Source organism: Bombina bombina, chromosome 4 (assembly GCF_027579735.1).
Source record: "Bombina bombina isolate aBomBom1 chromosome 4, aBomBom1.pri, whole genome shotgun sequence".
NCBI lineage: Eukaryota > Metazoa > Chordata > Amphibia > Anura > Bombinatoridae > Bombina > Bombina bombina.
This window is the reverse complement of record NC_069502.1, coordinates 614,987,747-615,059,835: the sequence shown is the minus strand read 5'-3', so window position 1 is coordinate 615,059,835 and position 72,089 is coordinate 614,987,747. Positions and strand designations below refer to the sequence as shown.

The following is a 72,089-nucleotide window of genomic DNA, read 5'->3' as shown; positions in this document are numbered from 1 at the left end:
AGGATGGATTGTAGAAGCAGAAACACTGCATAAGCTGCATCTAATATATCCACCGCTATAAAGTAGAGGACTGGTAAAATAACAGTTTATGTATACATTACTAGAGTTATACAAGGGGTAAGCATGCGAGATTGTTATGTGCGTCAAAATATAGTAATATAATAAAGGTTTATAACCATTTTAGCTAAAAAAGTGATTTGGTCATTAATACTAATACAAAAGTAAGATGTTCTTATTAAGGGGTAGAGCTAAGGTTTTCAATATGAAGCTTTAAGGCACTCAAAACTATATAGATGACAACTGCCACTGCCAAGGGAAATCCCTATGTTATAGACACACAAAGACCTGTGCTTTAGTCCTCTATAAGGAAGTACTTCTTTAAATAAACTAACTTAATCTAGACATTATACAGATGTCCTCCCACTACTTTAACAAATGACGATTGTTGTGTGGTATCTCATAAAAGTATTAGCTAAACCAGATTTTGTAATATTTAGGCTATAAAGTATGGGCAGACAGGAATCTCTCTAGCTTCCCATTATGTACCAAGTGCAGTAGACAATTCCTGTGACTATAGTATGGGGAGAGTAAAACAACATAGGGGGATATAGCTTCTCTGCATCTCAAAAATATTTATCTGCCCCCTCAGTGTATTAAAATACTGGTCATTGTCAAGAGACCCTCAGACTTTATCACTCCTTTGGACAAGCAAGGCAAATAAGGCAAAATGGATCTTATTATCTTCAGATGACATGCCTTACTTAACAATAGGGAAATTAGTGTTTTATAATCAGTGAGCTTTACTAGATGGAGTGATGTGACAACAAATAAACATGCATATAAGGCTACCATATAAATGGCTTCAGGCACAAAAGGATTAAACCATAAACCAGTATAGCAAACGCATCACTGAACAAGAGAATACCTGAAAGCCAATAACTGTCTAGTCTCTGCTAACTGGCATATTAAATAAAAAAAAGAAAAAAAAATATTTCAGCAATATCGACCACACAGTAGTCTTGTTCCCCCTGACAAAGCCAGTGATGGAAATTTTTAGGCTAGATGCAATTGTCAAGAGGGAATAAACAACTCTGCAACCGTAATAACAAAAGTACAATACAGGTATACCTCACTTTACAGCGCTTCACTTTACAGCGCTTCGCTAATACAGCGCTTTCTGGAGCTGAAGTTCAACCTCCAAGGATTTTAAAACAGTGCTGTAATCTTTGTGAGATTGCAAGAAAAGTGACTGGCACCATTTTATTATGCTTAGTTCACTCTCTTTACAGCATTACAGTGCAATCTGTGTCTCAGTGCTATACTCTGGCAAATTTTACTACAGTAATTGTCACTATTTTACAGGTACAGTATTTATTGAATACTGTGCTGTGCAAGTGTTAAACTAAACTTAGCGCTATTGTACACCTAATATAAGTTAGTTAAAACATGTTTTTAAGTATTTAAACACACTGGCAAGTGAAAAGAAAGCCAAAACTGCCTTGTTTCACTTTAAGGCGGTTTTCACTTTACAGCGGGGCTCCGGTCCCTAACCCGCTGTATGAGTGGGGTATACCTGTATAATATAACAAACACTGTACCTCTAACACATTGTGAACATGTAAAAAAACATTGTATAGAAAACAGAGCAGCCCTAAAAGACATTGGGAGGACTGAGTAACTAAGTATTGAGCATGCTGTTTTAAAATGAATACTATATAATAATAAGCGATATTTGGTACAAAAACTCAGAGAACCTCCATGTCCATAAAGGACGCAGAGTCACTAGATCAATTGAGAAGGGATTAGTCCCTTTGTTTCCGATCATCAGATCATCATTTATGGGATCTAATTTGATGTCAGAGTCTCAAGTTGGTGGTGACAGATCCATAATGACTCCAGATCATAAAAGTCAGTGATCCTGGCAGCCTTCCAGCCATAAAGTCACAGAAACAATGTACAGCAACATCGTGTGTCCCGGTGCAGCACATATGGCTCTTGACCGTGTGGAATAGGTTTGAATGATATGCTTTAAGGTAAGGCAATAGGTGCGGGTGTGTGTAGCGATCTAATTGTGTGGCATCAAAAGTGTGATCGCAGCATACACAAAGAGGTCACAGCATGTAAGCTCTCAGACTCATTCTATGCTGCAACCATTGTCCTGTACTTTAACCAATGCCCGCAGCCGGTTCAACTCTCACTCTGGACGGACATACTGTTGTTCTCAAAGCTGGTGTATAGATGGTTTCCAGTAGGAGCGTGGCATTCTCATAGTGTAGAAGCAGCCTGGAAACTCTAAAGAGTCCTCCACAACCCGGGGAGTCCGAGCATGATATACATGGAGCGGGAGCTGCATTCAATGGTGCGACACTCAGAGTCTGCAATCCTAAACCAGCATTAACCTGAAATCTTCCCGTGACCAGCCGCATCGCTAGGAAGTCACAGGTTGGATTCTCTGTGTCCACTATTTGAGTTGAAAGTGCCCCCAGCACCGCTAAGCGTACAGAGCATACCATAACCATATCTGGGATTATCCCGCTACTCTGCCGTCCATCTAACTCAGCTTGCTCCATTGAATCAGTGTCAGGGGCTCTAGCTTGCTCCGCTTCTCCGTATGAGTTAGAGAGGGTTTGGGTGAGGATACCGGTTACTTTTCCTTCAGGTATATCGTGACGCTCGCTCCTCAATGCGCTTGCGAGGGAGTCAAAATGCTCGTCCATCTTGTTTGCAATCAGTTGCAAGAGATCAACAATCTCCATTATCAATTTATTGCTTTTCTTCTTATGTAGACGCTGGTCAGTAGAACGGTTCTTCCTCCACCACAGGGATATAAACGTCCAGGCTATAATATATTGATCTTGCAGATGCACTGTGTGTGCTGAATCAGCTTGAATCTAGGAGAGTCAAATAGGCCTCAGCACGCAGCGTTATTATGTGGAGATCTCAGGGGATGTTTAAACCAAAAAAAAAGAAAGTTACAGGTTCCACTGACCCCTCTAGTAACCATGTCCAGTATATGTAACTTTTAAAGAAAGCAATATAACATTTTAGTCATTTAATGTATTGGTTATATCAGGAGCTCAGAGTAGCTGCATCCACTTGCTTCGGCAGTTGGCTCCGCCCCCCATTTTTTGTAATTTAGAAAATTGTATTTTAATAATTTAATTATTTTTTTTTATTGTAATGTTAGTTTTTAGTGTAAGGCAGGTTAGGTTTTATTTTACAGATAACTTTGTATTTATTTTAACTAGGTAGCTAGTAAATGGTTAATAACTATTTATTAACTAGTCTACCTAGTTAAAATAAATACAAACTTACCCGTGAAACAAAAATAAAACCTAAGATACCTACAATATAACTATTAGTTATTTTGTAGCTAGCTTAGGTTTTATTTTACAGGTAAGTATGTATTTATTTTTAAATAGGAATTATTTAGGTAATAATTGTAAGGTTTATTAAGATTTTTTTAAATTATATTTACTTTAGGGCTAGGTTTAGGGGCTAGGTTTAGGGGTTAATATATTTATGTAGAGTTAGTGATGTGGGAGGTCAGAGGTTTAGGGGTTAATAATTTATTTAAGTATATTTCGTTGTGGGGGCTTGCGGTTTAGTGGTTAATAGGTTTATTATAGCGGCGGTGTGGACGGACGGCAGATTAGGGGTTAATAATCTTTAAATAGTTTTTGCGATGCGGGAGGGCGGCGGTTTAGGGGTTAATAGGTTTATTATAGTGGCAACGATGTCGGGAGCGGCAGATTAGGGGTTAATAAATTTATTATAGTGTTTGTGATGCGGAAGGGCCTCAGTTTAGGGGTTAATAGGTAGTTTATGGGTGTTAGTGTACTTTTTAACACTTTAGTAATGAGTTTTATGCTTCAGCTTTGTAACGTAAAACTCATAACTACTGACTTTAGATGGCGGTACGGATCTTATCAGTATAGGGTGTACAGCTCACTTTTTGGCCTCCCAGGCAAACTCGTAATACCGGCACTATGGAAGCCCCATTGATAAAGGACTTTTTTAAAAGTGTGGTACTGACGTTGCGTGATGACCAAAAAGGTGTGCGGTACACCTATACCAACAAGACTTGTAATAGCGGCGTTTTCACTCATAACGCCAAACTCGTAATCTAGCTGTATAATTTTCGGTCATGTCTAATAAAATTCTTACATAACTAGTTACACATAATGAAATAATATGAAGACTTGGCTTGTAATCTGTATTTATATACTTAATAATTTGTTAGTGTTCTTATTAAGGGCTAGATTTTGAGTGGCTCGTTTATTGTTGTGCTCAATCGAAAAGGGGTTTATTGTGGCTCTTTGCGCGTGTCAGAAGTAGCGTGCGTAGTACAGGTTGAAAGTAAATGCGATCGCTTAAGCACAATTTAATTTAATGCATGTTGGCATAGTTCAATTTCAGAGCTCTGGTTAACTGTTACGCTGGACTAAAAAGTTCCACAAAACACATTAAATATATTGAAAGTACAGTTACAATCATAACAACACTGTAATGAAAAAATATTTTAAAAAAATTGCAAAGGGCTTTAACATGGAGATACATACAGTCAAGTAGCTGAAAACATGAAAGAGCATATCTATGCAATATTCCTATTTAATAAAGTGTTTATGTATTTACTGTAAATATTTCACATTCCAATGTTCTTCACATAGAGGAATATGTTCTATGTATTTATTATTCCTACTGTATATATCTATTCCTATATATAATTATATATATATATATATATATATATATATATACACAATACATAGGTATAGATATATATTTTACCAAATCTCCATCAGATATATAAATAAATATGTATTTATGAATAAATAGAACATATTCCTCTATGTGAAGAACATTGGGATGTGAAATATTTATATTTCATGTCGGGCTAGCAAACTTGGTTAAACGTGTAACTTTTTTGGTATTGTATCCACTGTTGCTGAATACGTCAACATGGTCGCGATATTCTAAGTTTGGCTTTCTGCGAGCGTCAGGTTAGCGTTCATGTGAAATCTTTTAACTTTCAACTTGTAATATGCACACTACCCGACACGCACAAAAAGCTTACTGCTAGCAGGGTAAATGCGTGAGCGGGAGCGATAAATAGCGCTCCACTAATGATCTAGCCCTAACAAAGTAGATGCATTACAGTTAAATAACAAAATTATAAATTACAAATAGAATGTATTGGAGTCAGGTTGACTGTACAAATATTTGCTGAATGCAGTGACATCAATACATAGCAAGATTCGGTTGAAAACACAACTAAAGAAAAAAAACAGGTAAATTACTTAACTATATGATACTGAAAAATAAACCATAATCCTAAATGTGCCACTGACACTCTGTTCATTTGTTGATAATTGGTAACTAAATATTACATAGCTATGATGACTTGATTACTCAATCATATGTGAATCTACAAAAATGCAATGATGCTAGTTTGGAATGTAAATTGTACCTCTCTGAAGATGTCACTGCTATTAAATTATGTTCAGATCTGCATAACTTGTGAATGAACTATCTCCATGTTTCTCCCACAGACATCATTATTTCTATTGCATTAGATAGATCAGTAGCATGTTAACTGGATTCTAAATTAACTACAGCACACAATTTAAAGGGACACTATATCCTGTGAAAAACTATGGCTCTAATGTTAAAAGGATCATTAGATTTACAAGAAATGTCTATTTTTGTCTCGTTAGTCTCATAGTCCATTCACTGCGCAATATTTTATTTAAAAAAAAAAGTGGAATGACCCTCTTTGTCCAAACGATTATCGATGTCCCAGCCAAAGGAAACATTAGGGATCGCTGTCTGTTCAACAATCAGCCCACATTGCTACTAAACAGTGATCTAGGAAGTGTGAAGAAGGTATATTTTCAAAGCATCTTTACACAACATAAAATGTGTGTTCACTAAAAGTAAAAATGGTTTCTGTTTAAATAATAAATAGGTAAACCACATTTTACTGTACATTAAGTGATTTCCTACAACGTCTATTCTCGTCACTAAAAGTAAAAATGTTTTTTGTTTAAATAATAATAAACCACATTTTACTGTACATTCAGTGATTTCCTACAACGTCTATTCTCGTCACTAAAAGGAAAAATGGTTTCTGTTTAAATAATAAACCACATTTTACTGTACATTCAGTGATTCCTACAACTTCTATTATCGTCTCTAAAAGGGAGGTGAGACAGGCATGTGTGAAAAGGTTCACTTAAGCTGGTGGATATTCTTTACAAAATTAGAAACTCCTGGCAATGCTTTCCATTTAAAATACAAGTGACTCCAACGCCCAGGAAACTCCCATGGAGAGATTATATATTTGCTATGTAGGCCATCACCATTGTTAATAAAGAACAAAAAAAAAAAAACGTAGGGATTGTGGATATATTGTACATGTGTACGCAGTGTGTTATATGTATATATTATAAAGCAAAATACTATAATATGTATTTAAAGGTCCAGATTACAAGTGAAGTGCTAATTAATGCTCCAGCTCGAGCATTAATTGCGCTAGAAGTACACCTTTTGCGCACGCCGGGTTTCACTCATATTATGAGTTCAAAGTAAACTGTTTTCACATGCGCGCTTACCTGACGAGTGCAAAAAGCTGAACGTACAATATTGCGTGCACGTTCACGACGTATTACCCCATAGACATCAATGGAGAAAAAACAAAACACCCAACTCGAGCACAAACACGAATGCATAGTCTCATGTGCGCTAACCCATGAAAACATGAAAATATGAATATTTCACATTCCAGTGTTCTGCACATAGCAGAATATGTTCTATTTATTCTTAAATAAATATTTCTACATATATCTGATGTAATTTTAGTACAATATATATCTATAACCAATATATATATATATATATATATATATATATATATAGGAATATGTATTTAAACATACTTAGAACATATTCTGCTGTGTACAGAACATTGGAATATGTATTATTTACACTAAATACATACGGCTAGATTACGAGTTGTGCGTTAGGCTTAAAAAGCAGTGTTGGCCGGTCCCAACGCTGCTGTTTAACGCCCGCTGGTATTACGAGTCTTGAAGGTACAGGTGTACCGCTCACTTTTTTGGCCAGACTTGGAAATACCGCAAATCCACTTACGTCAATTGCGTATCCTATATTTTCAATGGGACTTGCATAGCGCCGGTATTACAAGTCTGCCAAAAAGTGAGCGGTACACCCTCTCCTGTCAAGACTGGTACCGCATTTTAAAGTCAGTAGTTAAGAGTTTTACACTACAACGCCGTAGCATAAAACTCTTAACTAAAGTGCTAAAAAGTACACTAACACCCATAAACTACCTATTAACCCCTAAACCGAGGCCCCCCCACATCGCAAACACTAAAATAAAATTTGTAACCCCTAATCTGCCGAACCGGACATCGCCGCCACTATAATAAATATATTAACCCCTAAACCGCCACACTCCCGCATCGGAAACATTAGTTAAATATTATTAACCCCTAATCTGCCGTCTCTAACATCGCCGACACCTACCTACATTTATTAACCCCTAATCTGCCGCCCCCAATGTCGCTGCCACTATATTAAAGTTATTAAACCCTAACACCCCCTAACTTAAATATAATTAAAATAAATATAAATAAAATTACTATAATTAACTAAATAATTCCTATTTAAAACTAAATACCTATACAATAAACCGTAAGATATCTATAATATAACTAATAGTTACATTGTATCTAGCTTAGGGTTTATTTTTATTTTACAGGCAAGTTTGTATTTATTTTAACTAGGTTCAATAGTTACTAAATAGTAACCTAGTTAAAATAAATACAAAATTACCTGTAAAATAAAACCTAACCTAAGTTACAATTACACCTAACCTAAGTTACAATTACACCTAACACTACACTACAATTAAATTATTTCCCTAAATTAAGTACAAATAAAAACAAAAACACTAAATTACAGAAAATAATAAACAAATTACAAAATGTGTAAACTAATTACACCTAATCTAATCCCTAATAAAATAAAAAAGCCCCCTCAAAATAAAAAAGCCCTATCCTACACTAAATTACAAATAGCCCTTAAAAGGGCCTTTTGCAGGGCATTGCCCCAAAGTAATCAGCTCTTTTACCTGTAAAAAAATTACAAATCCCCCCCAACATTAAAACCCACCACCCACACAACCAACCCTACTCTAAATACCCCCTTAAAAAACAACCAACCAACCCAATACCCCCTTAAAAAAACCTAACACTAACCCCTTGAAGATCACCTTACGGGGAGACGTTTTCACCCAACTGGGCTGAAGTCCTCAACGAAACCAGCAGAAATGGTCCTCCAGACAGGCAGAAGTCTTCATCCAGACGGCATCTTCTATCTTCATCCATCCAACGCGGAGCGGGTCCATCTTCAGGACATCCGACGCGGAGCATCCTCTTCTTTCCACAGCGACTGAAGAATGAAGGCACCTTTAAGTGATGTCATCCAAGATGGCGTCCCTTCAATTCCGATTGGCTGATAGAATTCTATCAGCCAAACAGAATTAAGGTAGAAAAAATCATATTGGCTGATGCAATCAGCCAATAGGATTGAGGTGGCATTCTATTGGCTGATTGGAACAGCCAATAGAATGCCAGCTCAATCCTATTGGCTGATTGGATCAGCCAATAGGATTGAAGTTCAATCCTATTGGCTGATTGCATCAGCCAATAGGATTTTTCCTACCTGACTTCCGATTGGCTGATAGAATTCTATCAGCCAATTGGAATCTAAGGGACGCCATCTTGGATGACGTCACTTAAAGGAACCTTCATTCTTTAGTCGCTGTGGAAAGAAGAGGATGCTCCACATCGGATGTCTTGAAGATGGACCCGCTCCACGCCGGATGGATGAAGATAGAAGATGCCGTCTGGATGAAGACTTCTGCCCGTCTGCTGGACCACTTCTGCCGGATTCGTTGAGGACTTCGGCCTGGTAAGGTGATCTTCAAGGGGTTAGTGTTAGGTTTTTTTAAGGGGGTATTGGGTGGGTTTTAGAGTAGGGTTGGTTGTGTGGGTGGTGGGTTTTAATGTTGGGGGGGATTTGGAATTTTTTTTACAGGTAAAAGAGCTGATTACTTTGGGCAATGCCCCGCAAAACGCCCTTTTAAGGGCTATTTGTAATTTAGTTTACAGTAGGGCTTTTTTTTATTTTGGGGGGGCTTTTTTATTTTGTTAGGGGGATTAGATTAGGTGTAATTAGTTTAAAAATCTTGTAATTTGTTTATTATTTTCTGTAATTTAGTGTTTGTTTGTTTTTGTACTTTAGCTAATTTTATTTAATTGTATTTAATTGTATTTAGTTTGGGGAATTAATTTAATTATAGTGTAGTGTTAGGTGTAATTGTAACTTAGGTTAGGTTTTATTTTACAGGTAAATTTGTCTTTATTTTAGCTAGGTAGTTTATTAAATAGTTAATAACTATTTAGTAACTATTCTACCTAGTTAAAATAAACACAAACTTGCCTGTAAAATAAAAATAAACCCTAAGCTAGATACAATGTAACTATTAGTTATTTTGTAGCTAGCTTAGGGTTTATTTTACAGGTAAGTATTTAGTTTTAAATAGGAATAATTAAGTTAATTATAGTACTTTTATTTAGATTTCTTTTAATTATATTTAAGTTAGTGGGTGTTAGGTTTAGGGTTAGACTTAGGTTTAGGGGTTAATAACTTTAATATAGTTGCGGCGACGTTGGAGGCGGCAGATTAGGGGTTAATAAATGTAGGTAGGTGGCGTCGATGTAGGGCCGGCAGATTAGGGGTTAATAATTATAATGTAGGTGTCGGCGATGTCGGGGGCGGCAGATTAGGGGTTAATAAGTGTAACATTAGGGGTGTTTAGACTCAGGTTCATGTTAGGGTGTGAGGTGTAGCAGAGGCGTAACTAGAAACCATAGGGCCCAGGTGCAAGAATGCAAGCAGGGCCCCCCCGCCGCCTCCCCCCCAAAAAAGTAAATTTAATACATTTTTCCCCCAAACATTTAACAGAGAAAAAAAAATCATTTTTGTGTGTGCTGTATACACACACATATATATATAGCTGACTATGCTGTACACACACACACATAGAATATACTGTATATATATATATAAATATATATATATATATTTTATTTTTCTATCTGACTTTGCTGTTTACACACATATACAGTATATTAAGCTTTGCAATTACTACCTCATCCAATACCATAATGTTTTGAAAGGAGAAAGGAGAAAATAAATGCTAGAAATAATTGTGTATTCAAAGCAAATATATGTATAAATGAGCCACTGGAGTAGCAAACACATAGTGCCTGATTAAAAACTAGTGGCATGGAGAAAAAATTAAAATCACTCTTTTTGAGCATTATATTTTATCTTATGAGCTTTTGGATAATTTAGATAAGCTTTAGATCGGACGTCAGGCCCATCCCATGTCAGATCCCCAGCTTATCACACACACGCTACACACACACTACACACTACCACACACTACCACACACACACACCACACAGAGTACCAATAAAGTTAGGTACTTAATATTAACAACATGAAAATGACTCAGTTTCCCATTACAATATGATAAAGTGAACTAAATAAAGTGAACTAAACTCAAAACAACTTATCAAAGAATAAGACAAATCCCCAGTCCCCATACGGTCCTGTGGAGCTGCCTCACTGAGCTACAGAGAGCTCCTCACACTTAAGTGACAAAAACTCTTTAGAATGTTCAGTCAGGTAACTAAATAGTATCTGCAACAACACACACAATAAATGGCAGAGAGACAGTAGTAGAACACGATAATCACATGCACCACAGTCATTTTACTGTGTATTAGTGTATATACCACACATAGCATATATATATATATTGCAAAACTATAGATAATATAAATAATACAGGAAATGCAGCCTTACCTGCTCTAGTGACCGCTGTTACTGTTTCTACTAGGCAACCACATGATATATACGTGTGAAGTAAAGTTGCTTAGGGATCATCAGCCCACTTGCTCAGTAGTTAAGATGGGCTGAGGAAGTTAGTCTCCAGTCCTCCTACAACAGTGTTGGTTGAGTTTTCACACTGTATTTATCACACACCTTACCTATACGCTCCGTGTCCCGCGCTTTCCCACTGCCCCGCCACTTCCCTCACTGGCTGCCGCGCGGGAGAAACTTCCTTCAAGCTACATGAAGTTCTGCAGCAGCCAGTGGGGAAAGCAGGATTAGGGCCAGCCTGGCCAGGCAAGCGTGTCAATCGCCAGGGGCAATTATGGGGCGACAAGACTCCTCCACCATCTCACAAATAAATGTACTCACTGTGCCTGTGTGGGTCGTCTGAGTCTGAGACATCCATGTGGCAGCGATACATATGCCCTCACATACGCCTCCCAGCCAAGAAGGGAGCAGGTCTCTCCTCTCTCCCAGTCCAATGCAGAGGCCCGCTTTCACTCTCAGAGTTGCAGTGCGCGTAATGAGCAAATGTTTCAGAGCGTTACCATGGTAACCCATGGCAACGCTCTGATTTAAAACTGTTAGGGGCGGGCTGCGGGCACAGCCGCTGAAAAAAATGGAAAAAAAGTTGGAAAAAAAAAATGTTTGTTGAAAAAAAAAAGTTTGTTGTGCCCTAAGCTGGGCCCCCCCCCCGAGGGTTGGACCTGCCGGGCCCGGTCGCAGTGGTGACTTCTGCACCACCGGTAGTTCCGCCCCTGAGGTGTAGACATAAAATGTATTTCCCCATAGGAATCAATGGGGCTGCGTTAAGGAGCTTTACGCTGCTTCTTTGCAGGTGTTAGACTTTTTTTCAGCCGGCTCTCCCCATTGATTCCTTTGGGGAAACCGTGCACGAGCACGTTACACCAGCTCGTCGCTAACGTAAGCAGCGCTGGTATTGGAGTGCGGTAAGGAGCAGAAATTTGCTAAACGCTCACTTCTTGTCTGGGTTGTAAAAACTTGTAATACCAGCGCTGTCTGTAAGTGAGCGGTGAGCATAAACTGCTCGTTAGCACCGCACAGCTCAAAACGAAAAACTCGTAATCTAGCCGATAGTTAATACCTTTATTAAAAATGAATATTTCATAAATATGTTTTTTCATATTCGCATCTACTTAACTGCAAATGGATCCAATGCACTTATATATATGTTTTATGTGTGTACATATGTATTTATATGTTTCTATGTGTATATATGTCTGTAAATACATATATAAATATATAAATATATATGTATATATATATATATATATATATATATATATATACATATATACACACACATACATATCCATCTTTAGACATGTATATGTATGTATGTCTATGTTAAAGCCCTTTGCCTGACTTTTGTTTCCTAATACCTGAGATCTCATATGTTTGAGCCCTTATAACTTTTTTGTGCAATATTTTATTTTTAAAATGTTTATTAGATAGTATTATTATGAGTGTAAATATACTTTGTAATGCATTTTTGATGTATTTTTGTGTCGCAAAACAGTTAACCAGAGCTCTGAAGTAACGGTAATCATTCTAGCGTAAATCGCGATTGTTCTCATGCGATTGCGTTTACTTTCAACTCATAATACGAGCGATAAACCCGGCAAGCTCAAAGCCCCATGATAAACCTTTATCGCTCGCATGCAAACGTTTGGGGTATACTTGCAATCTGGCCCAAAGTAACATTGTACTTACTTATAGCTGGACCTCCGCTGATGAGGCCCATATAGGCCGAAACGTACATTTGGCGTTAGCTGTACAAATCCTTTGTTCATAGGAGAATTGCCTGGTATTTCGGGGCTGGACTGTCCTTTTGAATGGGGTCATACTGATATACTATAGTCTCCCTCAAAGTTCTTAATTTAAAATAAACGTGTTCTTATCTTTATAGGAAAAAGATTTTGGCTGAAACAACTAGAGCAGAGGGCCCATGGGTAATGAGCACTTCTAGGGAATGCTGGATAGACAGAGTTAGTTTGTCTGTTACACGCATTCTAAACCATGCATTAAATCCCTTTTTCAGACTACATGAGTCCTCAGGGGCATTGGGGAAGGAAATACATTTATGGTAGAGAGACTTCACAAAAGTTATTCTTTAGGTTGTCATATAATGCAAGGAGACTTAATTGTGTTAGTCAAAAGTATACCGCTTTTCCATTTCCCAATCCCTCATGCCCTGAAGCAAATCCCACTGATACAATATTCTAGGGGCTTTAAGTCTTACTAATGGCCAAAGATGTTACTAAAATGATTGGACCCAAGAGTAATCTTATTGCTTTTTAATCCCTCTGCTAATCAACCTCTCCTACAGGCTGAGCCCTTCTAACTGCATCTCTTATTGGTCTAGCCTTTGTCACAGACTGAGCCCTTCACACTTCTCATCCTGGGCCTGAGTGCACTAGGCGAGATCATGTTTTCTATGGTCACATTTCTTCTGGATAGAGAACATTATTATTTAGGCTGAGAGCACAAGGGTATCCAGAGGGGCCCATCCTAAAAGCTTTTAATGAGGTTAAGAGTATGGACAGAGATTCATTACTTAGGCCTAAGGAAATCCACAGTAGGACGATGAATTAAAATGTGTTAACATTTTTTACTATGTACAATAGCCAATATCATGCTATATGCAATATAGTACATAAGAATCTTCCTATATTAAAAGCGGATGATCAATTTTAAGAGGTAAATTAAATGAAAAGGGGGCAGAATAAATAATGAAAGTATAAAGCAAATTTCTTTTACTACTCATAACTAAAATGTTTATATTAAAATCTAAAGGTGTTTATAGTCCCTTTAATATTAAAAAAAATATATATATTTTTAAAAAAGGCTCACAAAAATATCCATTACCAAAAATACCTAAAACAGACAATTATGCAGGAAGAACTCAACCACATTCCACACTGTTCTTCCCCTGTAATGAAATAGGAACTGAAACTGCTGAGATCTCCTTTTTTACTGTGTATATTCTGGCAAGGACGCCTTATGTTCAGCACCAGACAACAGATCCTCAGGCTAAATATAGAAACACCCTGGCAACAAAATAGAAAATTTAGGTTTGCATAAAGTGCTTTTTTGTTTAAATTGTTAATAATAATTTTGGGAGGATTTTATACAGAAGCCAAGGGTAAAATCTGAGTTTAGGGTTCTAAATGATTTTCTTGGCCATACAGCACTATTTTACTTTACAAATTGTTATGGGGGTTCAGATGAGGGCTATCAACAATATTGCAGTGTTTGTGTATTCAAGAACAAAAAGGGAGCAATATTATGGGGTGTAAAATCAAGCAAAATCTTTGGGATGATTTTTAAGACCTTGTATTGTAATGCATGCTCACACAGTCTAAAAGGGATAGGTTACAGTATGTGTCCACACACAATGCACATGGCATTAAAGGGATGCTTGGTCTCAAAGAGATAGGGTCACATGCAAACACTCACAGCATTTAAAGGGACAACTTGCACCACACACATGCAGTCTTAAAGGGACAGGCACACAAAAACTCAAGGCACACACATGCACTGTCTTTAAGGGACAGGCACACAGTCCTATAGGCAAACCCAAATGCTGAGTGCCTTAAAGGGATAGAAACAACACCATTTAAAGGGACAGCTCACACCACATGCATACATACTTAAAGGGACATAATACTCACATGATAAATCAATTAAAAGTGATGTAGAATAACTGTAAAAAGCTGACAAGAGAATATCACCTGAACATTTCTATATAAAAAAAGGAAGATATTTTTACAGCAAATGTCTTCAGCTCACAAGAGTAAGTGCTCTATGAATAATTGCCCTTCAGATACTGTCATCTGCATGTTGAAGAATCAGAAAGAAAAAAAAAGTACCCAGTCAGCTTCATCAGTGCTGAGGTCACACTTAGAGGCCCATTTATCAAGCTCGCCAGAAATAGCAGTTATGAAGCAGAGATCACTACTGGGGGCCGATTGGCCGCGAATCTGCAGGGGGCAGCGTTGCACAAGAGCTGCTGGTGCAATGCTGAATACGGAGAGCAATCAGGTCTGACAGACCGTTGTTAAATAGGCCTCTTTGCCTTACTGTGATCTCATGAGATTTTATAGTATACTAAATAAAGTGACTGTGCCTACACATTCCAGATGCATGCTCACTTGCAAGTCCCAGGGATAGCATCCTGATTGGCTGCTTAAAGTCCCTTTACAATGGAATGTGGCTAGACAACAAATTTAGAGGTAAAATATCTTCTTTTTTTAAATAAGTGATATTTTCAAGTCAGCTTTTTACATATTTGCTGCATCACTTTCAGCTGCTTCAACATTTGGGTATCATGTCCATTTAATGGGACAGGCGCACAAACACAGCGCACACAGACTTTACAGATCACATCATGCTCACACAATGCACACATTAAAGGACCAGTCAACACAAGAGATTTGCATAATCAACAAATGCAAGATAACAAGACAATGCAATAGCACTTAGTCTGAACTTCAAATGAGTAGTAGATTTTTTTTCTGACAATTTTAAAAGTTATGTCTATTTCCACTCCCCCTGTACCATGTGACAGCCATCAGCCAATTACAAATGCATACACGTATATGCTGTGAATTCTTGCATATGCTTAGTAGGAGCTGGTGACTCAAAAAGTTTAAATATAAAAAGACTACTTCCATTAAATTGTTTAAAATGGCATGCTCTATCTGAATCATGAAAGTTTAATTTTGACTTAAAGGGACAGTCCAGGCCAAAATAAACTTTAATGATTCAGATAGAGCATGTCATTTTAAACAATTTTCCAATTTACTTTTATCACCACTTTTGTTCTCTTATATTCTTAGTTGAAAGCTTAACCTAGGAGGTTCATATGCTAATTTCTTAGACCTTGAAGGCCACCTCTTTTCAAAATGCATTTTAACAGTTTTTCACCACTAGAGGGTGTTAGTTCATGTATTTCATACAGATAACACTGTGCTTGTGCACGTGAAGTTATCTGGGAGCAGGCACTGATTGGCTAAACTGCAAGTCTGTCAAAAGAACTGAAATAAAGGGGCAGTTTGCAGAGGCTTAGATACAAGATAAACATAGAGGTTAAAAGTACATTAATATAACTGTGTTGGTTATGCAAAACTGGGGAATGGGTAATAAAGGGATTATCTATCTTTTAAAACAATAAAAATTCTGGTGTAGACTGTCCCTTTAAATGTCCCAAAAACAGACTTATAGGAGCAGCTTACAGCATGAACACCCAGTTTTAAAGGTCCTGGCACATTTATACAATGCAGACAGCTTTAAACTACACCCTAAGTTTTTAAAACAAAGTTTTAAAAACAAAGGCCACAGTACGCACAAGCACACGTAGCCTTAAAGGATTGGCTCACACTACCAACACACTGTCTTAATGGTACAGGTACACACACACACAGTGCACACTTCCTTAAAGGAACAATTCACACAATGTGCGCACAGACTTAAAAGGGCTGGCACATTCACACAATGCACACAACCTTAAAGCACACCCTATAAAACAGGGACAGCTCATACCCAGTGCTGGATTTGCTAACCCGGATGCTGGGAAATTTTCCTGGTGTTCGGTGGGCCTCTGGCACTGCAGGGCCACATCCTGGCCAGAAGTGCAGAGGATGCCTCTCAACCAGGATAAGGAGCGTGCCTTGTAGATAACATAGTGCATCTATTCAAGGCCACTCCACTCCTGGAAGCCAAGAAGTAACAGGGAAAGGGGGGCATTGTTGGCTGGGCCGGTCTTCAAAAATTTCCAGGGCCGGTTTGATTTCCCAGTCCGGCCCTGCTCATACCACGTCTTAAAGGGATAGGTGTGCTCATACACATAGACACACAGTCTTAAACATGGTAATTCTCACCACATACACAGTCTTCACAGTTCAAGTATAAGCAAACACAAAGCACACAGCCTTAAAAGAACAACTCAACCCATGTGCACACTATCTTGCAGGTACAGGCACATGCAAAGCACACATAATTTAAAGGCACAGGTCACTCTACACAGCACTCTTACAATGCGCACTTAAAGGGACACTCAACCCAAATTTTTTATTTCAAGATTCAGATAGAGCATTACATTTTAATCAACTTTCTAATTTACTCCTATTATCAATTTTTCTTTGTTCTCTTGCTATCTTCATTTTAAAAGCAGGAATGTAAATCTTAGCAGCCAGACCATTTTAGGTTCAGCACCATGGATAGCGCTTGCTTATTGGAGGCTACATTTACCCACCAATAAGCAAGCATAACCCAGGTTCTCAACCAAAAATGGGCCGGCTCCTATGCATCACATTCCTGCTTTTTAATTAAAGATAGCAAGAAAACGAAGAAAAATTGATAATAGGAGTAAATTAGAAAGTTGCTTAAAAATTGCATGCTCTATCTGAATCATGAAAGAAAAAAATTGGGTTTAGTGTCCCTTTAAACACTTAACCCTTTGAGTGCTAAGTACTTTCCCATCTGGGTGCTAAGATTTTTTTAAGGTTTTTTTTAATTTTTGAACATTTTTTTTAACTTTTTTTTTCAGACCCCCAAGACTTACACTGTTGGAAAGGTTAGACGATTACCTTTCCAATGGTGGGTCTTGGGGGTCCGTAGCTACTTATATGCCTGAGATACATTGTTAAAGGGACAGTCAACACCAGAATTTTTGTTGTTTTAAAAGATAGATAATTCCTTTATTACCCATTCCCCAGTTTTGCATAACCAACACAGTTATAATAATATACTTTTTACCTCTGTGATTATCTTGTATCTAAACATTTTCTGACAGCCCCCTGATCACATGACATTTTATTTATTATCTTTTGACTTTCATTTTAGCCAATTAGTGCAGTGTCTGCCACAATCCACGGGCATGCTCACAATGTCATCTATAGGGATTACCTGAACTAGCTCCCCCCCGCTGTGAAAAACAAATACAAAAGCATGTGATTAGAGGCGGCCTTCAAGGGCTTAGAAATTATCATATGAGCCTTTCTAGGTCTAGCTTTCCACTAAGAATACCAAAAGAACAAAGCAAAATTGGTGATAAAAGTAAATTGGAAAGTTGTTTAAAATTGCATGCCCTATTTGAAACATGAAAGTTTATTTTGGACTTGACTGTCCCTTTAAGTATAAATAAAGTTGTGCAGTGACATCATCACGTTATTGTGCATGGCGTCACCACGCAAAACGGGAAGCGGGTGGGAGCCCCCAGATCTCCCTCAAGATGGGAGAGTGTTAGTGATGACTCTGAGCCGTCATTAGCACCAGAGTGGGAAACTCTGTGATGACTCAGAGCCGTCATTAGTATTCAAAGGGTTAAATAGGACAGCTCATAGCATGCACAAAAACAGCCTTAAAGGGCCAACTCATGCCCCCCCCCAATGTCTTGAGCCATCTTTTTAAGTCTGTGTGTACTATAATCCATCCCTTTAAAGGGACAGTGAACTTTAAAATGTTTATTGTTTTAAAAGATAGATAATCCCTTTATTACCCATTCTACAGTTCTGCATAACCAACACTGTGATATTAATACACTTATGACCTCTGTGATTACCTTGTATCTAAGCCTCTGCAGACTGCCCCTTACCTCAGTACTGTTGATAGACTTTGCAGTTTAGCCAATCAATGATGACTCCTAAATAAACCCACGGGAGTGAGCACAATGTTATCGATATGACACACATGAACTATCACTACGAGAAACTGTCAAAATGCACTGTCATAAGAGGCGATTTTCAACAATTTAGAAATCATTTTGAGCCTTTCTAGATTTAGCTTTCAAAAAAGAATACCAAGAGAACAATGCAACTTTGATGATAAGAGTAAATTGGAAAGTTGTTTAAAATTGCCCTTTCGTAATCATAATAAAATTGCTTGCCCTATCGTAATCATGAAAGTTTAATTTTTACTAAACTGTCCCTTGAAACCATTTAAGGCGGAGTGTAAATGCCATGAGCTGTCCTTTTAAAGATGTGTGTAAATATTGTGATCCTTCCATTTACAGTTGTGCGTGTGTGAGTTTTGGACTGTCAAATTACCACAATGACACATATGCTCACTCAAATAGGCTCACTTACAGAGATAAATAAGCATAATCGCACATTGCCTCACTTAAAAAATACACAGCTATTATAACTCACAGATTCATAACACACACTGTAACCTGGAATATGCAGGTTGGCATTAAGGTTATTAAGCACTGAGCAAAAAAGAAGTCGATCCGATTCCAGATAATTAAAAAGTCCAACTTTATTGAAGAAAATGTTAAAAAACAAAGGGGAAGCACCTTGACAAATTGTTGGTTGTAGCAGACAAAGCACTTGGCCAAGTGATTTGTCTGCTACAACCAACAATTTGTCAAGGTGCTTCCTCTTTGTTTTTTAACATTTTCTTCAATAAAGTTGGACTTTTTAATTATCTGGAATCGGATCGACTTCTTTTTTGCTCAGTGCTTACATACCTCTCAGCAGATCCGTTTGTCAGTTCCAGGACGGATCGGCACTATTGCCAGCACCTTAGGCTGTTTCCTCTAGGCTTCAGTCCAGCAATAGTGACGTCATCGGAGATCGCCAAAGACAGAGTAACAGAGGCGCCAAAGAACTGGATGTGGATTGGGAAGGCTTGCACGAACACACGCTGATACAGGGTGAGTGAGGTAGGGAGCACGGCTCTCTTCGCACCACAGGATAGCGGAAGGTCCTCCCACCACTACAGGTAGCGTGAATTTGTCTAAAAGTGTTAAAGCCACTTCATTGACACATTGTTTGGTGTTGCTCTAAGAGGAGAGCCAAGAGGACTTATGTTTATATATATTACTAACTTGTCATTGTGAGGAATCGTATGTTAATACACACACACACCCTTTTTTGTATGGCATTAAGGTTAGCCTGTCAGCAGGTTATTTAGCAGATGTATGTACTAAGAGCTAGATTACAAGTGGAGTGCTAAATTACCGTTTGCGGGCACGCGATAATTAATCAGCCATTACAAGTGGCTGGTTATTGCTACTACAAGCTGCGGTAGCAATTAGCGCTTATAAAATCAACCAAAGATCAGATCTCCGGTTAATTTTATAAATGTACCCCAAATGCCCCCAAAGTACACTCTAGTGCATTTTATAAAAAAAATAAAGATAGCAGTGTTAGGTGTTATCCCCAGGGGGGGGGAGTGTCAGGTCAGGCCGAAGCCGCGGGCCCACTGTACCACCTGAGGCAGATGTAGATTATATGATAAGGATCCCTTAGAATGACTCAGACCATGCAGCAATATGATCTAAAGCCAATCATGTTTATTGAACAGTGCAAGCATATCTTATAGACTTCAGTAACAGCATATAGGGTTAAGGGGATGACACGTTATGACCGCGTCATTTTACACAGTTAAAACACAGTAAACAGTAAAACACAGTGTGATTCTGGAAAGTTACTAGCTCATAACTATATTCTATAGTCATAATAAACCATGCATCTGCAGAGACACCAAGGTCGCTGGACCATCTTATTGATATTATATTCTTCTGGGCGTACAGCCAGGAAGCTTCTACAAGGCCGAACAGCTAAGGAAAGTACCATAACAAGCACATAGTTCGCACTACATAATAACCCATTATAATAAAGTCTAATCATTACAAAATGGATGCTAATCATCACAAGATGGCTGCGAGGAACAAGATGGCTGCAGTCAGGTTCACATTAACCCCTAACATACCATCCTTTTATTCTAACAGAATAACATAAAAATAGACAGGCATAGAAAATTAGTAAAGCCTTATATTATGGTAACAGAACTCTATGTGAGAATACTAAAGAGAAAAATATTCCCATGTCGTGATATACTTTTATAGGCTAATTGTCACTGCATATAGGTGCAGCCTCTCCAATACCTTCCATCTATCTTCTAGCCTCCCCAAAACTACCGGTCTACCTGCACAAAGATCCAACCAGCCCCCCATCTACCCCCAATCAATGCTGCATCTTTTATTTCTCCACCTGCATTGCTAGCACCCCCCAATATGTCCAACAGTTCCTTCTCCACAGTAAAGCATGACATAGTAACAGCACAACTGTCTCTAGGTGGCCTCTGATCATTTTAAAAACAGTCTTTGTCCATTTAGAGCGCTTCACCTTGCTCAGACATTTTGCTATAATACAGTTCTCCAACAGTTCATTTGCAGTAGGGGTGCTTATCCAGTGTTCTTCCGCAGGGAGATGCTGGAAATCTGATGGTTTGTTCATGGGGTAGACAAGGCAACCAGTGGCAAGCAAACACTCAAGTCACAGGGAGTCTAGGAAGCAAACAGAAACAGTACAGGATGAGTACACACCGCAATACAATCACAATTATGTCCAAATAAAACTCCACTTTCATCCTATGTCATTTAAAATCAAACAAAACATTGTTGATATATAATACAAACTAAATACATTGATATTTCTCAGAGAATAATTTACAACTTCTCTATACACTTTTAAATGATACTTCATGAATACTAAGCAAGTGAAAACCTGCCAGACTTCATCAAGGGCCTGAATGGTTATGCTAAAACTTATGCTAAGGCCTGCCCTGTAGCAACAAAGAAAAAAAAGGAAAACAGTCAATAAAAATAAATGAATTTCTTTATACTGTCACTTTGAACTTCTAAAAATAAAAGAACCTTGTGATGCTTTATTCTGCATGTCTGCTATCTATAATGTTTATAATTCTCCAACCATGATCCTAATATTCAACAATCTCATCTGATATAAACACTACTAGTTTCCTAATTATTTTATGCAACCTAAATTCTCTCACACTCCTGTATGAGGAAAGCATACAAACAGAACATCATTTAAAACTAAAAACTCTTTTAAAGGTAAACACATCTTTATGGTAAGATAATTCCTTTCTTTGACAAACATCAGGAATGACCAAATTCACTTTGCAGATACCATACCAATTAATAAAAGGGAAAAATACATTTGCTTTCATAAACTATAATTATGCTATTCCCTACATAAATATTTCTCTGTATAATATAAACTTCTAGCTGAGACATGTCCTCCTTATGTTCATATAGGGTGAAGGGTCTAAAATATTATGATATATTGCAGCATTTTCCTTAAACATATTTTTATACTCAGTGGGCCATTCAATAGGGTACAATACTGCGAAGTTCACAGTTACATTTATTTAAAGGGTTACTTTGTTAAGCACATAAACTACAATGTGCACTAATACCAATAAAGCATATGACCTCTTATACCTAATATGTTCAATAAAAATAAAACAAATACAAGAGAATACAAAACAAGCAATATAAGGAATCGAGTTAAAACAATACTCCCCTAATTTAATTGGTTGACCCTGTAACAGCATAACAGGTCCTCCATATCGAGCGGCAAGGCACAGTCCAGAGAAGAATAGTCTTTATGTCCTGAAGACACACATCAGAGGAAACAGTCATGGATTACCCAGAGTCCAGTTCTGGGGCTGGTACCAGCATGCAAAGCAAAGAATGGATCCAAAGATAGTTCAGCAACTTTTACTGCAGTATGGTGGTTAAAACAAGCTTGACAAAAGGTCTTTCATCTTCATCTTTTCTTTCTTTAAAGGTTTACTTGCATTCAATCTTTAATCTTTTGAAGAGTGCACTTATGGAATTTTGTCTGTACAGATTTTACCTAAATATGGAAACTCAAAAATAATTCAGTTAGTGTCTTTAATTTCTGGATACAGCTGCATACTCTCATCCTGCAAATACAAATATAGTGTTAAGAACCAAATAGAAAAATAAAACATTATAGGCTTCTGAAATATGAGAGCAAAGTAAAACACAGAAAGACAATGAAGAGATAGAATCCACCAGGGAGGGAAAAAGGAGTGGGGTCTGGGTATACAGGCTACGACTGGGGTGGCCATCAAGGTAGATGATGTCCGTGGCCAGATTCCCAATGAAGGAAAGTTCTAGACAATCCTAGGGATGTAGTGCATGCTGCATAAGGATAAGACAGGGAAATTTAGGGCACAGCTGGTGGTTAGGCAATAACATTGTAAGAGGAGATTCAAAACGTTTTAGGTTCACCTCCCAAAAACAATCACCCCCATTACCTCTTGGTATGCTTAGATTAAACTAAACATAGGTAGGCTCATATGCTAATTTCTAAGCCTTTGAGGGCTGCCTTTTATCACAGGCTGTTTAAATCTCTTTGCAACACCAAGAGACAAAATACACGTAAGCCATATAAATAAAACAGTGTGCTGGAAGAAGGCTCCTAGGCACAAGGCATGTCAAAACTATAATCAGATAAATTAGCAAGTTATGTAAATGCAGTAGAATCAGATAAATTGTGCATCATTTGTTTGCCGTCCCCTATCGCCTTAATATAGGGGTGTTTGTTGTAGACACATTATAGACCACGGCTTAGCTGGTAAGCAGCAATCAAACTTATTGCAGTTATAGCTGTAGATTGGTTAGTAACCAAATAACTATATATTTTTTAAAGTGTCACTTAAATTAATTCATTAAATAATATTTCATTTATTTATTGAACGCAGTGGGGGTTATTTTAATAACAAAGAGTTCTGTAATATCTGTGAGATACAGTTTGACAGCAGACGGCCACAGAAATAAAATGATCAGTTTTAAGTTAGATTCTTTGACAGAATATAATATAAATACTCGTTTCTTGCAGTTAGCAATTTATATTTATCATTCTTTATAACATAGAACACCAGTACTGCCGCTTTAAATGTAAAGTACAAATCTTTTTTTTTTTTAAAGAAAACCAAAACATGCACAGTGTTATTCTTCTCAAGGATAGTAAGACAAGCTCAAAGTTTCATTGTTACTTAAAGGAAAAACACTGTTTACTGCTCAAAAATATAAAATTCACACTAAAACTTGATAAATGCTAATTAGTTTAACCACAACACTGGATTTAACGTTGTGTATAATTTGATATTCACCATTCTGCAGCTCTCCAGCCAAATAGAACAATCGCATATAACACAAAAGTAAGCTTTCTACTCAAGAATAACAATAAAATTTCCCTTTTAAATTATTCCCAATGATCAATTGGCCTCACTTATAATAAAAAATGTATACTGACGTTCATTAAATAGCCTAAGCAAGCATAAGCAGCATAAAAACGCACTCACAGTGGGATGCAGGCTAGTTAAAGGGACATTTTACCCAAACTAAAAAATAATCTTTAATTGAAGCTGCTAACACTAGTGTTAGGCTTACAGTAAACCTCATTGTCTTTTCTGTAAATATTCCCTTAAATTCTCAGATGTTATATCAGTTTGCCTGTATCCCTTTAAATATTGTCACTCCTCTGTTTTTTCTTGTGTTTTTTTTTTGTTTCGCTAGTCTCACGGATCGCTACACTAAAATTGTAGACAACTTATCAATTCAGTTTGCATTACAGAGAGAATTAAGTTATACTGCAAAAAGAAATATCTGCTATCTAAACGGCAGATTTAAAAAAAATATATACAAAGAAAGGTCGCAAAAAAATATATATTTTGCAAACTACTAATACAGTGTTATTGCTGCTCCTGAACTCCTTTCACATTAGTAAACTGGTCCTTTAAATAATAAGATGATAATTTTCTACTGCTCCGTCTACGCACTGAGCTCTGATTTTACAGACAAATATAAGATAAGGATTATCCGAGATTCGACCCATTACAATTTACATCAGCTATACACAGACTTACAAATGCAACTTCTCCTACATTTTATACTATGCAGCTTGTATAACAAGTCATGTACAATACATTAATATCAACACTATGTTACAGTGGACTGTCCCTTTAAGGACTAACCATTTATCACGTAAATTACATATGTATATCCCAACCATAATTTAGGCTGCTTGTATGATTTACCACACAAATTCCACCTCTGTACTGTAGCATGACCAGCAGATTAATTTATTTGCAACAAAAACGGACAAACTTACAAATACAACATACTTCATACGAGAAACACTCTCATATTTACCAGAGCGTAACCAAAATCACACACACCATCGCACTTTCAAAGCCGTTACTTCACTTGCAAAAACAATATCATATATGCCGCAACAGATGGATAGTTTTTCAAACTTGCATACAACAATTATCACTGTAATCTAAAACTGCACCTATAACACACATACTTAAAACATGCTGTTGACTTTAAAATACAGGTATAAAAAAATAACACTACAAAATACCTCCTTACAACGTCTGATTTCCCAGCAGAGAAACAGAAAGAAACATTTTTACAGTGATACAGACACACAAACCCATCTCATCTCACATACCAGAGATTCACTCCCTTTTTTCATTTCTCAGAAAAACATCTATTTCATAGCGTATCACAGACATATAAAAAGACCACAAGATTAACTTTTCACCAAGTTCAAAATGTATTGAAGTCAGAAGAATCCACGCAGAATGGCCATTTTCCGCATAGATTGGAACCAACATTTTCAAATAATACATTCTGTTTTTGGTTTAGAGTAAATCCGTTACACGCATACCACAGTGAGAACCGACAGACCATCACACATTATGCATCTCAATATACAAAATTTCCTTTTCATTACTGCAAGCAAACAAAAAGTTTTACACACGGAGCTGCTGTAACAGCTTTTTTTATTTTATTTTTTCTGTTCTGTGTGCGCGCTCCGTGGTGGCCCCCCTTCTTTGCCTGCTAAATTTTTTAACACAGAGATTTCTCTATTTACCACACAGCAATGCTCCACTGACAGTGTTTTGAAATGTTTCTGTCTTTAGCAGAAACTATTAACCCTTTTGTAGACCTTATACATGTAATCTTCTTTGTGCATTATTATCTATAAGCAGATCCCATTCCTCGACACAATAATAGCAACAATAATAACATGCATAGCCACTTAATATTTTCTAAGCACAGCATCATTTTATAGCAGCAAAACACAAATAAACAAAGCAAAGCAAGCATCAGACATCACACCAGCCTCAGGTGGGTAACAAAACTCTATTATGGGAATGAATATGGAAAACTTTTACACACGTGATACTCACTCACTGCCAACTTGCACGGGGGACTTATCTTAAAAGCCACCCATCAAATTGCATTTATCTCTTATCTCTTGCTCGCTTATCACAGACAGGACTACAATACCTGTCGTAAACCAGCCCAGGACTATTAACCTGGCTTGAGGGGTTATCACAACTGCCGGCAGGACATTAACCTCCGCAAACCTGCACCTCAAACGCAGGAACCCTTAATCCTTTATCATATATTATCAACACCTATTACCAGACTAAATTTAGGTTCAAATTCACAGAGGGAAAGCATGGTAAAAGCACTCATACTTACCCACTGCAAATCCCACTTCTGACACCAAAATTGTTAGGTGTTATCCCCAGGGGGGGGGGGGTCAGGTCAGGCCGAAGCCGCGGGCCCACTGTACCACCTGAGGCAGATGTAGATTATCTGATAAGGATCCCTTAGACTAACTCAGACCACGCAGCAATATGATCTAAAGCCAATCATGTTTATTGAACAGTGCAAGCATATCTTATAGACTTCAGTAACAGCATATAGGGTTAAGGGGATGACACGTTATGACCGCGTCATTTTACACAGTTATACAGAGTAAAACACAGTTTGATTCTGGAAAGTTACTAGCTCATAACAATATTCTATAGTCATAATAAACCATGCATCTGCAGAGACACCAAGGTCACTGGACCATCTTATTGATATTATATTCTTCTGGGCGTACAGCCAGGAAGCTTCTACAAGGCCGAACAGCTAAGGAAAGTACCATAACAAGCACATAGTTCGCACTACATAATAACCCATTATAATAAAGTCTAATCATTACAAAAATGGATGCTAATCATCACAAGATGGCTGCGAGGAACAAGATGGCTGCAGTCAGGTTCACATTAACCCCTAACAAGCAGCATCTTTTTTTTATACAATTACTGCACTAGGCAGTATTTTTGGGAAAAGTTAGTAGGAGTGGGGTGTTAGAAAAAAAACAGCACTGAAAAGTGCCTTTACATTGAGGTCAATGGGAACTGTGTGTTCCCAGTAAATATATATGTATATGCTGATTGATATGCATATATATGTATGTGTTAATATGTTCATAATGGAAGTTACTAATTTCCTTTTAACACACAATTTTTTCCAGTTTGAGGGAGAATTCTATCTGCAGAGGTGTGGGACGGCTATGGGCGCCAAGTTTACGCCCACCTACGCCAACCTATACATGGGTTGGTGGGAGCGGTCCAACATCTTTGCAGATGGGAATACTTTCAGACCATACATTGGACTATACTGTCATTTTATAGACGACCTGCTATTGATTTGGAGAGGAAATGGTGAACAAGTAAAGGAGTTTGTTGAATTATTATGTTGTAATGACCTAAATTTAAAGTTCACTTATGAATACAACAGCTCCAAAATACATTACTTGGATCTTGAACTGAAGGGGTGGCCCTCAGGGGCTATTACCACTGAAGTATATAGAAAACCCATTTCGGGCAATAGCCTTCTACACGCTAGAAGTTGCCACCCACGCCATGTCCCCTATTCGGTGGCAAAGGGACAATTTGTCCGTCTAAAACGAAATTGTACGTTACCAAGCAGTTTTGAAAAGCATGCGGATGACTTGCAGAATAGGCTCCTGGATAGGGGATATGGCATGAGTGTGATCAAAAGAGCTAGACAAGAAGTAGCTAGTACAGACAGAAGGAGTCTCCTCAGAGATGTAAATAAAAATAAAAACAAAAACAAACCAATGAGTAAGTTAACTTTTGTGACTGATTATTCCAATCAATACCAACACATTTGTGGAATAATACGTAAACACTTTAGGTTGTTAGTGGCAGAAGACTCCTTGGTAGAATCAGTCAATAATGGTTGTAGGTTCTCTTACAGACGTAATAGAACTGTTGGAAACATTGTTTCACCTTCCCAACTAAGGAAATCAGGGCCCAGACCAGAACCCTCCTCATGGTTAAGACACACAGGAACATTCAGATGTGGATACTCAAATTGTAAGGCATGTGAGCATGTCCAAGTAGGTACAACTTTTAGCTCTACAGTTACGGGAGAAAGTTTCAATATAGCAGAATGTTTAAACTGCAGAGCAACTTATTGCATTTATTTGCTCTGGTGCTCCCACTGCAATCTGCAGTATGTAGGGTTAACCACTAGGGAGGTAAGGTCTCGAATTCGCGAGCATTTATCCACTATAAAAGTGGGTAAAATCAGTACACCTCTAGTGGATCATTTTGTCAAGAAACATGATAAAAATTGCAATTCTCTAAGATGGACAATCATAGAGAAGGTCAAACCAAATAAGAGAGGAGGGGACATGTTTCAAACATTGTCCCGCCAAGAGATGTATTGGATATTCAGACTTCGGACCAAGTTACCTCTTGGTCTGAACTCTGAATATGATTTTATAAATTACTGGAGTTAATCATCCTGTTGAAATTAACTAACATATACATATGGGCTTTGCAATGGTAAAGTCATATCCTGGGGTGTTTTCAATATAAATTTTATATACTACACATAGGTACACTGAATCAACATGTGCATGTGCTCTGAAAGTATCATTAATTAAATGAGATCTTATACATTTAGAGTGAATTAATTATTAATTTATAAACTAGTCATTTCCATTAGGATACATATGTTTAAAATGATCTTTCCATCCATCAATATTCAGTCAGTCGCCTTTATGATGATAAAGAATCTCTCTACTCATTAGTTCCATTAAAAAGGGTATTGTACAAGGATTAATGTGATACACTCCGTGAGGAATATTTACTAAAATCTAAAAAATGTGTCTCTAAAATGAGATATGTTTCAAACTTTAAATCTCAAGATTTGGAGTATTAAAATTTACACAGTGTACTGGCCGCTGAGTAAAGTGCCAGCAGGCGATATCGCACTGGTCAGAGTTCAGTGCCACTTTTTTTGGTAAGCGCAATATTTGTGTTTTATTTTCTGCTGTGAAACAAACAATATCACACTATTGGCGCCCTCTTTTCTTCTTTCTTTATTAAAATTTAAACCCTAACATATATCTATAACTCAATAGATTAGAAATTTTATAAGATAATACCATGTCCTAGCAATGACTTATGATCTATAAGTTAGTTAATTATTTTGTATATAGTAATACTATTTAAACTGTAGATTATGGCATTCAAACGGTTCTTGTTTAGATTTTGTATAATGAATCAAATTTACTATGTACTGAACGTATGATTGATCCCCTGTACCTTTAAAAGTGAAAAGCAGGTAATTTCCTGTGACCAATCAGGGCCCAGTGAAGGCTTTTTAATTCTGTGCACACACTTTGTTTTTAAGGACTATGAATACGGCTCACGCCGAAACATGTCAGTCTTAGTTAGTTAAAGGGGAATGATGTCCCATCACTTTTAAATGATTGAAATAAAGATTTTGTTTTTTACTACAGGTGGCCCTCGTTTTACAACGGTTCAATTTACACCGTTTCAGAATAACAACCTTTTTTCCAGTCATGTGACTGCTATTGAAAAGCATTGAGAAGCAGTGCATTTATTAAAATAGCCAGTAGGTGGAGCTGACCGCTTGTGTTGCAGCAAAGCCAAGCAAGCTGAAATTAATCAGTTTAACCAGACCTGAGCTATCGAGCGGATTTCAAAGGAACAAGATCTTCCTGTCTATAAATCAGTCCAGATTGGAATGCATAGAAATAACTGTTTGCAGAAAAATTCAAGTGAAGTCTGTGTTGTGTGATTATTTTATTAGGTGTATAATACTGTTTAGCAAATTTTTTTGTTCATTTAACTTAGTTTAATTATATATTTGTGTTGTGTGATTATTTTATTAGTTTTATAATGCGGTTTAGCATTTAAAGTCTTCATTTCAAAGCTTTAAAAATAATTTATTAGGTGTTACTTATGACAATTTTGAGAGGGGCCTGGAACCTATCTCCCTCACTTCCCATTGACTTACATTATCAGCTGGGTTTCAATTTACAACGGTTTCGATTTACAACCATTCCTTCTGGAACCTAACCCCGGCGTAAACTGAGGGCTACCTGTATTTTGTTTACTGGCGACTTTCCTTCTTGGAACTTTTATTTGGATATATACACATATTGACACATAAATATATATGTATATAAGCATATGCATATATATTTAAGTTTGCTGCCAACGCTGCACTAATTACCCCCTTCGCTGCGCCTATGTTCTGATGCTGTCTCTGATGGCATCAGAACAAGCTCCCATAGGAGTCTATAGAAGCGCCCTTTCGTGAGCGCAATGCTTCCCAGCAATGCAAACGCGAGGTTACAGTTGCATTGCTGAAAACTTGTAATATCAGCGCACATTAGCATGCGCTTGTATTAAACAGTGGAGCGCTAATATTATAAAAGGGGTACCTTGCATTCAATCTTCAGTGTGCGGCTGGAGACCGCATGAAGAGGAGCTCCGTGACGATGCTCTAAAAAGGAGTACCAACGTCGCCGATGACATTGCCGAAGACTTTGCCGCCGCCACCGGGATGAAAAATAAAAGATGGATCCCCGCTGTGATGACGATGGAGCACCGCACTTCATTCAAATGTCCTTTTCGGGGTAATAGGTAGATTAGGCTTTTTATTTTTTATTTTTGGGGGATTCATTTTTTTTATTTTGGATAATTTTGTTGCTTTTTTTTGTAATGGTAGTTTTTTATCTTTTGTAATGTTAGTATTTTTTAATTTTTGTAATGTTAGGTTTTTTTGTAATGTAGGTTTTTTAATTATTATAAGTTTTTTTTTTAGTTTAAAGCTTAGGTTTTAACCCCTTAATGACCGCAGCACTTTTCCATTTTCTGTCCGTTTGGGACCAAGGCTATTTTTACATTTTTGCGGTGTTTGTGTTTAGCTGTAATTTTCCTCTTACTCATTTACTGTACCCACACATATTATATACCGTTTTTCTCGCCATTAAATGGACTTTCAAAAGATACCATTATTTTCATCATATCTTATAATTTACTATAAACAACATTATAAAATATGAAGGAAAAATGGAAAAAAACACACTTTTTCTAACTTTGACCCCCAAAATCTGTTACACATCTACAACCACCAATAAACACCCATGCTAAATAGTTTCTAAATTTTGTCCTGAGTTTAGAAATACCCAATGTTTACATGTTCTTTGCTTTTTTTGCAAGTTATAGGGCCATAAATACAAGTAGCACTTTGCTATTTCCAAACCACTTTTTTTCAAAATTAGCGCTAGTTACATTGGGACTTTCAGGAATCCCTGAATATCTATTGACATGTATATATTTTTTTTTAGAAGACATCCCAAAGTATTGATCTAGGCCCATTTTGGTATATTTCATGCCACTATTTCACCGCCAAATGCGATCAAATAAAAAAAATTGTTCACTTTTTCACAAATTTTTTCACAAACTTTAGGTTTCTCACTGAAATTATTTACAAACAACTTATGCAATTATAGAATAAATGGTTGTAAATGCTTCTCTGGGATCCCCTTTGTTCAGAAATAGCAGACATATATGGCTTTGGCTTTGCTTTTTGGTAATTAGAAGGCTGCTAAATGCCACTGCGCACAATACGTGTATTATGCCCAGCATTGAAGGGGTTAATTAGGGAGCATGTAGGGAGCTTCTAGGGTTAATTTTAGCTTTAGTGTAGTGTAGTAGACAACCCCAAGTATTGATCTAGGCCCATTTTGGTATATTTCATGCCACCATTTCACCGCCAAATGCGATCAAAGTAAAAAAAAACGTTAATTTTTTCACAATTTTAGGTTTCTCACTGAAATTATTTACAAACAGCTTGTGCAATTATGGCACAAATGGTTGTAAATGCTTCTCTGGGATGCCCTTTGTTGAGAAATAGCAGACATATATGACTTTGGCGTTGCTTTATGGTAATTAGAAAGTCGCTAAATGCTGCTGCGCATCACACGTGTATTATGGCTAGCAGTGAAGGGGTTAATTAGGTAGTTTGTAGGGAGCTTGCAGGGTTAATTTTAGCTTTAGTGTAGAGATCAGCCTCCCACCTGACACATCCCACCCCCTGATCCCTCCCCCACCCCACAATTGTCCCCGCCATCTTAAGTACTGGCAGAAAGTCTGCCAGTACTAAAATAAAAGTTTTGTTTTTTTTTTTAAGAAAAAAAAAGAGCATATTTACATATGCTGTGTTTAGGATCCCCCCTTAACCCCCAACCTCCCTGATCCCCCCCAAAACAGCTCTCTAAGCCTCCCTCTCAGCCTTATTGGGGGCCATCTTGGGTACTGGCAGCTGTCTGCCAGTACCCATTTTGAACAATCAAATGTTTATTTTTGTTTAAAAATGTTTTCTGTAGTGTAGCTCAATCACCCCCCCCCCCCCCACCTACATCACACCTAAGGGCTTTTTTATTTATTTAAATTTTGTCCCACTTTTGACACATTTTTTCCGTAGTGTAGCGGTTCCCACCCGCTCCCTCCCCGTGCACGCGCCCGCGCGCGCCCCCGGGCTTACCCGCCCACGATCCCGCCCCCCTCCACATGACCAGGGCCATCGATGGCCGCCACCCACCTCCCACACCGGCTCCCACCCACCAACGATACCGGCCATCGATGTCCGGTGCAGAGAGGGCCACAGAGTGGCTCTCTCTGCATCGGATGGCCGTGAAAGGTTATTGCAGGATGCCTCCATATCGAGGCATCACTGCAATAACCGGAAAGCAGCTGGAAGCGAGCAGGATCGCTTCCAGCTGCTTTCCACACCGAGGACATGCAGGGTACGTCCTCAGGCGTTAACTGCCTTTTTTCTGAGGACGTACCCTGCACGTCCTCGGTCGTTAAGGGGTTAATTTTGCTTTACAGGAATTTTTTTTTTTTTAAGGTAGTTAGTTTATTTTTACTTTAATTTAGGTGTATTTTACTTGGGGTTAAGTTAGGGGGTGTTAGGTTAGGGAGTTTAGGTATTAGTTTAGGTTTAGGGGTTAATAGTTTTATTTAGTTGTTGCAGTGTGGGGGGATTGCGGTTTAGGGGTTATTAGTTTTATTTAGTGTTTGCGATGTGGGGGATGGAGGTTTAGAGGTTAATACGTTTATTTAGTGGTTGCGATGCAGGGTGGCGGTTTATGGGTTAATACTACAGTTTATGGTGTAGGTGTACTTTGTAAGGTATTTTTGATGTGTTTTGTGAAACTATAGGTCTTTGAGTGCAGAACGGATTGTTGTGATATAGGCCATAAAACAGAACGCGCGACTTGTAATACCAAACCAATGACCATTTCGCACGCAAAGACTTTATTGATCGCAGAAAGGTCATATCGCGCGACTTGTAATCTAGGTTACTATCGGAGCACGCTTCTGGAATGACGTGTACAACGGGTGGGACCTCTGTATACGTCACAGATAAGCCAAAGGAAATTATTATAGGGCAGAGCTTGTGAGCGCAGCGGACCATGATAGAAATCAAGATAGAAATCAAGAAAAAACATAAAGTTCAAGTATAATATATTTTTAAAAACATACACCGAGATTATGATTTTTGCATTGCTAACGAGCATTTTTTTCTCACCGCTCACTTAAGACAACGCTGGTACTACAGGTTTTTTTAAACCCGGCATTAGCCGCAAAAAGGTGAGCGTAGAGCAAAATTTAGCTCCACATCTCACCTCAATACCAGCGTTGCTTACGGTAGCGATGAGCTGGCTAAACGTGCTCGTGCACGATTTCCCCATAGGAATCAATGGGGCAGAATCGGCTGAAAAAAAACCTAACACCTGCAAAAAAGCAGCGTTCAGCTCCTAACGCAGCCCCATTGATGATTCCTATGGGGAAATAAAAGTTATGTCTACACCTAACACCCTAACATGAACCCCAAGTCTAAACACCCCTAATATTACACTTATTAACCCTTAATCTGACGCCCCCGACATCGTCGCCACCTACATATTATTAACCCCTAATCTGCCGCTCCGGACACCGCCACCACCTACATTATACTTATGAAACCTAATCCCCCAACATTGCTGACACCTACATTATAGTTATTAACCCCTAATCTGCCCCCCCAACGTCGCCGTAACCTACCTACATTTATTAACTCCTAATCTACCGCCCCCCATCGTCGCTGCTAATATATTAAATTTATTAACCCCTAAACCTAAGTCTAACACCCCCTAACTTAAATATAATTTAAATAAAACGAAATAAAATTATTACAATTAACTAAATTATTCCTATTTAAAACTAAATACTTACCTGTAAAATAAACCCTAAGATAGCTACAATATAATTAATAGTTACACTGTAGCTATCTTAGGGTTTATATTTATTTTACATGCAACTTTGTATTTATTTTAACTAGGTACAATAGCTATTAAATAGTTATTAACTATTTAATAACTTCCTAGTTAAAATAAAGACAAATATACCTGTAAAATAAATCCTAACCTAAGTTACAATTACACCTAACACTACACTATAATTAAATAAATTACCTAAACTAACTACAATTAAATACAATTAAATTAAATAGCCCTTAAAATGGCTTTTTGCGGAGCATTGCCCCAAAGTAATCAGCCAAGAGAATGGAGAAAATTTGATAATAGGAGTAAATTAGAAAGTTGCTTAAAATTGCATGCTCTATCTGAATCCCAAAAGAAAAAAATTGGGTTTAGTGTCCCTTTAAGGCTGGATGATCTGTGTTTGTGTGCATTTTTTATTAAGATTGTGTGTATGTTGTGTGAGCTGCCCATTCAAAGGATGTGTGTGTCTGTGACTTTATGGCTGAGCATCCCTTTAAGACTCTGCATTTGGGTGTACTTATAAGACTGTGTGTCTGTCCCTTAAAGACTCTGCAGGGTGTGAGCTGTTTCTTTAAGGCTGTGTGCCTTGGGTGTTTGTGCGTCTGTACCTTTAAGACTGCGTGGATGTGGTTGTTTAAAGGCTGTGAGTGTTTTTAGTGTACATGCGTGTACAACCCTCTCTCCCTTTAAGACTGAGCACCCTTTAAGTTTAAAGTGAAGGTAAACTTTGCACGATTCGATTATTGGCAATGTAAATATTTATAAAATTAGCGATACTTTAATTCATCAATTTAATTATTTTCATATATTTACCGAGTTATCTGCTTTTTTATTTCCATTTCTAATCGTTTCCAAATCAGCCTGTTTTTTTTTTTTTTTTGTCCGGACACGTTCTTGAATCAGCCAATAGTAAGTCTGGCCATTAGGCGGCCGTCATTTGACGTCACAACATTGCTTGACGTTCTGCGCATGCGTTGGAATCACTTCCTCTGCCTTCCAAGCCGGGCTCGCTCTAGGTCTAAAATGATTTCAGTCACGCAGGTGCAAATAGAGTATACAGCGAACTGTGCGCATGCGCAAGTTGTCCGGCAATCGAGAACGCGCTTTTGAAGTATGTATAGAGCGGGTGGGACCACTCTGTACGTAATAGAGTGAAAAACCTGGAAATCCATGGAGGGAGGAGCTAAGACCGACCGAGAACGTAAATATCAATAGTTTATAATACAATCATATATATACAAATAGTTAAAAAAAAAAAAAACCATAGCGATCATACTATATAGTAGATGAGTAATATAATAAAGCTTACTAAAACGGAAAACTTTACCTTCACTTTAAGGCTGTGTGCATTGTGTGTGGACGTATGCTGTTGTGATATGTCCCTTTAAGTGTGTATGATGTGCGCTATCCCTTTAAAGGCTGTGTGGGTTGTGTCCCTGTCATTTTAAGACTGTGTGAGCAGGTAGTGTCCTGTCCTTTAAGACTGTGATGTTTGGACATTACAGTGTGATATGTCCCTTTAAGGCTTTGCATGTGGGGTAAATTGATCCTGTGTGGGTTTTTTGTGTGTATGTCCATTTAATACTGTTTGAGCAGGCAGAGAGTTGTCCTTTAAGGCTGCACAGTGTGAACATTACTCTAATCTGTCCCTTAAATACTGTGTGTGGTTGTAAGTTGTCCCTTTAACGGATGTGTGGATGTTCCCTTTAAGACCGTGTGAGCATGTGGCAAGCTAAGGAATATGCCTATATGTACAATAGGTGCAGACTCTGACCAGTAAACAGTTACACGTGTAGAAAAACCTGCTGACATATATACACATATATGAGGCCCCGGAGCAATGCCTATGTGAGGAGGGGCTAATGACCTCACACTAGGCATTAGGGGCGTGGTCACGTGAGCCGTCGCTCACTTGTCTGTTAGCCGAGCAGGAGTGAAGACCTGCGAAGAGAAGCGGTTATTTTCTACTCACCATGTCGGAGCTGCAGAAGATCCTGTCGACGGTCCAGGAGCTGTTGTCATCGAAGGGCGAAGACTGGGTCCGGAAGCGGTTAGCGATCGGAGAGGATTCAGGAACCGGAGGAGTCGTCACGGCGGGCGGTGAGCCATCCAGGCCGACGCGGAGATCCCGTCCGCCAGAAAGGCTGAGTCCATCGACCGGAAGACGTCAGGAGTCCGGGAGCCGTAGAGGAAAAGCGGTGAGAGCTGCAGCGGGTCAGCGGTCGTCATCGGTGAGAAGGAGAGGAGCTGCAAGAAATCGGTCAGGACCGGGAGACACCAGCAGAACGGACGCAACACGGTTTCTCCAGGGAGAAGCTGCACCAGGTACTTCTTCTTCTTTTTCAGGAGCTGTTTTCGTCCGTTGGGATGAAGAGATGTCGGAAGAAGCGGAGATGGCGGCTGGTGAGGAAGAATCTTGTGAGGCGGCGAACGTAAGTATTTTGGCGCCAAATCAGGGGACAACGGCTACAGGCCCAAAGTGCGCAACAAACCAGGAGAAATGTACGGCCTTTAGGCCTGGGGGTATCATTAATAAAGATAATGTTGGGCAGCATGTGGGCTATCATTTATTACAGCATCAGGACACGAACACGGCATTGAGGCCTTTAATCAGAGAAGGCCCAAATAACATTGGGCAAGTAGAAATTTGCACAGCAATTAGGCCTGAGGTAAATATAGGCCGGGATAACACAGCACAGATGGTATATGAGGAAGTTTTAAGAGTCAGGGGCCAGGATCAGTTTACGGCTAACGAGCCTTTTCTAATGCAGCAGCAATATTGTGAGGAGCATTTCAGTCAGGTAGGCAGGCATTGTAAAACGGCTAGTGAGCCTAGAACAGCAACTGCAGACTCTTCAAACAAGTTTAGCTCAAGGAATACTACATTGAATAAGCCAGTTACTGTAGGAGCTTCCGCCCCAACAGGTAGAAAGGCTTTGGAAAAAAGAAAGCATTGTTTTACAGGTCCGGGAGGAGAAAATGCTGAGAGGGATGTTAGGCCAGAGAGTTTTAGAAATTGGGAGAATGCCAGTTTAGATGATAGTGCTAGAGAGATGTTTTTAAAGGAACATAATGTTAGTGATAGAACAAGTAGGATTGTAAATAAGGAGGCTAATTCTAGGCAGGTTAACGTTTCCTTTTCTTCAGATTCTATTCATCCTGAGTTTATAACACCTGGCCGGAGCTGTGATACGTTTCCTTCGAAGATACAGGAGGAAGCAGACTCTTTATGGATCGATGAACAGTACAGTGATTTCGGGGAGGAGGAAGAGCAATCAGCTTTACCAGGACCAGCAGCGTCTGAGCAGGTAAACAGTTTAGATATTGTATCACAGTTAATTAGAGCTTTAGTTCCAGGTAATGTTAATTCTGAAGGTAATAGGGCGAGTAATTCAGCGAGGGTTAACACTATGGTTAGTAATGATAGTGATAGGGGTGGTAGTATTTTTGATAGAAGGTTAGCTAACAGGGAATACGCATCCTCTCAGCCTCAGGTAGTCCACAGTGAAAGAAAGAGACAGGAGAAAAGTTCCAGGAGTTCAGTTTCACGGCGACGGGAGAGATCCCGTTCGCCTATTACGTCCAGACAAAACAAAGAATTAGGCGATTCTTCTCTTTGGGGATCATTGGATAAACAGTCAAGGGAAAGAGGGAGACCCAGAAGGTCTAGGACTCCGGTTAGAAGGAGAGAAAATGAAAGAGATAAACAGAGAAAAGGTAGTGAATCAACATGCCAGGAAGCAAGGAGGGAGACGGTCATTACAAGGGAGAATCCTGTAATGTCCAATGATGCAGGTGAGAGTTCAAGTGTTAATGTGAATGCTTCGAATGCTTCTGAGGTAAGGTGTGAGCTGATGTTGAAAGGATTGAAAGATTTAATAGCTAGATTGGAAGGTTGTGGTCCGGTGAGTGCTGAGGGCACTCCAGGCCCGGTTGGTGTTTGGGTTCAGCAAATTGCGCCCTCAGGAGGTGGTCCTCCTGAGCAGGCACCCTCGGTAATTTTAAGTAGTGCAAGTATGGTAGGGCTTCCTAAGGTATCTGATCAGGCTTTGAGACGCCCTTGCTTATGTTCGGTTGGGCCTTTGGGTATTCATTTATCTTTAGAGATAAAAGAAAAGATTTGGCGTAGAGAGTTTATTGAAATTTTCTCATTGCTTCCGGTGGATCAAGTTTTTGACATCAAGGATGATGTAAGGAGTGAGTCTTCTAAAAAAGAAGATGACGAGCGTAAAAAGAAATTTAGAAAATTGCCAAAAACTTTATCTAATTGGTCAACTGCCTTTTGCATTTTTGCAAGTGTAGTTGGTGAAAAGAACCCTGAGCTTTGCTCTTCCCTATTTTGTTACCTCAATGAAATAGCTAGTGCTTGTCGCACGTATGGCGGTCTTGCGTGGTGGAAGTATGACGAACAGTTTCGTCAACGTCTTGCAGTTCGTCCTGAAATGAGATGGGACGATAGGGACATGGGGATATGGTTGGAGCTTATGACTCCGCTAAGGTCTCAGTCCTTTCGTGTTACGGGAGGAGGAAGTAATGCTTCCTCAGCATCATCATCAGCAGTGGCCCTCAGAAAAGGGCTTTGCTTCCAATTCAATGAAGGAACATGTAAATTTGGAACAGCTTGTAAATACAAGCATGAGTGCTCCTTTTGTGGAGGAGTCCATTCTAGCGCAAAATGCTTTAAAAAAAGGTAAATCCCTCTCAAAAGGAGAAAGTACTATTCAAAGCCAGGACGCCAGTGAAAGTCGAAAGGATGGCGCCGTGGTTAGAATTGTACGGTAAGAAAAAAGCTAAAAGATCAGATGCGAACACTCTATTGGGGGGGTTTTCAGTTGGGTTTTATATCCCCTTTTTTGAGGGGATTGAATCGGTTTTTGCAGGTAACTTAAAGTCAGCATCGGATTTTCCGGAAGTAGTGATGGCTAAGATTCAGAAAGAAATTTCTCTGGGTAGGATGGCGGGTCCCTTTAGGACCCCTCCTTTTAAGAATTTGCGTGTCTCTCCCTTAGGAGTGGTTCCCAAAAAAATGCCGAATCAATTCAGATTGATTCATCATTTGTCTTTCCCGAAAGGTTTTTCAGTGAATGATGGGATTGATCCTGAATTATCTGCAGTCAGATACGCATCCTTTGATAAGGCTTTAGATTTGATTCGGGAGGCGGGTCCAAACGCCTTGTTGGCGAAAGTGGACATTGAATCAGCATTTAGGCTGTTACCGGTCCATCCATCTTGTCATCATCTGTTGGGCTGCTTTGTGGGTGGTTCCTATTTTGTGGATCTATGCTTACCAATGGGCTGTTCTATTTCCTGTTCTTATTTTGAGAAATTTAGTTGTTTTCTAGAATGGGTTGTAAAGCAAATTTCTGGTTTGTCATCCGTTTCTCACTATCTGGATGATTTTTTGTTTGTGGGTCCGGAAGGAACCCAATCATGCCAATTTCTGATGGATTCTTTTATGCTGATAGCTAGGGATTTTGGGATCCCGGTTGCTGATGAAAAAACTGAGGGCCCTTCTCATGTGATAAATTTCCTGGGAATTTGTATTGACACTGTTTCTATGGAATGCAGACTTCCTAAGGACAAGATTAGTGATCTTGTGTCTTCCATTAACCTAGCTCTCGCGAGAAAGAAGCTTTCGTTGAGAGAGATTCAGTCCCTAGTGGGTAAACTGAATTTTGCATGTAAGATCATCCCAGTTGGTAGGATTTTTTGCAGAAGGTTATCTTTAGCCACTGTGGGAGTTAAAATTCCCCATTTCCGGATTCGTTTATCTTATCAGGTGAAAGAAGATTTGAGAGTTTGGAAAGCCTTTTTAAAGGAATTTAACGGCAAATCTTTAATTCAGACTATGGAAATTTTGTGTAGTGAACTTCATTTATTCACTGACGCTTCAGGGGCTCATGGTTTTGGAGCCATATTTGGAAGCAAATGGTGTGCTGGTGTGTGGCCGGAATATTGGGCTGTGGTAGGTCTAACAAAAAATTTGGTTTTTCTGGAATTATTTCCGTTAGTGGTAGCTTTAAAAATTTGGGGTTTCGAATTCGAGAACAGAAAGGTGGTATTTCATTCCGATAATATGGGGGTTGTTTTTGCAATCAATCGCCTATCATCTAGTTCGAAACCAGTGATTGGATTGCTGAGGATGTTCGTTTTTGAGTGTATGAAGCATAATGTCTTTTTTAGAGCTATTCATGTTCCTGGAAAGGAGAATGTTGGGGCTGACGCTCTTTCTCGTTTTCAGTGGCGGAGATTCCGGGAGGCTGTGCCGGAGGCGGAAGAAATCGGTTTTCCTTGCCCGGAAGAGATGTGGCATTTGAACTTCCTAGATTGCTAAGATCGGTGAGGGGAGCCTTAGCTCCTAGTACTTGGAAAGCCTACCTACCTGTCTGGGTTCAATGGTTGAACAAATTATCTGATTTTGAAGGGGAAAAAGAGGATTTCCTTTTATTAGACTGGATTGAAGAATGGAGAGTGAAGGGTACATCTAAATCGGTGGTGCAGAGGAATATGGCGGCTTTGTCTTTTTTGTTTAATTTGTTGGGTTGGGTCGATCTGTCCAAAAATTTTTCTGTGAGAATGGCTATAAGGAGTTTAATTAGGGGTAAAGTATCAGTTGATAATAGAAGACCTTTGGTCTTCGCCATCGTTGTCAAATTGGTTAAAGTGTTACCCTTTGTTTGTTTTTCCCAATTTGAAGTATTGTTATTCAGGGTGGCATTTTTGTTGGCTTTCTTTGGTGCTTTTAGGATTTCAGAGCTGGTATCCGCAAACAGGTGGAACTGCGGGGGCTTGTGCTATAGGGATGTAGTTTTGAACCCGCATGAAGTTTTAATTTGGCTAAAGAAGTCTAAAACAGATCAAATAGGTAAGGGTTGCTGGGTTTGTTTGAAAGAGATTGGGGGATTGTGCTGCCCAGTTACGGCAGTTAGGGAATTTTTTAAAGTTAGAAGAGTTGTTGATGGCATTCCTTTATTGGTGCACGAGGACGGCACATTTTTATCCCGTCTTCAATTTGAAGCAGTATTGAAAAAAGGGTTAGAAAGGATAGGTTTGAATAGTAGTGAATTTGGTTGCCACTCATTTAGAATTGGGGCAGCGACGGAAGCTAGTATTTCTGGTTTGAATGTCAGTTCAGTTAAGAAGATTGGGAGATGGAAGTCTGAATGTTTCAGGTTATATGTGAGACCGGAGCATGTTAATAAGTTATAGCTTTAGTTTTTTATTCCAGCAGGTCCCATTCATTGTTGGATCGTGGGACATTCTTACATATACTGGGCGAGAAAAGAGGCTGCATTAAGAGATGCAGGGCTGCAGCTTAGCTGTTCATCTGAAAAAGTATTGATTAAGTGGTTTGGGATTAGGGGTATGAAGTGGGACCAGTTATTATTTAAAGTGATTAGTTGGGCTAGATTGTTTCACCCACCTGAGATTTTAATTATTCACGTAGGGGGCAATGATTTAGGGTTTATGGCACAAAAAGACTTTATTGACATGATCAAAAGAGATATTGGTAGGTTAAAAGAATTGTTACCTGAGATAATGATCATTTGGTCCGACATTGAGTGCAGATTAGCGTGGAGATCTGCTTGGGATGTGAAAAGATTGGACTCATCCCGCAAAAAGATTAATAGAACTATCACAAGCTTTGTGGCAAAATTGGGTGGCTTCGGTTTAAGGCATGTGGAGTTTGAAGGAGAGTCTGGAAGCTGCTTCTTCTTAAAAGATGGTGTTCACCTTAACAAAATTGGCCTACATCTTTTTAATTTTAACTTGAGCGAAGGGGTAAAAAAGGCCTTAGCCCTGTGGGTTGGTGCTCGAAGGTCTTTTCGAGCAGTGGCGGGGTGCTAGCCGCTAAGTTATATTTAATTATTATGGGTACCTCCTCAGGTATGGGGAGAGGTTAAGTATGTGGGCGTGCCTGGCCGAGCGCCAGTGGAAGGCACGTAATTTTATGGAGCAAGCACCTTTTGAATGTTATTGTGGTTTAATAAAGTTTATCTATTATTTAAAATAATAAACGCGGGCTGCGGCCTTTTTCCCCCAAAGTTTTGTCTTGTGTTTTTATTTATATTAATATTGCCTAGTTGTGTGGTCAATGAGGCCCCGGAGCAATGCCTATGTGAGGAGGGGCTAATGACCTCACACTAGGCATTAGGGGCGTGGTCACGTGAGCCGTCGCTCACTTGTCTGTTAGCCGAGCAGGAGTGAAGACCTGCGAAGAGAAGCGCCCTCCCTCCCTCCCTGGATTTGGTAAGTGGTTGTCGCAGCTAAAGCGGGGTGCTAGCCGCTAAGTTATATTTAATTATTATGGGTACCTCCTCAGGTATGGGGAGAGGTTAAGTATGTGGGCGTGCCTGGCCGAGCGCCAGTGGAAGGCACGTAATTTTATGGAGCAAGCACCTTTTGAATGTTATTGTGATTTAATAAAGTTTATCTATTATTTAAAATAATAAACGCGGGCTGCGGCCTTTTTCCCCCAAAGTTTTGTCTTGTGTTTTTATTTATATTAATATTGCCTAGTTGTGTGGTCAGTAGGCTGAGGGATTCATACAATGTTCATGTAGATGAGCAGAGCTCATGTGAGAAAAGTATATGGGGTAAAGAGGGGTTTTACACTCCAAAATGTGGCTCCCCTTTTTCATTCTTCTAGACACAATCACTGTAGTGTTTTTTTTATAGACACAATCACTGTAGTGTTGTTGGTAGCCCTCATCTGAACTCCCATACCAATTTGTGAAGTAAAATAGTGCGTGTGGTAAGAAAATAACTCAGATTTAACCTAAAGCAAAATTACACAGAGCATATAAATGTATTTTGACGTACTTGCCAGCTGGGTGGGACAGTGAGAGCAGTGTAACCTGAGTCTGGGATTGTTTACCAGCCAGAGTCAGTAGAGGAAGAACTCATACAGTAAAATGCCCATCCCTAATGTGCAGCTCCACCCCTGAAACAACAGGTCTGTGCAAAGCTCAGTGAGTCACCGCAGGAATACAAGGTGCGGTTCTCCCAGAGGCACTAGAAGCCGACCCTGCCTGTTAGCTCTCAGTCCTAAGCAAACGAGAGACCGAGCTAGCACTCACATCTGCTGCAGCCTACACTACCCCGCGACCATGTTTAAGTGCGGTATTGCCTATCCCAGGTGCAAATGGATCTTGCCTCTGCTGCTCCTCTTCGCAATCATATTTGATATTATTGCCCTGGCTGGCAAAGGCTGGGTTGAGACAGAGAGCGGTACTGAATATGCCTCGCTGTGGGAAAGATGCGTCGGTGCAAACAACAACTTGGTGTGCAACTCTATTATGGACTATGGTAAGAAGTAGTACGAGTGTGCTTTATTTTGTGCCTTTATAGTTGGGGAAGAGCAAGCTTTGAAGACGAAATAAAACGTTCCTTATAGGAGGGTTACGCTGGCTGGAGTATGATGATCAGGTCTGGTTTGTTATTAGGGATCTTTATTGCATAATGGTGCAACCGATACAAATTATTAAACTCCTGATATATTAGAGGAGAGTTCCTGCACACACCTAGCTTCCTGCCTTCTAAAGTTATTCGGCCATCATGGAGCCTATTAACAGCTTCAAAATAGCAAGCATTTCTTCAAAACCGATTCTAACTATCCCATATCTGCTTTGCAGAACTTTTAAATACTAAATAACTTCTAACAAAATTCTCATTGATTAAATCACAGAATATACAATAATATTTTTACATCCTACCTTTTCCAAGAAGAAATCAATTGCTGCTGCTATTTTGGGTCATTGCTACAACTGTACAGAACTTCACACAGTTGGCACTGGCAGTTGCCTTGTGGATCCAGTAAACAAGCAAAATAGAACAGCAGGGTACTGAGAAACTAATATAGGTCTTATGTGATCATATAGGTTGTAAGTGAAGTGATAGGTTCATACGCTGTATGGGGGCTGAAGGTGTTCTCCAGATATATGGGGTGGATTATGTCACTCATAAGAGCAAAGGCCACTTTAAAGAGATAGTGTAATTAAAAATATATTTTAATCTAGAATGACATACTGCATATACAATATGTGCCATTTACAATTAGTAAATACTTTGCAGTTTAACAAGTTATAAACAAGTACATATAACTACATGCAAAGGTTGTAGGGTTAAATTCATGAAGCATTGAGTGTAAATGGCAGCTGCCCTTGTCTGCACAGCTCCTAATGTATTATTTAGACATGAGCAAAATGACTGCCGAGTTATGAAGGCACAGGGTGCTGGTACATACATTTTTCCCCTTCCCTATATTATCAGTCACTGCCTGGGGGCTGTAGTCAAATAACAATCTGTGTGGGGAGTGTACATCAGCACTGCTAAAACAGGGTATTACTTAAAGGGACAGTACACTGTAAAATTGTTTTTCCATTAATGTATTTTAAATGACTTGTTATTCCAACTGCAGAGTATAAAATATTTGAGAAATCCCATTTTCATGCTTATTTGTGTATATGAAGTAGCTGATTTTGTGCTTTGAAACCACAGCCTATTACAATGGGTTGAGCTTCAGGTAATATCAGATCTCATTATGTTATAACTTTGTGTGCACAGACTTACTTCCTTATCTTTTATTTGGCTGGAACACCAAAGCTCAATACATAGAGAGAACAATGGAAAATTATCATTTTATTACTTAACTATCCTGCATCCCACTGAGAGTGTAATCTCTTCTGCTGGCTGTGTATACTTAGGCTATTCAATAGCCTATACTCCAGTATTAATTTGTTCAGTGTTTGTTGTTTAAGAAGATAGATAATCCCTTTATTCTCCATTCCCCTGTTATTCACAGCCAACATGGTTATCTAAGCCTCTTTTGACAGCCCCCTGGCTATTAAAATTATGTGTTTACTTGCATTTTAGCCAACTAGTCTAGTGTCATCCCCAACCCATGGGAGAGAGCACAATGTTATCTATATGGCACACATGAACCAGCAGTCTCCTGTTGTGAAAAGCAAATAAAGCCTGTGATAATAGGCTGTCTGTAAAGGCTTAGAAACAGGCAGAAATTTAGAGGTTTAAATGTCATAAAGGATATTAATATAACAATGTTGGTTGTGCAAAGCTGGGGAATGGGTAGGCATTATATATATTTAAACAATAACAATTTTAGAGTTGACTGTCCCTTTCATTCCTTTCTAAAAATGTTTTAGTTTAATACTGAATTCACATATTGAAACCTGGGTTAACATTATAAATAAATATACATGCATACTTAAAGGGACACTGAACCCAAAATTTTTCTTTTGCGATTTAGATAGAGCATGCAAAATTAAGCAACTTTCTAATTTACTCCTATTATCAATTTTTCTTCGTTCTCTTGCTTTCTTTATTTGAAAAAGAAGGCATCTAAGCTATTTTTTTGGTTCAGACCATGGAAAGCACTTGTTTATTGGTGGGTGAATTTATCCACCAATCAGCAAGAACAACACAGTGTGTTCACCAAAAATGGGCCGGCATCTAAACTTACGTTCTTGCATTTCAAATAAAGATACCAAGAGAATGAAGAGAATTTGATAATATGAGTAAATTAGAAAGTTGCTTAAAATTACATGCTCTATCTGAATCACAAAAGAAAAAAATTGGGTTCAGTGTCCCTTTAAATACTGTAAACTTGATGTAGCTATATTTGTTTGGCAAATTTGTATGCATTTCTCGTGGTTCTGTTACTCTCTCCACGTTAAACAGTTTGTTATGGTCCCATCCCTAATAACTCTTGTTCTGGCTGAATCAGACATTCATGCTATGCATATCAGGTACTCAAAATGCACAACTACATAAAGAGCACACTCCTAAATAAAAAAAAAAAAACAGTGTTATCTGAACTACAATGCATGTTTTGTTAAATAGCAGTCATCAATGGCGTTTTCTGGACAGGATTCTGCAATAATTTAAAAATCACAGCTTCAGACATGGCAAAGTAATATAACATTTCCTGGTCCAGAGGAAACATAGATGTGTGCTTGGCCTTTTAAATATACTTGTCTGGCCTACAGTAAATAGCTGGTGGTTTACAAATGTTTATGCAAATGTAGTTGACCTAATTGCACTAAACAAAAAAGTGTGCTAAAAAGAGTGACCTTATGCTTTTCTAGGTTAAAGGGACAGTAAAGTAATAGACATTCATGATTCAGATAGAGAATACAACTTTGAACAACTTTTCAATTTACTTCTATTATTTTTATGTGCTTCCTTCTCTTGTTATCTTTTGCTGAAATGTTTATATCTAGGTAAGCTCAGTAGCAACAAAGAACCTAGGTTCTAGCTGCTGATTGTGTGTGTGTGTATATGTGTATATATAATATGCAGATATTACAAGTCCATTGGACACACATTAAGGTAAAGATAATTTTACAGTACACTGCCCCTTTAATTTTCTGAATATCTTTGGATACAGGAAAGTACTACAATATTCTGTAGAAGACTTTTTTTATTATTTTCCTTAGCTTATTCTGGTAATGTCTACGTTCAGTGGTTGAGAGCAACAGAACCATCTGAGCATTGGTATCTCTGTACCGATGAAGAAACCAGGTTCAGTTATTTTGAAATTATTTGCAGTATGATAATTAAATCATGACCAGTCTACTACCTATAAGAATCACACTTGACTTATAAATAACATTGTTATGATGACCTAAAAATGAAAATGCCCTTTGTAACTATTCAGACATATTTATTTACTAAGCAATGTTACACCCTCTTGCTAGAATGTACTGTTAAAGGGACATTGTACCAAAAATGTTCTAATATCCATATGAAATATATTTAAACATCTTTATATTTTATTTATTTTTTTGCCTGAAAATAAGCCTACCTAAGCATTCTCTTCAACAAAGAATACTAAGAGAAGAAATTTAGAATTAAATTGAAAAGTTCCTTTAAATTGCATGCTGTATCAGAATCATGAAACACTACTGTCTCCTTAAAGATTTACTCCAGAGTTAAAAACGGACAGTTCACCCAAATAATTTCTTCAATTTAAATTGTTCCCACTGATCCATTTTACCTGCTAGAATGTATCACATTGTTTACAAGTAGCTCCTTTACACTTAAAGTCTTCTACACCATAATTGTTATTGTTTAAAAAGATAGATAATGCCTTTACTACCCATTACTCAGCCTTGCACAACCAACATTGTTATATTAATATAGTTTATAACATTTAAACCTCTAAATTTCTGCCTGTTTCTAAGCCACTACAGACAGCCTCTTATCACATGCATTTTGAAATAGCTGGTTTAGCCTGTGGTATCCCCCCCCCCCCCCATACTGAAAGTTTGTTTTCTTGAGTACCCGGCTATTGACAGGCTATGTAAACACAGCTTGCAGAATAAATTACACTCTCAGTGGGGTGCAGGATAGTTAAGTAATAAAATGATAATTTTCCATTATTCTCTAGTTTTGGTTTATAGACAAATATAAGATAAGGAAGCAAGTGTGTGTACACAAAATGATAACATAACGAGATCTGATATCACCTGAAGCTCAACCCATTGTAACAGGCTGTGGTTTAAAAGCACAAAACCAGCTAATTTATATTCACAAATAAACCTGAAAATGCAATTTCTCATACATTTTATACTCGGCAGCTGGTATAACAAGTAATTGAAAACACATTAATATAAAAACAATTTTATGGTATACAGGTATACCCCGCTCATACAGCGGGTTAGGGACCAGAGCACCGATGTAAAGTGAAAACCGCCTTAAAGTGAAACAAGGCCGTTTTAGCTTTATTTTCACTTGCCAGTGTGTTTAAAGGCTTGAAAACATGTTTGAACTAACATATATTAGGGGTGCAATAGTGCTACGTTTAGTTTAACACTCGCACAGCATTCAATTAGTATTCAATAAATACTGTACCTGTAAAATAGTGACAATTACTGTAGTAAAATTTGCCAGACTATAGCACTGAGACACAGATTGCACTGTAATGCTGTAAACAGAGTGAACTGCGCATAACAAAATGGTGCCAGTCACTTTTCTCACAATGATTACAGCACTGTTTCAAAATCCTTGGAGGCTGAACTTCAGCTCCACAAAGCGCTGTATTAGCGAAGCGCTGTAAAGTGAGGTATACCTGTACTGTCCCTTTTAAGTGGCTATATTATATCTGGCTTTAGGAAAGTCCTGTAATGTTGTGTCAGTGTACTCTGTTTTTAAATAAAACTAATGGCATGGTTTGAAGTATCACAGTGATTTGCACTGGTACGTTTATTTTTATTTTTTTGCCTAGAATTATTTTGGGAGGACACACTATATATTATTGGTGCCATTTGAAGATCAGTGTCTGGAATTTACTGAACAATTTTATTCCCTCTACAGTGGTTTTCAACCATGCCATTTAAACCTAAACTGTTCTGATTAACGTGATGTAACAGTGTTTTTTGTCAGCAGGGCACATTTTAAAGTTTTGAGAATTTGAAAATCCTTAATTTGAAAAGGGGACAAAATAGTTTCATTATGTATAACTAAACATTTTACATAAAAATCCCAAGGTGTTTACTGTCCCCTTTAACCCAAAGACGGAGCACTTTAAATTATTTTTGTTGACCTGTTTTATGTATAACAAATTAAAGATTAAAAAGTATTAGTAGTTTTTAAAGTATTTGCATTAATTAAATAGATAGACAGCAAAGGTGGTAAACTTGTTAATAAAATTGTCTGTTAAAAAAACGAAATCCTTGTATACAAAAAAATATAACTTTTTTTTTCCCCTGCAATATCTTGCTGTGGTCTCTAGTGATGGGTGTGATTCTTTTATGTAGTTTTTTTTATTTTATTGTGTGTGATTTTACTCTCCTCCCCCACATTAACACACAGTTACTCTGCGGCTGTTACATTTTCTGCATTCCTGAATGCCTAGATTGTCTTTCAATGAAGCCTTGGTAAATGCAGCAGTTTTGTTACTGTTACAAATGTTATGTTGCTTATGTTAAAATAATCAGATTATATCCCTTATTCATGAACTCGTGGTAAAAAAAGAATGTATCTATATCCCTTTACACGTTTAAACAAGAGGCCTACAAGTGTACCGGTGAATTGAGAAATTGCTTCACAGTACTGGATATAGGCTCCTAAGAATTGTGTTAGAACTGAAAATATTAGTTTGGCCATAGAGAATCCACTTTTATTATTATTATTATTATTATTATTATTATTATTAGGTATTTGTAGAGCGACAACAGATTCCGCAGTGCTGTAAACATAGTCGGTATACAGGATAGCTTTTGTAGGGATCAAGTGGGTAGAGGGCCCTGCCGAGAGTTTCACTGTTGCAGTCGGCTCTTATGAAGGCGATCTGAAAACAGCTAGGCTCATAGGCTTACATTCTAAGGGGTTCAAGGGGAAAGCAATGGAGTTAGGAAAGGTTAGTGTTGGTTGTAAGCATCCCTGAATAGTAGAGTTTTTAGGGGGCGCTTGAAGCTGTTAAAACTAGGGGAGAGTCTTGTGGAGCGAGGCAGGGAGTTCCACAAGATGGGGGCCAGTCTGGAGAAGTCCTGTAAACGGGAATGTGAGGAAGTAACGAGAGGAGGAGATCCTGAGCTGATCGAAGGGGACGGGAGGGAGAGTATCTGGAGACAAGTACTGAAATGTAGGGGGGGGGGGGCAGTGCAGTTGAGAGCTTTGTATGTCAGAGTGAGGATTTTGTGTTTAATCCTAGAGGCAAGAGGAAGCCAGTGAAGGGATTGGCAGAGAGGCGCAGCAGATGAAGATCGACGAGTAAGGAAGATGAGCCTGGCAGAGGCATTTATAATGGATTGTAAAGGAGCTATGCGGCAGCTAGGTAGACCAGAGAGGACGGAGTTGCAATAGTCGAGGTGTTTTATTTTGCAGGTCAAAAATGTGGGTATATCAGTTCACTTGAATGGGCAGTAAACACCTTTAAAGTTTTAATAGAAACATTTTATTTGTACATTGTGAAACTAATTTGCCATGTACTTTCATTATTCATTTTGCTTCCTTTTGATGGAATTTGGCTCTAAAAATTCTTTTTCACACTGCAGACTTATCAAGACTAACCCTGCTACATAGAACTGCAAAACAATTCACTTTATATTAATATGACCATGCTAGCCTTGTTGTCCAGACTGGCTCCTCCAAATAAAGCAAACGATGGGTGGAGTTTGACAGTTGCAAAACATTTGTATCAAACAAGATGTTAATTTGTTTTTAAAATGTTTAGATTTGGCTGATATGTTATTCTACAGCAATTGTCTTGTAATTGTAAGGTATACACTGTCTTTTTAATGGTGATTTCTAGTGAAGTCCTGGCTGCTTGTTGCCAAAATGGGGGGGGGGGGGGTGTTAATCTTTAATGTGAACCACAGTGTTTGCACTGTCTCAGACCAAAGCATTCTGTTTTTCATACTCGTTAATAAATACTAGATTAGTCCCATGCAAACCAGCCCTGTAACTGTTTACGTAAGTAACATTAGTCTGTCAATGCTTGTATAATCAATATCACTGTTGGCAGCCAACAAAGGGTTAAAACTTATTCCATCACATTGTAAAACATGCTACTATAAAGGTTTTGCTATCTAGCGACCCATCAGCACAACCTGATGTTTCACCTTCGCTTTTTCTAACATGACCTGAACAAGTTAAAGTTCTTTTGTGTTTCAGACAGAATATACCAGTTTAAAAAAAAAAAGTTTCCAATTTATCAAAGTTGCTTTGTTCTATTATATTCTTTGTTGAAGAGATACCTAGGTAGTTGTCTGCATCACTACATGGCAGGAAATAGTGCTGCCATCTAGTGCTCTAGCAAATGGATAACATCTTTGCAAAACTGCTGCCATATAGTGCTTCCGAAAGGTGTTCTGTTATTTTTTTGCTATCCCGTCAAATGTTTCTACTGCGGATGCACAAACCTACGTCGTCACATTCCACAGATGGTCATAAAACATGTGGTATGTAATTATGTCTGTTTGGTCATGCGCACATACTTAGGCACAGTAGGAAAATCTGGTGGGAAGGAAGATCTGACTGTGACGTCACAAGCGTATGCGAAGTGTGCCGGTAGGAGATTTCGACAGTGTTCTGTCAGCTCTTCCTATGCATTGATCAGAACTGTTTGCATGTGCTCACAGTGCATGACTGGGACGTGACTAAACAATACATATTATAAGCTGTAAATAGTTACAATTTTGTGCATATTGAAAATATAATTGTTATAAGGGGTGTTTCAAATTCTGCCTAACAAAAATGGCTGCAAAGAAAAAAATAAATAAAGCTTAACTTGGACATATGGCACAAATATATTAAGTATAATTAAAGGGACAGTCTAGTCAAATTGTTACTGTCATGATTCAGATAGGGCATGCAGTTTTAAACAACTTTCCAATTAACTTTTATCAAATTTGCTTTGTTCTCTTGGTATTTGTTGAAAGCTAAACCTAGGTAGGCTCATATGCTAATTTCTAAGCCCTTGAAGGATGCCTCTTATCTCAGTGCAGTTCACAGTTTTCACAGCTAGAGGGCGTTGGTTTGTGTGTGCCATATAGATATGATTATGCTTACGCCCGTGGAATTACTTATCAGAGGTCACTGACTGGCTAAAATGCAAGTTTGTCAAAATAACTGAAATAAGGGGGCAGTCTGCAGAGGCTTAGATACAAGGTAATCACAGAGGTAAAAAGTTTATTAAAGGGACAGTCTACCATAGAATTGTTATTGTTTTAAAAGATAATCACTTTATTACCCATTACCCAGTTTTGCATAACCAACACTGTTATATTAATATACTTTTTACCTCTGTGATTACCTTGTATCTAGGAACCTTCTTCCAGCCCCCCCCCCCCCATGACTGTGACTGTTTATTATCTATTGTCTTAAATTTAGCATTGTGTTGTGCTAAATCTTAAGTAACCCCCTGTGCCTGAACACAGTGTTATCTATATGGCCCACGTGTACTTTCTGTCTCTTTGTGTTGAAAAGGGATTTACAAAGCATGTGATAAGAGGCAGCCTTCAAAGGCTTAGAAATTAGCATATGAGCCTACCTATGTTTAGTTTAAACTAAGAATACAAAGAGAAAAAAAGTAAATTTAATGATAAAAGTAAATTGGAAGTTGAATAAAATTAAAAGTCCTATCTGAATAATGAAAGTTTAATTTATACTAGACTGTCCCTTTAATGTCAGTGTTGGTTATGCAAAACTGGGCAACGGTTAATAAAGGGATTATCTATCTCTTTAATCAATACAAATTCTGTAGTACACTGTCCCTTTAGGATTTATTTATTTATTTTCCTTTTCCTGGCCCAATATAATGAGACTCTTTGTGCTTGGGGATTAGTATAAAAATGTTACTGTCAGAGTAAAGGGAGCATAATATGTACATCAATCAAATGGCATCCAATATTCCAAGACTGGCTTTGGAAGCATTTAAAGGACCAGTCAACACTGTACATTTGCATAATCAACAAATGCATGATAAGAAGACAATGCAATAGCACTTAGTCTGAACTTCAAATGAGTAGTAGATTTTTGTTAAATAAATTGCAAAGTTATGTTTATTTCCACTCCCCCTGTATCATGGACAGCCATCAGCCAATCACAAATGCATATACGTATATGCTGTGAATTCTTGCACATGCTCAGTAGGAGTTTGTGACTCAAAAAGTGTAAATATAAAAAGACTGTGCACATTTTGTTAATGGAAGTAAATTGGAAAGTTGTTTAAAATTGCATGCTCTGTCTGAATAATGACGTTTAATTTTGACTTGAGTGTCCCTTTAAAAGAAGCCTTTTTTAAGTTTTTATATTGCCATATTCACATTTAGTGCAACAATTACATGCTATCATTTGTCAAAGCGTGTAATTTTAGACCTAGTGACCCTGCACTGCTGTGTGCTTAACCCTTGCAAAGTTGCTACTGGTTGGCTTACTGGCTGTATCTGCTTGGGACCAGCAATTCTCTCCAGCTCCTTTTAGGTACTTTCACTATAGCACATAGCGTTGCAGGTTCGCTAGTGCTAATATTACATGCTGTATGGAAATTAGTTATTTGGTCATTTTTGCACTATAATGTCCCTTTAAGTTGCATCCCTCTACTAGTGGAATTAAAGGGACTATAAACTCAAAATTTAAACTTTCATGATTCAGATAGCGTATGCACTTAACTTTTCAAGTTTACTTTTATTATCAAATTTCATTTGCTCTATTGGTATCCTCTGTTAAAAACACTTTCAAATTAGAGACATGAAACCCAAAATATTTCTTTCATGATTCAGATAGAGCATATGATTTTTAAACAACTTTCTAGTTTACTTCTATTGTCTAATTTGCTTTGTTCTTTTGATATCCTTTGTTGGGAAGCATACCTAGGTAGGCTCAGTAGCTAGCTGCTGATTGGTGGTTGCACATATATACGCTTCTTGTCTTTGGCTTACCGATGTGTACAGGTCCCTGTAGTGCATTACTGCTCCTTCACTAAAGGATACCAAGAGTAATGAAGTAAATAGGAACATTGTTTAAAATTGACAATAAAATCGTGAAAGAGAGAAAAACTTTGAGATGCATGTCCAACAATCTACCTTGATGTCCTATCTTGAAATATCTTTGAAATTTGATAGTTATTGCTTTGTAATTCATTTAGCTTTCGTTTTGTAAATTACACATAAATGTATTTGTTACTGTTTCCCCCTCTATATTTGAATATTTTCAACATACAACAAAAACATTTTAAATACAATATTTTAGAAGTTGGAAATAAAAAGTGATGTAATATTTTTTAGTATTTGGTTGAAATTATCCTTAGTATTATACTTTTTAGCATTAAATGGCCAGTCAATGTTGTTAATGTTTCTTCAAAAGTGTGTCACGGGCGCAAAGTCTAATTATAACGCACCCGGTCATGCCGTTGAACTACATGTAGCGCGCTCCTGTGCTAGGTAAAGCAAACTATCGTTATACCCACTACAGTTAAACACACGTGACACGCTTTTGGAGAAAAAAAACTGAAGAGGACGGCGAGGAAAATGAAGGGGAGTAAAGTTTTTTGGGGGGGGGGGGGGGGTAAAACTTAAATATGCCTTTTTTTTTTTTTTTCCCCAGGCATCACTAGGTTACAGTTACATAATTCTTTACATTGTGCAGAATTATGTTACATTAAAGGGACATAAAACCCAAAGATCTTCTTCTTTCATAATTCAGATAGAGAATACAATTTTAAACAACATTCCAATTTATTTCTATTATCTAATTTTGCTTCTTTCTTTAGGTATCATTTGTTAAAGAAATAGCAATGCACATGGGTGGGCCAATAACATGAGGCATCTTTGTGTAGCCACCAATCAGCTCCTGAGCCTATATAGATATGCCTTTAAACAAAGGTTATCAAGAGAATGAAGCAACTTAGATAATAGAAGTAAATTGGAAAGTTTTAACCCCCCCAAAACTTTTCTCACCTTCCCTTTCCTCGCCGTCCTCTTCAGTTCCACGTTTCCCCCCCCCCCAAAAGCGTGTCACGTGTGTTTAACTAACTGTAGTGCGCTCCTGTGCTAGGTATTACTGTCGGCTTTATCTGAATCATGAAATAAAACATTTGGGTTTTATGTCCCTTTTTAATAACAATGTTGACTGGCCCTTTAATGGTAAAGAAATTCATAAAAAGGAAAATCCACTGTATTAGAGCCTTTTTTTTTTTATTGCGTTATTGCTTTTATATAACACTGTGAAACAGCTGCAAACACATAAAGTCAGCTCCAGAAAAGCAATGCAGTACTGTGAGCTAGCTGAAGACATCTGGTGAGTAGGTTCATATACACGGAAAGAGAAAGTAGCATCCCATAAGCACTCTAGAGAAACAAAATCCAATTAATCCAAAAACCGAAAAAGAAAAGGGGGTTGCAACCCTAAAAAAAAAAATGAAAGTTGAAAGAAATACAACTTCACTATTAAAAAATAAAATAAATGAGAAGTTAAAAGAAATTAAACACACTACAAAAGTTAACATACAGGGGCATGAATGGTCCAATTCACAGTATTAATCCTAACCACAATATAAGTCTATAATCTAATATAGGCCTGATACCAGAAAAGTACAAAGTATCCCCATTACATAGGGTAACACGAAACAAAAAGATCCCTCAATAGAGTCTACCAGTGACTATTAGGTCTACCAAGAGAGCTCCACAAAAGGGATTGGCGTATCTGCTATTCTCACGTGTTACTCCAAAGCTGGGTGTTCCTGTACTAGTCTGGTATATCAAAAATATCTAATGTTCAGCAATCGACAGAAACATTCTACAAGTCAATGCAATACAATACCAAAGGCCCCTGGCCAGGACCCAATCATGCTACAAAATGCCTGACGCATGCTTCGCTCCTGCTTTATCAAAAGTAAATTGTTTGTCTTATTCTAGTTTAAATAGGCTGTATTAGCCAAATCATCACTTCTCACCAGGACTGAACCAATCATCCTTCATTTTACTTCTAACGGTAACAACCAGCTGCTCTAGGTAAAAAAGGCTCATTGTTATTACCTTACCATTACATATCCATTATTACCATCTTTATACTTAGAGATGTGTGTATAATGCTAGTGGTTCAACTGCACATATTATGTCAAATAGCGGTTTTCTTACTAATGTTTCGCCCTCGATATGTTGCCCAGATTTGCATTGTTTAAATTTTCCAGAGATGCATCACATTGGACAGTGCGTCTCTCTGGGCTAACCAATCCCTAGCATTATTAACATATACGCCCACGTTGGACACGCCCGTTGTTTGTAATTGGTGACGATTTTGTTCTCAGAGGCCACCTAATGCCTCTCGTTATTGGTAATTAGTGGTGAGTAGGGTTGCCACCATTTCTAGGAAAAAATACTGGCCAATTCAAATTTTCTTGTTATCCTTTGTTGAAAAGCAGGAAGCTAAGTTCAGGTAGTGTGCACGTGTCTGCAGTACCATGTGGCAGCAGTTTTGCAACAATGTTATACATTAGCAAGAGCACTAGAATGGCAGCACGATTTCCTGTTATGTAGTGCTCCAGACATGTATGCGCTACCTAGAGATCTCCAACAATGAATAACAAGAGAACAGAGCAAATTTGATATTGGTAAATTAGAAATTGGAAACTTTTAAAAAAATATATTCTCTATCTGAATCAGAAACATTTTGAGTTTCATGTCCCTTTAAGGGGTTACTATAGAACAACCAGACAAATGAAAACTATATCTAAGATGTACATTTTTTTTTTAATTTCTTAATTTGTAAACACATGATTTGTGCATCATTGTCCTGTTATAGATTTTTCTATTTGCATTGTGTGCTAACTCCCTGCAAAAAAATTCAAATAAATATATTCAAGCATTTTAAGTTTTACACTTTGATGTGCTTTTAACTGCTGAGATATCCCATAAGTTTATAACTCCTGCTGCCAAAATTACCATCTGTTGATAGGAGGATCTCCTACAGAGTGCAGGTTCAGAAAACAGTGCAAGAACACAAAGATTTGTAAAATATATTTAATTAGTTGTACTAATAAACTCACTAAGGGCTGACTCTATAAAGCTCTCTGGGCTTGTGAGATTTTATAAAAAATTTTCCCAGAACAATGAAGCCCCTGTCCAAATTGTATACAAGCAGGTTTTAACTTTAAAAACAGTGTGTCTCGCAAAGGGGTGCATTTGAGTAGGTGAAAGCGCTGTATACATTACTATAGCAATCGCAAAACGTAATTTAAAAATCATATCACATGTAAAAACCACTGGGAAATTTGTATTTATAGTATGAAATTCAAAGTGGAAAATTAGTTTTCCAACCTCTGCTAATGGGCAAAAAATGGACTTTCAAATGGAGAAATTTCTCTGCCAGATCTGGCGTTTTCTATAAACACTTTCCCCTGCAGTCTCACTGTTTTGTTTTTTTTCTTGCAAACTAAAAGTTGAGGAGATTGTTTCACACTAAACAAAACCCTTATTGTTATGCAGAACACCTGCATAAAAAATTAAGGTGGTTTTAAGATACTATAAGCAGAGTAATCTGATTTGTAATGGCTGTAGGATTCAATTTGTAAAGTGTGCCCCCTGCTAACTGCGCTCTCCCCGGTGAATTTACCATTTCCACTGAGCTCCTTTTACTTTTTATGGGAGACATCGTATATAATTCCCTGTGAGTGCCAGTGTCGTTTTTCCACGTCTGACCCAGCAAAGTTTTAATTATCGGGGCCTATGTGAGGTGTAGATTTGTAGCAGACTATGGGGTAGATTTAATAAAGGGCGAGTGGACATGATTCACCTCGCTAAATGCCGACAGCATACATAGGCTGTCTGCATTTAACATTGCACAAGCATTTCTGGTGAAATGCTTGTGCAATGCCGCCCCTGCTCACTGGTGACCAATCGGCCGCTAGTAGGGGCCGTCAATCATCCTGATTGGGATGATTTCAGTCCGCCACCAAAAAGGTGACAGAAAAGTTGAGGAGCAGCATTCTTAACTTCCGTTTCAGGTGGACCTGAAACGATGGGGCATCCGCTGATTAATAAATGGACCCCAATGTGTTTACATTCTGATATCCCTGGAGAGCTAGGGAGCCATTGGCTCTAAAATGTAAAAATAGAACATAACATGTAACTGACAAAAGCAATAGGTCCAACCTGATTTGGGAACCTGTCTTTACTAGAGTACATACAAAATCATGACCTGTTGCATTTCCCTGGCTGTATTATTGATATCTTGTCTATGGTCCAGTTAAAAAAAAAAAAAGACAGATTTTGTAACGTGATGTATTTGACATTCACATTTTATACAAAATATACCCTTGTGGCTTCTGCTACATCTTTCTCGCTTTTTGATTTAAGTGATTATTTTATTTTTAAAGGGACAGTATACTGTAAAATAGTTTTCCCTTAATGTGTTTACATTTGCTTTTTTTTGCCAACTGCGGAGTAAAAAAATTATGAAAATTAGCTTTTTAAGGTTTATTTGTGAATATTAAAGCTCGGATTTTGTGTTTTGAAGCCACAACCTAATAAAATGGGTTGAGCTTGTAAGTATAATCAGATCTCATTACTGTATCACATTGTGCACATATACCTGCTTCTTTATCTTATATCTGTCCTTAAAACAATCACCAGTACTTGGAGAGAACAATGGAAAATCAACATTTTATTACCTTATCTCTGCTATATCCCACTGGGAGTGTAATTTCTTCTGCTGGCTGTGTTTACAAAGCTTATCTATAGCTGGTACGCGCGGCCACAAACTTTCAGAATAGGTGGGGATACCACATGCTAAATTAACAATTTCAGATGCCAATATAAGGGTAAAGGAGCTACTTGTAAACAATTTAATACACTCCAGCAGGTAAAGTGGATCATTGGGAACAAATTAAAGGGGAGACATTTTTTGAGTAAACTGTCCCTTTAAGCAACACTGTAACAAAATGTAACATTATCTGGTTCATTTGCACTCAGTGTCTCATTTAACATTTCCTACTCACCCACAAAATGTAAGTCCTGCTTGGGATACAAATACCTTGCATTTCCCAAGCAGAAAATGGCTAGTAATTGGTAGTTATGTCTGACTGCTGACCCTGATTGGCTGATCAGCCATGTCTTGCTTACGGCTCTCGTGCAGGTCTTTACCTTTGTGTTAACACCTTTTGAGTCGTTTAGAAACTATTTTGCATTCCAACATGTCCCTTAAATCTGAGTGAAATGTAAATTGTACACTTTGGTTATTTCCTACTTGGAAAGTATCTGGAGAATTTTCATGTTAAAATCTGATATTACCTGAATACATATATATTTTTTTTTTAAATTGGTGGGTCTCTACATGCCAAGATGAACAAAGCAACTCTGAAACCGCACCCATCCTTCCAAACAAACCAGTTTTAAGACGCTCTCCACCCCAGCTTCTAATCGTGTGAGATTTTTTTATGTGTGGGTGTGAAACAATGCTGACATGGTAACAAGCTTTATCTGGCAGGATAATTTGCTTATGTCAGGACAGCACCTTGTCGTTCTTGGATCTGTGCTTCAGAATGCAATAATTAAAGGGATATAATTGTGCAATAATAAAATGCTCTAACGCATCCTACTAGATTTGGCACCATACTTTATTAAAGGGACATGAAGCCCAAAATTGTTTCATGATTCAGATAGAGCATATCCGTTTAAAGACCATCCAATTTACTTCTATTATAAAATTTGCCTTGCTTTTTTGGTATCCTTTGTTGAAGGAGAATCAATGCACTACTGGGAGCTAGCTGAGCACACTGGATGAGCCAGTGATTAGGCATGTATGTGCATCCACCAATCAGCAGCTGACCTAGGTATCTTTTTTTAACATAGGATACAAAGAGAGTGTACCAAATTATCTAAAAGTAAATCGATAAGTTGTTTAAAATTGCATGCTCTATCTGAATCATGAGTTTAATTATGACTTTATTATCCCTTTAATACTTGTGCAACGAGCCGATCCTTAATGCACATATATAGATTTGACTGTGTGAATTACATTCATATTTCTGACTTGCTCATGTCCCTCCATGAGTACCTGTTTCTTATTTATTTATTCTTGTTTTAATAGAACTTTTACAGAGATGAAATGTGATATTTATTGCTTATAAATATATGCATCTACATATAAAAAAAAAAAAACAAATAAACATACCTTTTACGGTATATTGTTTATTTTATAAAGCCTGTAAAAAAAGTTATTTGTTGAACAAAGGGACACAATATTAAGCGTACAATTATTGTTCCAGTCTCAACTGAAAATATGAAATTCTCTAGATTCATCAAAGTGTTTATGCTTTTTTTCTTTTTACTGATTTTCGTGTCCCCAAAGCAAAAGGACCATTGCTAGCGATCACTGATCCGTATGGATGTGGTATGAATATGCATTGTGGATCACACATGTACCTTTGAGTTGGAGAAAGCTTCACATGGAATCTCTCCCCTCTCCTTTACTCGTCAGATGGTTAAGCACTGATTTGTCTCTAGTCTCCAAATATATTCACTTCCACGTGCTTAAATTTGTATAATGCTTTCATAGCCTTAGTACTATATTTATTTAAAGGGCTAGGTGGAGCAGGTTTGTATAAGTGAGCCTGTTGCCATAGAAAACCGCTTCCTTTTTCCTTTGACATCTCAGAGGCAGCAAAATTAATTACCCTCACACTCGCTCGTTCAGGGCAATTGCCTGCGAACAAAATTGTTTTATTAAGCATAACTAAACCTTTTTATTTTTTACCACTCAATGTTTCAACAGAATGTTAATGTTAAGGGTATCATTCATTTTTCAAATTGCATATTAATTTGTATTTACTTAAAGGGACAGTAATGTAAAATTTGTTTTCCCCCTTAATAATGTGTTTCCAATTACTTGTTATAGAACCTTGTATATGAAATGGCTGGTTCTGCTAATTGAAACCCAATAAAATGGTTTGAACTTGTATGGATAACTTTTCAGTATAAGTATACAACAGGGAAAACGGGCTATTTCACAAAAGATGGGGCAGGGAATGTAGCCACCCCTTGTATGGCAGGCCATAAAGTGTGTTTTTTTTTTATTTATTTATTTTTTAACTAAAGGAGTACTATTTCATATCCCATTTAATTGATTTAAAACATGTCTTGAGATATTCTGTTGTGTCTGGAATGATGTTGTGGATGTGTATTTTGTCATATCTGTTTCCTATCAGGGATTTGAGAGTCTTGTAATAAACTCAGTCAAGTAAAGAATATAAATTGTCTGTGATCAATAAAACTCACAGAAGCATGATTTTTAGACATTCATTAGTTTATTAAAGGAATATGTGTCCACTTCAGTAATTTTTAAGGATTTCCCTTTTTAATGAAAAAAACTAAACTTCCACCATGACAGATTCAATTTATTTCAGGTTATTACCTTGTCAATATTAATCATATAAATGATAGGGGCATATGGTGACATACCTAAACCTCTGGATCACATAGCTATGACTGTTTGTATCTGATTGTTAGTAGGGTTAAAGGGACAGGGAACCCTAAAATGTACACCTGTTAATTTGTTCCCAGTGATCTATTTTACATACCAGGCTGTATTATATTGTTTACAAATATCTCCTTTATCTTTATATTTGCATTTGAAATATCTAATGTTGCCTGTTTATATCCCTAACTTCTGTAAACTAAAAGTTTCCATACTTGGGTATAAGCTATAGAAAAGCTATGTAAACATAGCCAACTGATGAAGTTATATTCCCAGTGGGGGTTAGGAGAAAGTAGTAACGTTAATTTTCAAATGTTCTTTCTAAGTATTGAGCTGTGGTATACAGGCAGAGATAATCTAAAGAAGCATGTGTGCACAAAAGTGATACAATGAGATCTCATTTCTCTTCAACCCATTTTAATGGGTTGTGATTTTAAAGAACTAAACCAGCAATTTAATATACAAAAAAAAACTAAATCAATTTCTCATACATTTTATACTCTGCGGCTGGTCTAACAAGTCATTGAAAACACATTAAGGGGAAAAAACTATTTTACATTACACTGTCCCTTTAATCTGAGGCCATTTACTTGTATAATAATGCTGGTGTACAGAGTATACTTGTTACAATAGTGGGAATAGCATTTGCTAGGAAATTATAGCTCCTGCTAGTAGAGTGGAGAAATGTTTGTGCACATTGATTTTAACATAATTGCTAGAGGAAAGAAAGGCAATGTAATTATTGCTGTGTATATTTATGTGCGCTTGGTTATTTCTGTATTGTCATTTTATTTTGTTGCAGAACCCCAGACATTTAATTAGTGTCCTTACTTATTTTTTCACCCTAACTGCACATCACACTACAACATATATTTTCCATTCACTTCTAGTAGAAGATTACAGCTACAATCTGGTTGAGGGAGGACAGCTGAAACCTGCCTGCTATATTCTTACAAAATACTGGTAGAGCTACAGGGTTCTCCGTTATGCTTATCCTCAGATGAGAACATTGTATGATCAGCAGCTATTGTTGCCTTGCAGGCGAGGCTGATCGTGTTGGGTGATTTCATTCACACTTAAGAATTTCCATGAGACAGGTCTTACTCATAACATTTAATTGATGTTAATCAGTAATTTTGTTTCTGGGATCTAAAGTAAGTTTCGCTTATCATAAAAAAATGGTCATTAATGAATTGGAGCATACAATTTTTACATTGCTTATACTAGCAATGCGTTTACACACAAATCATTTTTGTAACTGAATGTCCCATTAAGGAAATATTGATGTAATAAAATACAGATCTAGTTAAAATTATACATTGCTGATTCTGTACTCATTTTTATGGAATAAACAGTTCATAATGTTAAAATGTAAATCTTGCTTGACATCTGAATTTTATTGTTCTATCCATCTGACATTCAAAACTCTCCATTATGGTTATATATTAATATGAAAAGCTATGAACTAAGTATCATATATAGTCATGTATATTAATGTCTATATTTAAAAACATGTCCTTTTTAACATCAATCTTCAAAAAATAGATTCTTGCAGTATGTTCTTTTTGAGAAAAGGATCATTTATTTAAAGGAACATTGTAGTACAAAAAGTGGTCTTATTTTTGAACTACTTATAATGGATTCTTTGTATTTAACGTTCCCCACAAAAGGGATTGAACATAGAGGTTAAAGTAATGGTAAACTTTCCACTTTTTATAGTTTAGATCCTGAATGTTAGTGATATTTTAGATGGACTTTTATTGATTTAATTTACTTATTAATCTAGCAGTGCCATTCTAATACTGCGCAGTCCCGCCGCCCACTTCAAAAGTAAAATTTTTTGTGACAGTTTAAACTGTTCTCTAATTGGCGCTTTATCCATATGGCACTTTTTATTGTAGCTAGAGCGCTGGTTGGAGAACAGTTCAAACTGTTCACAAAAATATTACTTTTGAAGTGGTTGGCGGGAGCGTGCCGTATTAGAATGGCACAGCTAAAGTAAGTTAAAGCGCATCTTCATAGATTTTAGAGTCCATCTAAAATAAAACATTCAGGATCTGATTTATAAAAAGTGTAAAGTTTACCATCACTTTAAAGGGATAGTATAGTCAAAATTAAACTTTCATGATTCAGAGCATGCAATTTTAAGCAACTTTTCTAATTTACTCCTACTATTTTCTTCATTCTCTTGGTATCTTTATTTGAATGTAAGCATAGGAGCCGGCCCATTTCTGGTTCTGCACCTGGGTAGCACTTGCTGATTAGTGGCTACATTTAGACACTAATCAGCAAGCGCTACCCAGGTGCTGAACTAAAAATGGCCCAGCTCCTAAGCTTACATTCTTGCTTTATCAATAAAGATACCAAGAGATCGAAAAAAAATTGATAATAGGAGTACATTAAAAATGCATGCTATCTAAATCATTAAATTTTAATTTAGACTATATACTATCCCTTTTAAGGCCTTCTTGGCAGCCACAAGAACTGCAGCTCCAAAGCTGAACACTACAGATTGATGAATGTCATGCGACTGTTTGATTGACTCACCAGCTGTTTCCTGCTCGCAAACCAGCAGTTCTCATAGAATTCCCTCGAAGTAGGGCAACATGTACATTTTATTGTACACTAAAATCAGTAAGAACATGTTGGTTTTGCACTACAGTGTGTATCTGAAGGGACGCTGAAGTCAAAATTAATCTGATGATTCAGACCAATTTTTAAAAACTTTCCAATTTTGTTTCCATAATGAAAATGTGCAGTAATTTTTTAAATGCACAGTTTGAGGTACCAGCTACTACTGAGCATGTGCAAAAGCTCACAGTATATATGTATGTGTTCAGCGATTGGCTGCTGGCTGTCACATGATGCAGGAGGGGAAATGGAAGTAACTGAAATTTGTCAGAGAAAAAAAATGTACTACTCATTTGCAATCCAGACTGCTATTGTATTGTGTTTTTTTATTATGTACAGGTATACCTCACTATACAGCGCTTTGTGGAGCTGAAGTTCAACCTCCAAGGATTTTAAAACAGTGCTGTAATCATTGTGAGATTGCAAGAAAAGTGACTGACACCATTTTGTTATGCGCAGTTCACTCTGTTTACAGCATTACAGTGCAATCTGTGTCTCAGTGCTATAGTCTGGCAAATTTTACTACAGTAATTGTCACTATTTTACAGGTACAGTATTTATTGAATACTAATTACTCTGCTGTGCTAGTGTTAAACTAAACATAGCACTATTGCACTTCTAATATATGTTAGCTTTCTTTTCACTTGCCAGTGTGTTTAAAAACATGTTTGAACTAAGACTGCCTTGTTTTACTTTACAGCGGGGCTCCGGTCCCTAACCCGCTGTATGAGCGAGCCGCTGAGCGGGGTATACCTGTATTTGTAGATTATACAATTCTACTTTTATATAATGTCACTGTAATTTGCTTAGCTAATAACTTCTAGTCATTTTATCTGTAAACTGTAATAACAAAATGCATTGTCTTTTATGTTTTTTTCCAGCATGGGGAAAAGCAACAGCAGCTCTTCTGATCATTGGATTCATCATCCTCATAATCTGCTTCATTATCTCCTTTGTTGCACTTTGTGTGCCAAATATTGGTTTGCTGAGAGTTATCGGCGGGCTTCTCCTCTTGGCAGGTAAGGCTGGAAATAGTGTTGTGACTTTAACACTTTACAAAACATTTTTTATAGGATTTTATAATCATAGTTGACTCCTAGCTCAAGGGAACATACCATTTTAATATTTAAAGGGGCATTAGAGGGACACTCAAGTTAAAATTAAACTTTCATGATTCAGATACAGCATGTCATTTTAAACAACTTTCCAATTTACTTCCATTAATAAAACGTGCAGAGTCTTTTTATATTTACACTTTTTGAGTCACCAGTGACTACTGTGAAAGAATTTGCAGAATATACGTATATGCATTTGTGATTGGCTGGTGGCTGTCACATAATACAGGAGGAGTGGAAATAGACATAACTTTTAAAATTTGTCAGAATAAAAATCTACTACTCATTTGAAATCTAAACTAATTGTGTTTGCATTGTCTGTTTATTACACAATTCTGCTGTGTTTAATGATCCTTAACATTGTTCTGTTATGTCTCTCCAGTTATTCTGCAGATCATTGCTCTGATCATATATCCAGTTCACTTCACCAATGATCTAGCAACAAACCAACAAAACTATCTGTACAGCTGGACCTATGGTTTTGGATGGGGCAGCACTATCATCATGTTTGGCTGTGCTATCTTTTTCTGCTGTCTCCCCAACTATGAAGATGAACTTCTTGGCAATGTGAAGACCAAATATTTCTACACTTCTGCTTAAACAATACGTGCCTAAGACTTCAATGACAGAAAGAGACTTGTGTCCATTTGCAATACTACGTATAAAGTTGCTAGTCTACTGAACATATTCTATATATTTTTTTTTTTTATTGGAACTTTTTCTAACTTGCCACTTACTAAGAGTTATAGCAATTAAAGGGACACTGATCCCAATTTTTACTTTCATGATTCAGATGGAGCATGCAATTTAGTTTAGAAACCGGCCCATTTTTGGTTTACAACCTGGGTTGTGCTTGCTGATTGGTGGCTAAATGCACCCACCATTAATCAAGTGCTGTCCAGGGTACCAAACCAAAAAAGTCTGACTCCTTAGCTTAGATGCCTTCTTTTTTAAAATAAAGATAAGAGAATGAAGAAAAATTAATAGGAGTAAATTAGAAAGTTGCTTAAAATTGCATGCTCTATCTGAATCGTGAAAGAAAAAAATTGGGTTTAGTGTCCCTTTAAGCAGACACATTTTAATAAACATTTTTCTAGAACTGAATATATATTTTTTAAATGCAATATGGGTACATAACCTGCTACTAGTTTTTGGTAAATAATTGTTAACTCACATTTTTATTGTAAATGTACCATGAAACTAGAATTATATTGATATGATCCAATATGTTTTTAATTAGATGTCTTACCTTTTTTTATTATAAAAATAAAGTAATTTGTTCCTGTATAAAAGTGTACTATAATAACTCGTGGCTAAATGTCAAGTGTGTTACCTAGTGTATGTATTGTTAACATAAAGATGTGTGTTAAGTTTGAGATTAATTCCTCAAATATTCGTTGTTTTCCCTTTATGAAAAATAGTGACTTTTATTATTAATATTCTCCATGCAGATAGAAATACAAATGTTTGCTACTTTTTTTTACATTGCTGTTGAATCTAGTGCTGCCTAATATATTGTAAACAATTAAATGCAAAATGTAGATTAAATAATAAAACAAATTAAATCTTAATGTTTCTACTAAACACATGGATTAAGAGCTCAGGTTTGTGTAGTTCATTGTTAACATTGTTTGAAGTTAGTGAGGGACCAGCATGCCAGATTTTTATTTTCTCTCATAGTAATCTTTTCATCCATTTTAATGTTTTGTGTTCCTAAAGGGATATGTTAGCTGAAAGTAAACTGGTGTACAGTTATAGGGAAGGAAGCTTTGTTGTTGATGGTTGTTGTGTCTTTGTTGTTTTGCATTTTACTATTTACCCACAGCCCTTTAGCTGCAGCAACATGCATGTATTTGTATGTGGAATTTGGCACAGTGCGCTGGTAACCCCTGTCTATTTTTGTAGTGGGGGAGCTGATCTAACTTTTATCATGTAATATTATATTTTCTTATATGTATTAAACATAAAGAAAATGCTCAATCTCTTAAAAACCAACTCATATTTTACTTACGGTAACGGTGTATGTGCAGATGTAGGGGAAATCAAAATTGCCAAATCCTGGACAGGGGGTGATGGTGATACTATAGCATAAAATTGAAGGTGCAAATAAGAAAGAAAAAAATCTCTCTGTTCAGTCCTTTTTTTGGCTGTACATATGACACTGGACATTAGGGGGGAAATTTAATTCACTCAAAGCTAGGGTTGTCACCTCACTCATGTTTTCCTGGACAGTTATAAGTTTTACTTGCTGCAGGGTGTGCATGGAGGAACAGCTCTAGTCAAGTGATGTCCAGAGGCAAAATGCATGTTCCTCCCTGCAGCATGTATAACTCCTAACTGGCCAGGAAAACATGGCTGAGGTGGCAACCCTACTCACAGCTGGGGCCGTAATAAACCACCACCCCTAGAATTGTCACTGCTTCTGGACCCACTGGGAGCCTTTATCAGAATTGTACAGAACGTTTTACTGTTTGTTTCTTCCTATGGAGACTTGTATTTGATAATGTTTAGTAGGTAAAAGTAATTAGTTTTCTGCATTTATTTTAACTATACAATAATCTGCTTTTAGACTCAAGTGGAAGTTTTAGTTAATGTATGTTGGGCGAATTTACATATTTATCCAGTGTTTTGTTTTTTTTGCGAAGTCCTTAGTTTTCTTAAAAGTAAATATGTTGCTTGTTTGACATTTGCAATCTAAAGAAATACCCTCTGCTTTTTACCTTTATGTAAACCACCAGATTCTGCCTTTGTTAGAACTGTTTTGGTCACCTCACTGTGCCGTAGTCTGTGCAGCGTTTGGTATTAGAAATACAGCATAAGTTTGCATTCTCTCAATATTTTTTTTTTTTAAATTGGTGGAAGGTTATCTTAAACCCTATGCACTGGATTATATATCATTTTGGTGTGTTTTAATATGGAGGGTTTTTTTTTGTGTGTGGTTTTTTAGAACATTTTAGCACTAATGGATGACATCCTACATGTATTGTAATGTTTACTCTACTAATAAAGTGATGTATGTATGCTCATGAACTTTACAAGCATAACCTGCTGAATGAGTTTTATTTGAAAAGTGACCATGCCAAGGTCACCAATCACCTGTGTATACTATAAATTCTTATTTATCTTCCCATCAAACAATGGCTGTTAGTCTGTATTTTAAAGGACATGAAACCCCCCTTTTTTATGATTCATGTAGAGAATGCATTTTAAACCTACGTTCCAAATTACCACTATGATTTAATTTTCTTTGTCCTCTTGATATATTTTGTTGGAAAACATACCTAGGAGCAGCAATTCATTACTAGGAGCTAGCTTCTGATTGGTGGTTGCACATACCTGTATATGGCTCTCCTGATGTGTTCATCTAACTCCCAATAGCAAATTAGGAAGTAGAAGTAAATTAGAAAGTTGTTTTAAATTGTATGCTCTGTCTAAATTATGATTTATTTTTTGGGTGGGGTTTCATATCCCTTTAATCTTTGCATAACAAACCTCATTGTTTAGCTTAAAAATATCTGGCACCACCTTTGTTGTTGTGCTTTATTGCGCTCATGAACTGGTAACATTTTTAGTTGTTCCATAAATACTTACTAAGCAGTGATATGTCAGTCTAACTGTGCATAAAAGTCCAAATTAAATCATTGAGATACAGTGTAAAATGTCCAATTTATTTTCAGTATCAAAATATAACTTTTTTTTTTTTTCTCATGGTATTACTTGTTAAAAGTTAGTTTATTTCCATGAGAGCATACTGAGGTAAGCTCAGAAGCGTACAAGTGTTTTATGTGTTATACAGCACATGCTTGCTGCTATGTTTATAACAATGTTTAAGATACATGCATAATCTCATGAAAAAGAGCTATTTCAACAAATAAAAACAAGATAATTTGATAGTGATTGGAATTTTTATACTTTGTGCTCTATCTAAATCATTTTACTTTTGTCGTCCACAATGACTTTAACATGGGACTCTATTCACAAAGAGACGAACTGGAAGTGAATTGTACGTGATTTGAAATCTTTATCTATGCATTACAAAGGGCCAAACCCAGTGAGCATCTCTTGCAAGAAGAGTTGTTAGCCCTGTAATTATGCATAGTTAAAGGGACACTAAACCCACATTTTTTTCTTTCATGATTCAGATAGAGCATGACATTTTAAGCAACTTTCTCATTTACTCCTATAATTTCTTCTTTTGCTAGCTTTATTGAAAAAGCAGGAATGTAAATCTTAGCAGCCAGCCTATTTTAGGTTCAGCGCCATGTATAGCCCTTGCTTATTGGTGGCTGACATTTTGCCACCAATAAGCAAGCATAATCCAGGTTCTCAACCAAAAATGGGCCGGCTCCTATGCATCACATTCTTGCTTTTTAAATAAAGATAACGAAGAAAATTTGATAATAGGAGTAAATTAGAAAGTTGCTTAAAAATTGCAGGCTCTATCTGAATCCTGAAAGAAAAAAATTGGGTTTTTAGTCTCCCTTTAAAGTGATAGGAAAGTCAAAATTAAACTTGCATGATTCACATAGAGCATGTAATTTTAAGACCCTTTTAAATTCCCTTCTATTTTCAAATGTGCTTCGTTCTCTTAGTATCTCTTGTTAAAAAAATAATACACACATATCATACACTAGTGGGAGCTGCTGCTAATTGGTGCCTGCACACATTTGTGTCTCTTGTGATTGGATAACTAGATGTGTTCAGCTTCCTGCCAGTAGTGCAATGCTGTCCCTTCAGCAATGGACAACAAGAGAATGAAGCAAATTTGATAATAGAAGTAAATTGCAAATTTGTTTAAAACTGTATGTTCTATCTGAATCATAAAAGAAAATTTTGTGGTTTACTATCCCTTTTAATGCTGTGTACAATTCAACTAAAATAGGAGAATTGCAGGTGAATTGTATGCAGCATTAACCATGCAATGCAGGAGATACTCACTGGGATTAACCCCTTCATAATTTATAGTTTATGGCGGGGATTAAATGTTTCCGTTCACCTCTTTATGGATAGACCCCATCGTCTTCTGGCACCCAAAGTTAAGTCAAATAACTCTGCTTAGTATTTTTATTATTTTATCATCAACTATGTAATACACAAGTTACACACAACTAAATGACATGCAGTAACATTGTTAAAGGGACATACTACTCATAATATTTCTGTTGTATTATAAATAACAAATATATTTTAAAATATTTTGGAATGAAAATGGTTAAGCAAAATGTCTAAATTTGAAGAGAAAAGAACAGGAAGTGTTTTACTGTGTACAAATGAGTCCTGGGACTTTTTGCTTACTGGTTGATAGGGACAACACCTACAGAAAAAAAGTTGGGTTACTCCGCACCATGGAGCTGTAATACATTGGCGAACATTCTATTTTAGGTGAAACTGAAAATAGTTAAGTATCATTAGTGTGTTGTAGTTGGAGAGTACATAAACAGTTAATTTGCAAATAAAATGTAACAGGATATATAAATGAAATATTGCTATGTATTTTGATACCAAAGACAATTGTGAGGTACAAAATGACCCTATTTTTCTGACTTTCATTTTTATTAAAATTTAGAACAAGAAAAAAAAAGTCTGTGCTACGCCTGTTTTTGCTTTGAGTTGATTTGCAAATACTAAAAATTGGATAATTTAAAACTATACACTCCTACATCTGTTATATTTACTATTTATTTGTAATTGTACAGTCAGTCTACTGTATTCCTATCATCAAAGTGTAGACAGAATTTATAAATCGGACATAAGAAACAGAGGGAAACTAAACCCATTTTTTTTTTCTTTCGTGAATCAGAGCAGCAGTTGTAAGCAACTTTCTAATTTACTCCTATTATACAATTTTCTTCATTCTCTTTGTATCTTTATTTGAAAAGCAGGAATAAAATCTTAGGTGCCGGCCCATTTTTGGTTCAGCACCTGGGTAGCGTTTGCTGGTTGGTGGCGACATTTAGCCACCATTCAGCAAGCGTGATACCCAGGTATTGACCCAAAAAAGCTTACATTACTGCTTTTTCAAATAAAGATACCAAGAGAACTAAGAAAATTTGATAATAGGAGTAAATTAGAAAGTTGTTTAAAATTGCTGCTCTGTCTGATTCACGAAAGGAACAAAAGTGCGTCTAGTATCCCTTTAAAAAAAACATACGTCAACAAGAAAATGATCTATTGTATTAAATTTTAATATTGTATTATTGCATGCAGCTATATGTCTTACCCCTTTGCTACTAGGAACTAACTAAACATCTGGTGAGCCAATGACAGTCGTATGTGTGTAGCCACCAATTAGCTCCCAGCAGCACATTGCACTCGTATGTATGATTTTCAACAAAGGACATCAAGAGGACAAAGTACTGTACATTTGATAGTAGAAGCAAAATCAATATATCTTAATTTAGGCTTTCATAGCCATTTAATTCTATTTTTGTTGCTTGAGGCTTAAAGTGGCAGTAAAGTCATACATTTTCTTTCATGATTCTGATAGTTTACACAATTATAAACAACTTTCCTATTTATGATCTTTATCGAATTTGCTTCGTTCTCCTGGTAACCTTTGTTTAGAAGCAAGCCGAGGTAGACTTAAGAGCAGCAATGCACTACTGGCAGCTGGTGCTGATTGGTGGCTGCACATATGTCTTTTATTGGTTCACCTAATGTATTCAGGTAGCTTCCTGTAGTGTATTTCTGCTCCTTCAACAAAGGATACCAAGAGAATGAAGCACATTTGATAACAGAAGTAAACTGGATTGTTGTTTAAAATGATATGCTCTATTTGAATCGTGAAAGAAACATTTTGGGTTTCATATCCATTTAAATTAACACCTTCAAAACTACTGGTCTTTTTCCTCTGGGCATCATGCTGGTGTAGAACGTCATCATAAAACACTAAATATATGCTATATATAGGCTGACCATATTGCCGCTTTAAAAAGGGACACATATGAAAAATACATATGTCAGGGCTGTTTAAAGAAATGGTTTTGTATAAGAACCCTCACATATGCATTTTTCATATGTGTTCCTTCTTAAAGCGGCAATATGGTCAGTATGTGTGTGTGTATGTGTATATATATA

At 37.3% G+C, this 72,089-nt stretch overlaps 1 protein-coding gene across 1 annotated transcript; it reads left to right on the top strand.

Moving 5' to 3' along the window:
* Window positions 1-43,288: 43,288 nt before the first annotated feature.
* On the top strand, window positions 43,289-70,593 carry PERP (p53 apoptosis effector related to PMP22). Its single transcript, XM_053710626.1, has 3 exons — window positions 43,289-43,638; window positions 64,779-64,916; window positions 65,395-70,593. Exons 1-3 carry the CDS (start codon window positions 43,440-43,442, stop codon window positions 65,610-65,612), a joined length of 555 nt encoding a protein of 184 aa, XP_053566601.1. The 5' UTR covers window positions 43,289-43,439; the 3' UTR covers window positions 65,613-70,593.
* Window positions 70,594-72,089: the final 1,496 nt, after the last annotated feature.

Bases quoted from the DNA above. Each gene is read 5' to 3' on its own strand.
- PERP (XM_053710626.1), top strand. From the start codon at position 43,440: ATGTTTAAGTGCGGTATTGCCTATCCCAGGTGCAAATGGATCTTGCCT. The intron at 43,639-64,778 runs GTAAGAAGTAGT...GTTTTTTTCCAG, and splicing joins CAACTCTATTATGGACTATG to CATGGGGAAAAGCAACAGCA. The intron at 64,917-65,394 runs GTAAGGCTGGAA...ATGTCTCTCCAG, and splicing joins CGGGCTTCTCCTCTTGGCAG to TTATTCTGCAGATCATTGCT.